The sequence below is a fragment of the Eucalyptus grandis genome, chromosome 7, assembly GCF_016545825.1.
Source record: "Eucalyptus grandis isolate ANBG69807.140 chromosome 7, ASM1654582v1, whole genome shotgun sequence".
NCBI classification, from domain to species: Eukaryota; Viridiplantae; Streptophyta; class Magnoliopsida; order Myrtales; family Myrtaceae; genus Eucalyptus; species Eucalyptus grandis.
The window spans coordinates 20,608,906-20,680,994 of NC_052618.1; the positions used below are offsets into that span (position 1 = coordinate 20,608,906).

The 72,089-nt window shown below is 37.9% G+C and overlaps 4 protein-coding genes across 4 annotated transcripts; 2 read left to right on the top strand and 2 right to left on the bottom strand.

The window, feature by feature from the left end:
* The first annotated feature begins 8,452 nt into the window (after positions 1–8,452).
* On the top strand, positions 8,453–11,159 carry LOC104452947 (DNA-directed RNA polymerases I and III subunit RPAC2). The gene is made up of 4 exons (XM_010067443.3): positions 8,453–8,633; positions 9,536–9,648; positions 10,149–10,225; positions 10,732–11,159. The coding sequence occupies exons 2-4, from the start codon at positions 9,548–9,550 to the stop codon at positions 10,881–10,883; spliced, it is 330 nt and encodes a 109-aa protein (XP_010065745.2). The 5' UTR covers positions 8,453–8,633; positions 9,536–9,547; the 3' UTR covers positions 10,884–11,159.
* Positions 11,160–12,905: 1,746 nt separating this feature from the next.
* Positions 12,906–22,078, top strand: LOC104455183 (DNA-directed RNA polymerases I and III subunit RPAC2-like). Its single transcript, XM_039317600.1, has 4 exons — positions 12,906–13,015; positions 13,515–13,591; positions 20,879–20,999; positions 21,904–22,078. The coding sequence occupies exons 1-4, from the start codon at positions 12,915–12,917 to the stop codon at positions 22,076–22,078; spliced, it is 474 nt and encodes a 157-aa protein (XP_039173534.1). The 5' UTR covers positions 12,906–12,914.
* On the bottom strand, positions 21,437–27,250 carry LOC104452948 (magnesium transporter MRS2-3). Its single transcript, XM_010067444.3, has 7 exons — positions 26,792–27,250; positions 24,392–24,574; positions 24,154–24,282; positions 23,268–23,419; positions 22,998–23,196; positions 22,478–22,846; positions 21,437–21,541 (listed from the first exon to the last, which is right to left on the bottom strand). Exons 1-6 carry the CDS (start codon positions 27,209–27,211, stop codon positions 22,559–22,561), a joined length of 1,371 nt encoding a protein of 456 aa, XP_010065746.2. The 5' UTR covers positions 27,212–27,250; the 3' UTR covers positions 21,437–21,541; positions 22,478–22,558.
* Positions 27,251–30,351: 3,101 nt separating this feature from the next.
* LOC104452949 (magnesium transporter MRS2-3) lies at positions 30,352–35,026 on the bottom strand. Its single transcript, XM_010067446.3, has 6 exons — positions 34,438–35,026; positions 32,842–33,030; positions 32,622–32,750; positions 31,696–31,856; positions 30,897–31,119; positions 30,352–30,800 (listed from the first exon to the last, which is right to left on the bottom strand). Exons 1-6 carry the CDS (start codon positions 34,852–34,854, stop codon positions 30,516–30,518), a joined length of 1,404 nt encoding a protein of 467 aa, XP_010065748.2. The 5' UTR covers positions 34,855–35,026; the 3' UTR covers positions 30,352–30,515.
* Positions 35,027–72,089: the final 37,063 nt, after the last annotated feature.

Here is a 72,089-nt window from a genome sequence, read left to right on the forward strand (position 1 = left end):
CTTCTTAGGATACCAAAGACCGATGCTTGAAGATGAAGCAACGTATTTAATAATACGTTTCGCAAAGACCGAGATGGGATTCTCTAGAATCGATTGAAACCTAGCACGAGATGCAAACACTCAACAAAATGTCAGGTCTAGAAAAAGTAAGATAAAGAAGTGAACCAATGATGCTCCTATATAGCTTTTGATCAACTTTCTTCCCTTCTTCATCTTTGTCTATCTTCAAAGAACTTGACATCGGTATGTCGGTCTTTTTGCACTTTTCAGTCCAAACCTTTTGACAAGATCATTAGCATATTTTTCTTGATAAATAAAAGTTCCTTCCTTCAATTGTTTTACTTGAAGACCAAGAAAGAATGTTAACTCTCCCATCATACTCATTTCAAACTCATCCTGCATAGACTTAGAAAATTTCTTGCACAGACTTTCATTAGAGGATCCAAAAATAATATCATCCACATATATTTGAACAAGTAAAAAACTTTTGATTTCCTTTTTGATAAATAAAGTAGTATCTACTTTACCTTTGACAAAACCATTATGTATTAAGAACTTACTTAGTACGTCGTACTAAGCTCGAGGTGCTTGCTTTAAACCATACAAGGCCTTTTTCAGTCGAAGGCGAGTCGGCTTCTTTGGGTCTTCAAACCCTAGTGGTTGTTCCACATAAACTTCCTCATGGATAAATCCATTTAGGAAGGCACTTTTGACGTCCATTTGGAATAACCTGAAATTTTTATAACAAGCAAATGCAAGTAATAGTCGAATAGTTTCTAACCTTGCTTTTGGTGCGTAAGTCTCATCATAGTCTATTCCTTCTTCTTGCGTATATCCCTTGGCCACGAGTCTTGCTTTGTTTCGTACGACTCTTCCTTTCTCATTCATCTTGTTCCTAAACACCCATTTAGCTCCAATAACGGTTTTACCTTTTGGTTTAGATGTCAATTCCCGGACATCATTAATGTTGAACCGCTATCGAGCTCTTCTTGCATAGCTTCAATCCAGCTTTTATCGATAAAGCTTCTTCTATGCTCTTTGGTTCAATTTCGAAACGAGAGCCACAAAGCACTAGACTCTTCACGCCTTTTGGATGCAGTGCGAATTCCTTCATTAATTTCGCCGATAATGAGATCTTTGGGATGGTGGACTTATGCTTCCGATTCTTGGTTGATTTGTCTGGTTGATGATCTCTTTCTTTATTTGAATCTTCACGAACAGCTTGATCTTTGGTCTTCCGAGTCTAAGATGCTTCTTGAGTTGTAAGCTTTGGAGGGTCTGGATCAGGTTCAGACTCTTCATGATGAGTCTGACTGGATTCATCTTGCGTTGAGTCTTGAAATTTGACATTCATTGACTCCTCCACAGACTGGCTCTTCTTGTTATAGACTCGTAGGCTTTGCTTGATGTAGAATATCCAAGGAAGATGCCTTCATCGATCTTTCTTCAAACTTACCAACTCGATCTTTTGCATTTTTCAATATAAAGCATTTGCAACCGAACACATGAAAGTATGAAACAATAGGCTTCTTACCTTTGAATAACTCATAAGGGGTTTTCTCTAGAATAGGTCTTAAGAAGACTCTATTGATGATATAGCACGCTGTTGAAACAGCTTCAACCCAAAATCGTGAAGAAATCTTACTTTCAATTAAAAGAGTTCTAGCCATTTCTTGAAGAGATCTATTCTTTCTTTCCACAACTCCATTTTGCTAAGGAGTATATGGAGAGGAGAACACATGCTTAAAGCCAGATTCATCACAAAATTTTGTAAAATCTTGATTTTCAAATTCACCTCCATGATCTGTTCTTATATTTGAGATAACACATCTTTTTTCATTTTGAACCTTTTTAGCAAATTTTTCAAAATACGAGAAGGTTTCAGACTTACTTGCAAGGAAATATACCCAAGTAAAATGGGAGTAATCGTCCACAATTACTAGGCAATATTTCTTACCTCCAATGCTCGGGTTCGGATTTGGTCCGAAGATATCCATATGCAGCAACCGTAGTACATGATTAGTAGAGACATGTTTTATTGGCTTAAATGAATTTCTTACCTGCTTTCCTAGAATACATGGAGTGCATGGATCAGTCTTTTGGTATGGTAATTTGGGTAGACCTCGAATAAGCTGCTTTGATGAGATTTTGGCTAATTGCTTCATGTTGACATGACTAAGCTTTCTGTGCCATAAGCTTGCTTCGTCTTGAATTGAGATTAGGCATTGCGATTCATTTGGTTTTACATCCAGAAGATAGATATTTCCATGTCTTCGACCCATGAAAGACTGAGTAGAGTCTTTACTGATTCCAGAACATGTTCCTTCTTGAAAGAAGATCTTAAAACCAGTATCACACAATTGGCTAATGCTGAGAAGATTGTAATTGAGTCCTTCTACTAGGGAAACATTACTTATTGTGAGATTTCCAATTTTCACAGTTCCAAATCCCACAATACTTCCTTTTTGTTGTTTCCTCCAAATGAAACTTTTCCACCATTTACTTGAACAAGATTTATGAAGCAATTTGAGTCTCTGTCATGTGTCTTGAGCATCCATTTTGTCAAGATACCACTTTACCTTTTTCTTGACGAAGACCTGCATTTAAAATAGAGTCTCAAGCTTTCTTTGGTACCCAAACTTTCTTGGGTCCTTTGGTGTTAGTAAGATAAACAGTATTAGCCCATACTTTCTTAACAGGTTTCCAAACCATAGGACATTCTTTTTCAAAGTGATCCGGACTGTTACACTTTGAACACCTGAGGGCATTTCGACCTACAGACTTTACAAAAACAATCTTGAAATGATTTTTGTAAGCCTCTCTCAAGGGTCTTTCCTTAATTCTTTGTTTTACTTTAGGAAAATCAATCAAGGGAATTGTTTCTGCTGTCATGCCTAGACCGGACTTATTGAAATAAGGTCTTTGAGCTGAAAGAATTTTTTTCAAGTTTTTCGGACCCTATTGAAAATTTCTTTGAAATATTTGATAAGTCAGTTTTTAAAAGGGCATTTTCTTTTAAAAAATTATCTTCATTTTCTTTAAGAGTGGAAACATTCAAGTCTAAACTTTTAACTCTTTCTTCTAAAACGTTTTCCTTTTGTTTTAGAGCTGAGTTTTCCTTTTAAGTTCGGAAATTCTTTTGAGAGAAGTCTTTAAGACTAAAACACCGTTCATCAATGTATTTAGAAACTTTGACAGGAATTTTAAAATTACTTGTCTCGAATTCACTGTCGAGTCTAATCCGAATCGAGTATGAGTCGATTGTGCCATCGACATAGGTTGGCATATTCATTATCACTTTCTTCACACTCGTATCACTCCGGGTTTCGGCTTTGAGAGCTTTTCAAAACTTTTCAGCTTTTCCTCTCTTCTTCTTGAAGAGGACGGTTAGTCCGATGTGTCCATTTTTCTTACATTCAAAGCAGACTACATCTTTGTTTGGTTCCTCATCATCAACGAGACTTGGTTTGCTGTCTTTGAAAACTTTGTTTCTTTGAGTTGAACCTTCTTCCTTTTCTATTCAGTTTTCGAATCTTCTTATCATGAGAGCAAGCTCCTCATCGTCCATATCATCTTCAGAATCTGTATCATCATAATCATCATTTGATTGTAATGCAATGGATTTCTTACCTTTTGGATCTTCATCTTCATTGATTCGTTCCACTTCATAAGATCTGAAGAGTTCCAATCAGCTCGTCGACGAGATAGTGGCATAATTCTTTGCGTCTCTCTTATTGAAGTCTTTATGTGATTCCAATCCTTGGAGAGTCCTCGCGGTAGCTTGTTTACCTTCATGGGATCTGAAATTGTTTGTCCTTGATTCTCAAGACCATTGACAATATCGTAAAAGCATTGACTAAACATGTCGGTTATAGATTCTCCTGGTTTCATTTTGAAGGCTTCATATTGACCGAGGAGAATGTTAATTTCGGTTTCCTTCACTCGATCTGTTCCTTCATAGGTGATATGTAATCTGTCCCAAACTTCTTTTGCTGTAACACAAGAAGATATTCTGTTATATTCAGTTAGTGACAAAGCACAATATAAAGAGTAAATTGCTTTTGCAACGAGTGCTTGTCTCTTGATTATCTCTTCCCGAGTCATTCCGTTGGTCTCAACGGTTTCTTTCCCTCTTTCGAGGCGATGCAGCTGTAGGAGTAATTCCTTTTTCTACAACGTCCCATTCTAGAGGATCCTTTGATCGTAGGAAAGCTTTCATCTTGTTATTCTAGATGTTGTAATCATTTCCATCAAAGTAGGGTGGTGCAGTATTGCTTTGCCCTTCCATCAGCCCCGGTGCTAGCATACTAGCCATGGATCTTTTACTCACAAGTAAAACACTTCAAATAAAGTGAGTACACGAGCTCGATACCAATTGATATAGCTAGTATAAGTACCTAGAGGGGGTGAATAGGTATATAAAGGATTTTTCTCGATAATTGCACAATACTAGATAGTTGATAGATTTGAGACAAACAATAATCAAAGTAAGGCGAGAGAAGAGAAAATTGAACACGCGGTTTATAGTGGTTCGGCTTATTTCAAGCCTACGTCCACTCTTACGCACCGACAGCCTATTGGCTGGATTCCACTACGAACAAAGAGATGTTACAGCGTTGTTCTCCCTTGATTTCTCGGTGTAGATGATCTACCACGCTCGCTCAAGGTATCACTAAGTATAGACACTCTTTGTGTATACAATTTCGCTCAAAATGTATCGACTAATAATCAAGGTGCTTCAGACTTTGGAATTTCTCTATCGATCATGCACTAAAGTAACTAGAATGTCTTTCTTTTATACTCCTTTATGCCATCATACCCGTTGGTACTTACCAAAGGAATTCCTCCAATCTACCCGTTGGACGGAATCAATCAAGAAGATCATTCGAGCTATTAAAGGAACATGACGATAGCCCATCAATCATGTCCGCCCATACAATCAGGATCTTGGTTTCCAAGAATAGAACCTTCCAAGAATATTTCGTCGACCATCGGATCTTCAAACGATCTTGATTACGAATAAAAGAATCCGTTATTTTTATCCAGCCAAGAGATCTTCTCTAGAGGATAGGACTAAATCTTCAACCAAATACTTTGGCTCTGGATTGCCTTCGTCACTGGATTAGAAAAACTGTCAATGAGAATAGTCTTGAGTCTTGAGTCTTGAGTCTTGAGTCTGGTGATTTGAAAGTCTTCAGACTCTAAACAGAAGGTTTGTACTTATCCAGACTAGACTGATAGAAACGTTTTGTCAGCTTCAAAATATTCTAGAAAGGTTTCTCCAACAATGATGTCCCAACCAATGATCAAATCTTTGTTGGGGAGATTGGATCCGAAGATTTTTGTGGTTATAGAACACTGGGGAAAAAACTGGACAATTACTGGGGTGGTTCTTACATTTGTAGAAAATGTATCACCTGAGACAGAATTAAAATATCGAATACAAGAAGTCCAATATTATTTAGGAAGAACTTTAATGTTTAAGATTGAAGAACTTGCACCAATGTCTATGAGAGTAATGATAGTGACATGTTTGGCAAACTTTGAAGTAAAAATTTTCACAGGAAAATGAGAACAATGAATCTGACTGGAAAATATATCGGGATCTTGTTCCAAAGAAGTGATAGATATGTGAAAAATGTCTTCAGAATCTAAATCTGAATTGTCTCACTGGGAGTTTGATAATAAGGAATGACACAAAAAGTTTGTTTGGATGGTTCTTCTTCCGCAGAAAATAAAGATTGATATCATCTATGAATGGGCCTAGGCTTAGAACCAGGGAAGACGGAGTCAGTTTCCTGTAGGTATGTCTTCCCACAGTTGGTGAATCTCTCTCATTCAAGCCCTTCAAGGGTAGCATTTTAGTAGGAAACCACTATGACCTTTAGTTCAGAGCCTAGAGACATTCAGAGATACCAGGATGATAACGTTTCTAACTATCCGAGCTGCAATTCTCAAAGGATCCTACCAAGCTGGAGAAGAGGAAAGAGTTTAGAAAGCCATTAAGAATTTCACAAAACACTCACTTTACTTCAAGGGACTCTACCCAACACATTACATCATCCTTGCCTCTTATAGACATTAGGAGGCCACACACACACAAGGACTATGCTCACAAGCCTTAAAACAAACAAAGGCTCTAGAAAACTTCCAGTAGGGAATTATTTTGGTAATATGAACAGTGAACAGTGATTTCCCTAGTCTACTACTACAATAACGCTATAATGATCTGCTACAGTCAGCGGTCTTGTCCATCACGAGTATTATAGTCATAGTTTGAGTCATCAGAACTATGTATTGTTAAAAGATATGTTTCATATTTTTGCTCAAGTCCTGCAAGTGAATTTGGTGAAAGAATTTGGGTATTCCTCATGTTTGTCTCGTTTGATGAGGATGCTTCCTCTTAATTCCTAAAAAACCTTGTAGTGTCGTCAAGCATGCTTGGCTGAGGCCAATTCGATGGTTGTACATAGTAAGATGTGTCCATGCCTAGAGATAAGGACAAAGGTCCTTGATCATAGGGGTCTTGGGAAAGAGGGTCTCCCCATTGTACATAGGGGTTTTGAGAGGACTACGTAGAGTCATCCGTGTCTATCATTTCTTACTCCTGTGATGATGTAACTTGTCTGAATTCCTCAAGTGCTTTTTTGGCTTTTGGTGTAAGGCTATAATGATCTCATATAGTGAGTATATTATAGTTTCATACATCTTCATGAATAATTTTATTTTCTTGGCACAAAACCCTTTTGAGTTCTCGATACAAGTGTTCACAGCAACCGATAGGTCCTGGAAAGGATTTGTAAATTCGAACTTCTGTAAGATGTGGTTGAGATTTATAGAATGTGGTACCTATAATCTGTGGAGCATTGGTGATGCTGTGATTGTTTTTTACAAAAGCCCATGGATGTCGAAGAATAGAATAGTGTGGACTTCAAGGTTTGGTTGAATGGTTCTTAATTCTTACTGTAAGAGCTACTTCCAGTGAGTGGGAGGATAAAACTAATTGAGGAAGGCTAAGAGATTTCTATCATTTTCCTTTTCAATGTTTTGACCGAGTCCGATTATGTGTTAGTATGAGGTATATATGTATATTAGAATATCAAAGTTTTGTGGGTTTAAGAAGCACCGACACTCTTTGAGAGCTTTTGTGTCGTGTTATACACATGGACACGTGTCCGACACTCTTCGACACTCTTGAATACTCTTCAACACTTAGTTAACATGTGTCGGAAAATCCAACATTTGGTCAATTTTTTTGACATTTGAATCGAAATTTTAACATGCGAGTTTTCAATAGTGATTTCAACATGCAAGTTTTTGACACACGATTCCAAAATGCAATGTCAATTTTAAAAATTTTCAATAATTGAAGGGTCAAAATATATATGTGAAAAAAATAAAAATCAATAATAAAAATAACAAATTAGGAATAAAGAAAAACCTAATATTTTATTCTTTTCTCTTTTGACTCTCACTTTTTGTTATACACAATTTACCCTCAAGTTTTTTTCTTTCGACATGTCTAGCACGCAAGTCTAGAATGTGAATTACTTTTTTTTCTTTCCAAGTTTTAGGGATTTATTGAAATGGAGTTGAATTTTTCATATTGAAATAATAAAGGATATTAATAAATGATGGATTAATATTTTTAGTATAAATTTATTATAGGATTTATTATTTATTTATGAATTTGAATCAAATTAATTTGATTGAAATAATCATAAAAATATTAATTTATTATTTGTTAATATACAATGTGTCATAATGTGTCGGAATTCTATTTTTTTATAAATAATGTGTCAGCGTGTCGTATCGTGTTATATCGCGTGTCACGTATTGGTGTCAGTGCTATCTAGGTTATGGGTGCCAAATAGAAAAACGATAACTTCTATAGGATGAGTCGGGTATTTTATATTAGAATTTATAATAGAAAAATTGAAACATTACCATCACCCTAATTGTCTCAAATATATCTCACTTCTATTCCCAAAAACCATTGTGCTACAAAATAATTTTCCTATTTATTAATGATTATTGTTTAACTTATACTTTTTTTTTTAAAGAATTTAAGGCACACGCATTTTTGGACATTTTGTAGCATAAATGCTTGAAACCTTACTTGTAAATTGGCACATAGCTTTCATGATTTTTTCTTAAAGTTAGGTAACATTTTTAAATTTGGATGGGAAAAAGAAAACAATTTTTAACTCAAAATAAGACGAGCAAACGCAATAACTTCCTTCATATATTTTTCATGACTCAATTAACGGTAGAATATTTAGATTACTATTCACATTACAATCCATATATATATATATATATATATATATATATATAAAAGTATAATACTTAAAAAAAAATCTCCTTACATAACAAGAAATATTAACAGAAAAACATAAAATAAAAATAAAAATAAATTAAAAAACCGACATAAATCATCAACCTTTTCCCATTCCCGTCACCTGCTCACCCTCCTATTCTCTCTCGCGCATTCGCCGCCGCTGCCGCCACGACGGTCTCGCCTGCTCGCCGCCGTCCTCCGCCCCAACCGCGCCGCGCTCGCCGTCGTCTCTTCAGGTCTCCGCCTTCTCAACGGGCAGCCCCGTCGCCGCCGGTTGTCCGTCGCTCTTCAGGTCGCTTCCGAGCTCGTCCTGTCTCTCTTTCCCTCTGTCTCTGTCTCTGTGTCCGTCTTGCTAGGTTGCCTCTCTCACTGTTTAGCTCCTCAGCCCTCTCGGGCATCGCCGTTTAGCTCCTCGGGATGGTCTGTTTGTCGGGCGAGTCGCCGTTCGTTTGCGGGAAATCTTGTTGTTTCTTTGTTCATGCACTCGAATGTTGGTTGTTGAATTATAGGACTACGGTGAAAAGGTACAAATTTGTGTAAATCAACTGCGCCGGCTTGCTTTGTGAAGGCGACCCTTTCATGTCGTTCTGCTCTTCCTTCTGTTTGTGAGGTCACGAATCTGAATTAGGAATGAATTCGATGATGCGTTTTTTTTTTTTTAAACCCACTTTTCTTGTCTTTTTATTAAAGATTTCGTTTTTATTTGGCAAAAGATTCTGACCCACTTCGTGTCAAATGATAAAACACCATTCAAACTCATGACAGTATCTCTCTAAAGCAAGCTGTCTCTCTCTCTCTGTCTCTCTCCATATTGATATCTTAGTGTCCTGATTTTTCGTTGAAGAAGTGGGCATTTATGGATGAAAAAGCAGCCACATTTCTTAAGCACTGGGGAAAATTTGTGGCTAGAGTGAGGTGGCGATTGTCGTGGAGATCGAGATCAAAAGATTGGAAGAGGGGCTGCCATTTTGCGGATTGCACAAGTGAGAGTTAAGTTTGAGGGTGAGTGGGATGAGTGTGGTTTGCGGTAGGTGAGCTGTGTGGAGGGGAGATACGTGAGTGCTTTGATTGACAAGTGGGTCAAGTGCAGCGAATTGTGTCTTTCTGATAAGTTGAGTGTGGTTTTGTGAGCAAAGTTTTTACTGAAGAGTGAGTGAAACAAATCGATCATTGTGGAATATCTTGCTTGTACAGTAGTTGTTGCTGATGGAACACGCATCCTTTGGAGATCAACGGAATGCCACATTTGCTCTTGCTGAGGAGGATCATACACTTGCAAATGCTCTCAGATTTACCTTGAATCAAGAGTCAGTACTACATTACTGTACTTGGTGCTATTTGTCAGATCTTTACATAGTAGGATCATCAGGAGCAGGGATGTTATTAAGCAGTAAACTTACTTAAAGGAAGAATTTCAATTGGATAGTTATTACATATGAGCTTTCACCTATCATTGTCACATACTGAATGTTCCTTTTTCCCTCAATATGAAGATGACTTCTTACTTTCACTTTCCATTAAGTGAAACCCACAAATGAAGCTTGAGTTACTTGTCTTGTTGGAGAGTAATGAATCATGATAAATGTTATGATGAACTATTAACTGGAACATTTTTACCAAAAAAAAACTATTAACTGGAACATTTCCTGTTATATTTTACCTTTTCTCCTTGGTATAGAAGTTAGCAGGATCTTCTAGTATACTTCAATCTTCTCCATATTTTCTGTTCTTGCTTTTGCACAGTTTGTCTGTTTTTGGTAAGTTAAGATTCCATATAGTTTTAATGTATTTTGTGTCTATTCTGCAGTCCACGGGTAATATTTTGTGGTTACAGCATTCCTCATCCTTCAGAAGCGCGGGTTAATGTTAGAGTTCAAACGACAGGTATTATGTGCTCCCATTAATGTCAAGCCTAAGAAAATGTGATGTACTTGGAATGCTTTGCTTTGCTTCTAAACATCATGTTCTAGTGTGGCATTGTAGTTGGTTATGTATTGTTTGTATAGATAGGTAGACCAGAAAATAAGGATTAAGTGTTGCTGGATTTTGTCAAAAAATGCTTGACACACTCACGGAATCTGCACAGCACATCATGGAATCTTAAATACATGTTGCCATACCCAACACTGTTAAGTCATTCAAAATTGCACCAACTCTCTGTTTTAACTTTGCACCTTAACGCTGCAATACTTTTCTAATGCATTGCCCTGGTTAGTAGAGGCCTTCCTTTCCCAGGCATTAGGCCCAGCTTTCGTGTCTTGCATCCATCTTCCCCCACCTAGCGTAACCAATGGATCTGTTGGTCATCTAGTATTTTCTTCTCTGGCGATCTCCAGAATGGCTTTTCATGTATTATACTCCGTTTGAATCTTTTACGTGGTGTTTCTCAGGTGACCCAGCGAGAGAGGTACTGAAAGATACATGCCAAGATCTGATGCTGACGTGTCAACACATAAGGGGCACATTTGATAATGCTGTCAAAGATTTTAGAATGAAAAATCCTCCTGATGATCTTACTTCCCAGGACATGGACTCAGATTAACAGTGAAATTATTGTAGCAGCTTTCGATTTATTAGGTCTCCTCAATCTACGGTCATGTGACCTATTTAAAGAATGACCTCTATCAAGATCTTGTCTGCAGAAAGGATGTTGCACTGATATTTTTTAGTGAACCGTTTGTGAGTATTTGGGAAGCCATTGGGCACCATTGTATTGATCATCTATGAAGACCTACGTAACCTCAGTGGCAGAATTAAAGACGAGGATGTCGATGTCGGGGTCATACCTCTCATCTATATAGTGTTTTGGGAAGACAAATCATTCTTTTCTATGTCACTGTTTTTTTTTTTTTTTTTTTGGCTTCTGCTCATTCTTTTACGACGTTTCCACCAAGTTTTTCCTCGAGGATACAAACAATTGATGATCAATAATCGATGCAGTAGTCTCTCTTTATATCCACTTTTCTTTTCTACTTCATTGTACTGGGAATCATCTCTCCTTGTGTCCACATGCTTCAAGATTACACGAGCTACAATGACAGGATTACAGTTTTGCAGTAGCAAACTATCCGTGGAGGGTGCCTAGCTAAACATTTCGCGTATTTTGCAGGTGAATCCCACTTTTCTATCCACAAGACAATGAGGATGAATCCTTTGCTTAAACCCCACAATCAACCGCGTCCTTAACTCCTAACAGAAGTCCACAATTTCCACCGACTAGACCGAGGCTGAATTGAAGAGAACCAAATTATCCTGCAGTGGTCGCATCACCAGCAATAGATCGTCCGCTGACCATGCCCTGCAAGCAGCCAAGATGCACAGCCGGGCCACATAAGCCAAGACCTGAAGCCTCTCTAGGAACTTTTACTTTCAGTGATTGACTCTTAACTCCATCGTTGCACGAATAATTCTCTATTTGTCAATATTGTATGGTCTCCAAGGCATTCCAAATGTCTTTGAGATTTGTGCAAGATCGAAAAGTTTCATATAGACAATTTGACAAAGCATTGAGAATCCTTCCTCGGCACCTGCTTTCCTCATCCTCATGCCTTTTCCTTGCAGCTTTGATTTCATCATAATCATCATCTTTTGGATTGGGGGACAAGTTGGGGTCCAGGATGTAGAAGATACATAATGTAGATAAAAGAAAATCATATTGTCCTTTCATCAAATGAATTGGTTCCATCATCAAGATCAATTCGCAATTTGTCAAGATTGTGAGAACTTGATGCAGCCAATGTCTCCATCTCCATGATAATAATAACCTAAGATTGTTGGGGAAATTGGATTGCCAATGAAGATAGAAAAGTAGCAATAGACCATTGATACTTTGATACATAATGATGATCTCTATCCTTAAGATATTATTTGCCCTCACTATTATTGCTATCGAGTTTAGAACAAACATATCTCTAGGATATTCACCAAAGCTGCATAGAAACAAGTTCAACAATCACTCAATTTCTCTCTTAGAATTTTATTTTGAATATGTTGTTAAAGTTGTGTGTATGAAAAGAGAAGAAGAGAGTTTTGAAGAAGAAACATTTATCAACAATTGTGATTTTTAAAAATAATACATGAATTGATACCTATTCACAGACAATCAATCAACATATTTCTTGGGAATGGATACCTTATCCCCAACTATTACCACTTTTCATGTCAAAAATAACTTTTTTTATAACTATCAATAACCTCTTTTTAGGATCAAGAGTCGCATATTTTCATAACAAAGAGTCACATTTTCTTTTAATCAAGAAGTACATCTTCTCTTAAACGAAAGTCATTTCGTCTCTTAATCAAGGAACAAATCTTCTATGATAACAAACTATTTCAAGTTTTCAACAAACTATGGTCTTGTGAGCTAAGTTCTTATGGAAGAGTGACTGAAACAAATTGGTCAGTGTAATTGAGTCCATTGTGGAAACTAGTGTTTTCATCTGAATTGTAAAGATGAATCTTTATACGAAGCTAATCTCCTAACCATAAAATATAAAATCTCTCTCTCCGTGCATGGTTAGTGATATCTTTTCTCAACATTGTATAATATTTTCTTGAACAGTAGTTGCTGCTGATGGAACACGCATCCTTTGGAGATCAACGGAATGCCACATTTTCTCTTGATGAGGAGGATCATACACTTGCAAATGCACTGAGATTCACCTTGACTCAAGAGTCAGTACTACATTACCGTACTTGGTGCTATTTGTCATATCTGTACATAGTAGGGATCTTCTATCCATTAATCGTTTTGGTCAATATCAGCATGTGAGTCTTAAACATCAGAAGAACCAGTGAACTTAGTAAAAGGAAGAATTTTGATCGGATGGTTACTACATATGAGTTTACACCTATCATTATCACATATTAAATGTTCATTTTTCCCTCAAAATGGAGGCTACTTCTTACTTTGGCTTTTCGTTGGGTAAACCAGCGAATAAAGCCTGAGTTACTCATCGTGTTCGAGATGAACAAATCTGGAAAAATGTTATGATGAACTACCAACTGGAACATTTCCTGTTATACTTTCCCTTTTCTCCTTGGGATAGAAGTTAGGAGGATCCTGTAGTATTCTCCAATCTTCTCCATATTTTCTGTTCTAGCTATGGCACATTATGTTTTTCGTAAGTTTAGATTCCATACAGTTTTAATGCAACTTGTGTCTATTCTGCAGTCCACGGGTAATATTTAGTGGTTACAACATTTCTCATCCTTCAAAAGCCCTGGTTAATGTTAGAGTTCAAACGATGGGTACTATGGGGTTAAGTACAATAGAAGTGTCAAAAATTATTTTAATGCAAAAAGTTTATTTTTGATTAATTAAAGTGTTAAAAAGTTTGAAAAATAATCATTTTAATGCCAACACCAATCTGATTGGTTGGAAATCTAATGTGGCAATTTTTTTATTAATTTTTGAAGCCGAAGTGCCTCGCTAAAGAGTACAGTTAGCATCTAAAGAACAAAACAATGCCCTTTGGTGTCTTTCAAATGGGCGTAAAAGGTGAGCAAATGGGCATACTAGTGACAAGCAAGGGCGGGAGCAGTGACCAAAACTTGTTGGGGCATGGGCTTCCTCCTTGTCTTCTTCCTTGAAGAACAACACTAGCACTAGCACTAGATCTAGCACCAGCACTAGCACCAGCACTAGCACCACTCCGCCTCCGGTTCGTCTGACATTGTTGACAAGCTCAAGCTCTTGTCCTCCTCCTCCTTCTCATTCCCCCTTCAAAATGACCCACTTTGGCTACCTCCTGAGCAAAGCCCAATCCATCATCTTCATTTGCACCCTCTTTGTCTCTCTCACACTCCCCGTCTTCTCTTTCTCCACCTTTGACCCTCTTTCTTCCTCCTCCTCCTCCTCCTCTGTCGTTGCCTCCTATTCTTCCCTTCAGCTTCTTGCTAAAGCAACAACATCAGCCTCTCCTCACTTTGAAGCCCCGAATCGCGCCTCCATTGTTCTAGTCGTTCCCCACCTTCTCCTGGTAGGCCAAGCCCAAAAACGACGTCTCCAAGCACTAGTTTGTGCTGTAAAGGATGGGCACCTTGTACAAGTCAGCACGTGCGCCATGAACGATCTCGTTGTTGCTCACTTGGTCAAGTGACTATGATGGCGGCCAAGCGACGATGGGTGAGCAAGTTACGACTGGCATCAAGCGAGGATCGTAATTTGTATGCGGACGAAGAACCCCAATTTTAGTCCCCGTGTGAGCTACGCGGCATTGTTTTTGTAAGTTTGTCCACATTTGATGGCAAAACAACTTTGTTTCTTAAAGAGGATGGAAAACAACATCGTTTAAAAGCCACGTCAACTTTTTTTTTTTTTTTAAATATAAAAGCTACGTAACCAATTTGGCTGGAATCTCTCACTAATGTGACTAAAGTGATTGATTTTTCTCTAATCCAATTTGGCATTTCTAATGTAGTTTCTTAGGTATTATGTGCTCTCATCAATGTCAAGCCTAAGAGATGTGATGTACTTAGGATGCTTTGCTTTGCTTCTAAACATCATGTTCTAGTGTGATAATTGTAGTTGGTTATGCATTGCTTGTATATATAGGTAGACCGGGAAATAAGGATTAAGTGCTGCTGGATTTTGTCAAAAAATGGTTGTAAAGCTCATGGAATCCGCACAGCACATCATGGACATGTTGCCATAACCAGCACTGTTAGGTCTTTCAAAATTGTAGCAACTCTCTGTTTTAACTTTGCACCTTAGCACCGTGAAACTTTTCCAATATATTGCCCTGGTTAGTAGAGGCCTTCCTTTCCGAGGCATTAGGCCCAGCTTTCGTGTCTCGCATCCATCTTCCCCTTGTTAGAGAATCAAGATCAGAAGCCAAGTCTGCAATATTGAGAAGTCAATCACAGGAGGTGAAGTCCTCGACAATTATAGATGTGGATCACCGTAAGGCGTCAAGAAGCAAAAAGAGTTGAAGAAATTGATAACTCATGGATAATGAGTTTCATCAACGGTGGAGATCATACAGATGTCAAAGACACGGATTACCAAAGTCTCAAGATTGCTGAGTCTCAAGATTGCTGCGGATTACCAAAGTCTCAAGATTGCTGTTCTGTTTTGCTTAGCTGTAAAGTTTGTTAGCGAAAGTTAGTTAGTTTGTTTTTCTAGTTGTTAGTCCTCTCGTTTTCCGCATATATACAGAGAGGTATTGTAATCGGTTGATGATTATGGAGAACATCTTCTTTTGTTCAATTGAATGGAAATAGAATCGAAAACTTCTTCACAGATCATCATGTCATTCTTCATCTTCATCTTCGTATTCTTGATTCTATAAGTTCTCATGGTATCGGAGCGGGAAGATCAACTGCGTCGCGAATAGAATCTATCAAGTAACCAGATCGTGAATCAAGCCGTAAGAAGTAGACGAACACCGAAGCCCTCTCGGGGTTCAAGGTAAACACATACAGTTTAGAGCTCATAAGCACTCTTTGTTATCATCTTCTTCAAAGAATCATATTAATGGCGATTAGAACTCCAAAATATCCTTTTCCGATACATGTGAATATCACAAACTTCGTCACAATCAAACTTGCCGAGGACAACTTCTTATTGTGGCAAGCTCAGATCCAAAGGTTTTTGAAAAGCCAAGATTTATTTGGTTTTGTTAATGGAGATATTCCTTCACCCTCTCGAATGCTGCAAACAGAGGATGAAGGTTGTGAAACCGATCTTATTAATCCTGAGTATACTGACTGGATTAGAACAGATCGTTGATTTCATCATGGATCTCTGGAGTCATTATGAAAATATTTTGAGCCTAATCATTGGATTAGAAACATCACTGAAGTATGGCAAACTCTTCGAAAAGGTTTACACAGTAAATCAATTGCTAGAGAGTTTGAATTAAGGGGAAACCGCAAACATGTCATAAGCATGAACAAACCCTTGCCGATTATCTCGGGGAATATAAATCCATATGTGATCGTTGAATGCAATAGGCAAACTCGTGGATGATATAACCAAGATGTTTGGTGTATTGGAAGGTTTAGGTCCAGAGTATGAGAACTTTGGACAACCATATATTGTTTAAAGCCTCAAAACCCAGTATGATGAGGTTATTGCTCAATTAGAAAGGTTTGAATTGAGACTCAAAAACTTTTCTAGGAGTCAGTTCAATCCGAATTTGGCGTATTTTGGACAAAGACAGTTTCAGGTTCAGTCTAAAGATGCCACAAATGAAAACTACTTTTCTCAAGCTTCTGGATTTATATCTGAAAGAGGAGGATACAGAGGTGGTCGAAGCTATGGTCGTGGCAGAACTGGTAACAATAGGGGTCGTGGTTTTGAGAGATATCAGAATTACAGAACAGATATCTTCAGTCCAGGGCAAGGAAATCAACACCCTAGACAAAGAGAAATGTTATCCCTACAACAAACCAAGGGTTTAGGCCCTATACTACTTACTCACAGAGGTACCAAAATGTCAAGACTTATCCTTCGCAAACTCAAGTAAAATTTGCAGAATGAAAAAGAAACAAGTAGCATTCGACTAGAGTGTCAAATATGTAAAAAGTCCGGACATGATGCTCTTCATTTCTTTGGTATCGGTTTGACAATTCTTATCAAACGTAAGATATTCCAGCAGCCTTGACAGCAATGCATATTGAAGACTCAACAGGTAAGTGAGTGGTATCCCGACTGGAGCTACGGCTCACATTAGTGCTGATCCCGGTATGCTCCATACTTTTTCTAAATATCAAGGACATGATACCGTTATGATAGGCAATGGATCATGTTTACCCAGTAACTCACATTGGCAACACCGGCTCAAAACAAAGAACAATACATTACCTCTTAACGATGTTCTAATTGTCCCAGAGATAAAGAAGAACCTCCTTTCAAGGTATCTAAACTCACGAGATGACTTCCCTTGTTCTTTTATTTTTGACAAAACTGGTGTTTATGTAAAGGACAACAATACCAACACAACCGTGAAGCTCGGAAGGAAAATTAGGGGTCTTTATCAAGCTAATCCACAAACCAGAAGCCTTCTTTACTCAAGCGACAAAAGACAGTCGGTGAAGACATATGGCATCAGCGTTTGGCTCATACAAATGCTCAAGTAGTTAAGCATCTACAAAAACGAAGCTTATACAATTTGCTTCTTCATCTCAAGTTGTTTGGTGCAGCTGTCAAATAGCCAAAAGTTCAGCTCTATCATTTCCTTTTCGGATTCTCGTATCAAGTTCCCCATTAGAAAGAATTCATTGTGACATATGGGGACCATCACCAGTCTGTTCCTTTCAAAAGTTTAGATATTATGTGATTTTTGTTGACAATTTTCTCGATCATTTGGCTATATCCCATGAAGTTGAAATCTGAGTTTTATGATATATTTGTTCAATTTCAGAAGCTAGTTGAACGACAAAGTATAATCATCGATTAAAATCTTCCGAGTGATGGAGGTGGAGAGTTCGTAAGCTTTAGATTTCAAAAATTTCTGAGTCATCATGGAATAAGACAGTTCATATCATGTCCTCACACCTGAACGTAATGGAGTCTCCGAAAGAAAGCATCGACACATCGTTGAACTTGGATTAGCTATGCTCTATCACTCAAAAGTTCCACCGAGATTTTGGGTGGATGCATTTGTGACGGCTAATTACATCATCAACATTCTTCCCACACCAAAGTTAGATGAACACACCCTATAGCAAACTTCATCATAAACAGCCAAGGTATGATCATTTAAGAGTATTTGGCTGTGCATGCTATCCTTGCTTAAGACCATATGCAAGTCATAAACTTGATCCTCGATCTCTTCCCCGTATCTTCTTGGGTTATAGCACTCAGCACAAAGGGTATCGATGTTTGGTCCCAACTAATAATCGTGTATACATCAAGTAGGCACGTTGTCTTTGATGAGTATTCCTATCCTTTTACAAAGAAGCGATCAATGAATATGGACATTATACAAACTTATACAAACTATGGAGTGAAGGCCTACATTTCCTTGAGTCATCAAGCACCGAGTCACCAGCTACTAGATCCACTCATCATCGGCCACACACCGATCCATCCCGATTTCCATGATTGCTGTACCTATCATCCTTGTCACGACAGCAATCTCGAGATCATTTCCTCAAGGAATATGCAAGATGAGACAATGAGAAGGACAATTTATAGATGTGTGCCTCAACATTGTTCTATTTCTCAAGAACAAAATACTACCAGTTCCTTATCCTCACACAATGATCTACGAGCTGAAGGAAGTTCTAATGAAAGGCACTCCAACTCCAATTCCATTCTGTCATCCTCTCTCAAGGTACAAGTAATACTCATCATATGCAAACTCGACTAAAGTCTGGAATTCAAAAACCAAATCCAAAGTATGCTTATTTAGCTGATTATCCAGTTCCTATGGAACCAAAGTCTATCAAGTCAGCTTTAGCTAATCAAGCCCGGTATAGGGCTATGAAAGAAGAGATGGATGCACTTGCTGAAAATCAAACATGGACATTGATTCCTAGAACTAACCAGATGCATGTAATAGGCTGCAGATGGGTCTATAAGACCAAACTCACACCAAATGGCAGTCTTGACAGACTCAAAGCTCGTCTAGTCGCCAAAGGCTTTCACCAAGAAGAAGGACTAGACTTCACTGAGACTTTCAGTCCAGTTGTGAAACACACAACAATTCGAATAGTGTTATCTCTTGCTATGATAAGACACGGCCAATACACCAGCTTGATGTTAAGAATGCTTTTCTTCATGGAGATTTGAACGAGACAAGTGTACATGGAACAGCCACCTGGCTTTATCAGTCCTCATCAGTCAAACCATGTCTGTTTACTCCACAAGTCTCTATATGGTCTTCGACAAGCACCAAGAGCTTGGTTTGATAAATTCAGCAAGTTTTTAATCGAAAATGGTTTCTTCTGCAGCACAGCCGATCCATCGTTATTTGTTCTACATACAAATTCACATACAGTTCTCTTGCTCCTATATGTTGATGATATCATCTTGACTGGGAGTTCACCACATCTCTTAACTGATCTTATTCAGAAACTTAGTCTTCGTTTCATATGAAAGATCTTGGGTATCTTCACTATTTTTTGGGTATTGAGGCCAAACGAACTTCACAGACTCTCTTTCTGTGTCAAACTAAATATGCTATTGACTTGTTGAAACGAGCTTATATGGCCGACTGTAAACCAGTCTCAACACCTCGCCTCTTCGATCAATCTCCATGGCCGACACCGCAAATCTACTTACGGATCCTATGGAATACGAAGCTTGGTTGGTGCTCTTCAATACTTAACCATTACTCGACCAGATCGGTCGGCATTTGCTACTAATCTTCTCTGTCAAAAGATGCAACAGCCTACTGTTGGAGATTTCCATCAGTTAAAAAGAGTACTTAGATATGTCAAAGGTACTATACATCTTGGAATCTATCTCCATTCTCAAAGTTCAGTACATCTCTATGGTTTCTCTGATGCGGATTGGGCTGGTTGTCCAACAACACGACGTTCCACAACAGGTTTTTGCACGTTTCTTGGATCCAATCTACTATCCTGGTCGGCCAAGAAGCAACCCTCTTGTTTCTAGATCTTCAACCGAAGCGAGTATCGTGCACTTGCTTCGACCACGGCTGAACTCACCCGGATCACATTTGTGCTACGAGATATAGGGATTTCTCTTCAGCCACCTACTACTATATATTGTGACAACAAATCAGCAATTTCTCTCACCGCCAATCCAATATTACATGCTCGAACCAAGCACATTGAAGTTGACTTTCACTTTGTCCGTGAGAAAGTCTCTTCGGATCTATTCGTATTCAGTATATTTCTACTCATCTACAATTAGCTGATATATTTACCAAGTCTCTATCCCGCTTATCTCATCTTACTCTCCGAACCAAATTGGGAATCGAATCTTTTACTCTTCCCAATTTGAGGGGGAATGTTAGAGAATCAAGATCGAAGCCAAGTACGCAATATTGAGAAGTCAATCACGGGAGGTGAAGTCCTCGACAATTATAGATGTGGATCACCGTATGCGGGTCAAGAAGCAAAAAGAGTTGAAGAAATTGATAACTCATGGATAATGAGTTTCATCAACGGTGGAGATCATACAGATGTCAAAGACACGGATTACCAAAGTCTCAAGATTGCTGAGTCTCAAGATTGCTGCGGATTACCAAAGTCTCAAGATTGCTGTTCTGTTTTGCTTAGCTGTAAAGTTTGTTAGCGAAAGTTAGTTAGTTTGTTTTTCTAGTTGTTAGTCCTCTGTTTTCCGCATATATACAGAGAGGTATTGTAATCGGTTGATGATTATGGAGAACATCTTCTTTTGTTCAATTGAATGGAAATACAGAATCGAAAACTTCTTCACAGATCATCTACTGTCATTCTTCATCTTCATCTTCTGTATTCTTGATTCTATAAGTTCTCACCCCTGCCTTGTGTAACAAATGGAGCTGCTGGTCATCTAGCATTTTCTTTTCTGGTGATCTCCAAAATGGCTTTCCATGTATTCTACTCTGTTCGAATCTTTTCCGTGGGGTTTCTCAGGTGAACCAGCAAGAGAAGTTTTGAAAAATGCATGCCAAGATCTGATGCTGATGTGTCAACACATAAGGGGCACATTCGATAAAGCTGTCAACGATTATTGTAGCAGCTTTCGATTTATTAGGTCTCCTACGGTCACGCAACCTTTTCGAAGAATGGCCTCTATCAAGATCTTTACTGCAGAAGAATGTTGCACTGATATTTTTTAAGTAAACCGTTTGTGAGTATTTGGGAAGCTATTGGGCACCATTGTATTGATAATCTATGAAGACCTACATAGCCTCAGTGGCAGAATTAAAGACGAGGATGTCGATGTCGGGGTGATACTTCTTATCTATGTAGTGTTTCGGGAAGACAAATCATTATTTTCTTTGTAACTGTTTCATTTTTCTTTTTGGGCTTCTGCTCATTCTTTTACGACATTTCCATCAAGTTTTTCCTCGATAGTACGCATGTAAGGCATGCGAGTGGGTTCAACCCATTGGCAACCAATTTCCTCGTTTTCCGGCGAAATCTGTCTCATTTTACAAATTTGATAATCGATACAGTAGTATCTCTTTATATCCTTTTTTCTTTTCTACTTCATTGTACTGGGAATCATCTCACCTTGTGTCCACATGCTTCAAGATTACATGAGCTACAAGTTCAGAATTACAGTTTTGCAGTAGTCATTGTTGGAGTACAACACCTAATATAATAATAAGAAGCCAAAGGGAAGTGCGCTGCAGCGTCACTTCGTAAACCGCCAAAGAAGAGAGTTCTTGAAGAAGCCACAAGCTGATTAAAAAGAGAATGGGCACATATTAAACTAATATTATACTTGTTGCTGGAGTCTTCAAGAGCAGGAAGCAAGCTTCAACTTGGACGCGAAGGAAAAGTAGCCCACAATTATTGACTCCTTAGCCAAGAAGAAAAGTTCAACTTCAGCTCTTGCACGTTGAAGTCAATGGCGGTGGAGATCAGGCGGTGAATTCCAGGCGGTGGAAGATGTCTATAAATATGAAAGTACGTGAAGCATTTGAACTCAGGCCAGAAAGCCTCAAGGTGAAGGAGAAGGCCAAAGGGCCTCACAAGGAGGGCCTCAAGGTGAAGGAGCAGGAGCAGGCCGAAAGGCCTCACATAGAGGCATCGCAGCCTCAAGTCAACAGGCCAGAAGGCCTCAAGGTGAAGGAGCAGGCTGAAAGGCCTCGAAGAGAGGCTTAACAGCCTCAAGCCACCGCAGGCAGAGTAGGGAGGCCAGGGAGAGGGCCTCACGCCACACGCAGGCGGAGAACTTCAGGCCAGCAAGGAAGCCACACGTATGTGAGCTTCAGGGAAAGCCTTCAGCAGTGAGAGCTTCGGAACAGGAAGTCACCAGGTGCAACGGTGAACTTCAGGGAGAGGCACTGCAGCTTCAGTAGCTCTGTTTGAGCGAGTTATCCCTCCGTGATCGAGAAGGGAAGAAAATAGAATAGCTGAGTGTATGCTTGTATTAATGTGTTTGAGTGTGTTATTGTATCAGCTAGTTTGATTTGAGTATTTTAATGCTTTCGCATATTTTATAAGCTGCGCACTCTACAATTAATATCAAAACAATTGGTTCCAAATCGTTTTAGTTCCAACAGTCATAACAGACTATCCATGGAGGATGTCTACCTAAACATTTAGTTTATTTTGCAGGTAATCTTAAATTTCTGCATGCCCTTAATATATCACACCTTTGTATTTGTACAATGCGACTATGCCGACATACAATATGATGGTCCCAATGGAGCAAGCGCCAATGGTCCATAGGAAGTCTTCCTGCGAATTATTTGGGGGATGCCAAAGGTTGATGGTGATGTTCATGCCCAACACGCCAACAATGGCTATGTACACGCTGATCACCAGAATAGCAGTTGTTAACAGCACTCCCATCTGCAGAAGATTGTTTTGTTTGTCGTCCAACATTATATTCACGTAGTCCTCTGTGTCGTCGACGTATTCCCTCAGCTTTAAGATCAGAAAAAAATAAGAAGAGGACTAACAAGTTAAGCTATTAATTCACAAAAAAAAAGGTTGTTCAGTGTCTCTTTTGGGGTATGTGTTTTCATAAGGAAATTTAATTTAATTTGTCATCAGAGAGTAGGAATGAGATTCATACTGTAGAGAGCTTGTTAAGTGTGCCATCAGCTTGCACAAAGTATGCCTCTAGGAGCATCTCTAACTCTGCCACGTCGGCATGCCTGGCTGGGGCACCGTGAGAACTGTTGCTCTCCACCCTTTCGATTTCATCATTCAGCAAGCCATGCAGAGGAGTCAAGCCGTCGTCGGGTGAGATATCAGGATCTCCACTGTGATGCCTGTATAATTTGATGATAAGATAATAGTAAGAGGATTGAAATTAACAGAAAGCAAGAGATTGAGTATGTGCCTGTCATTGTTTAGTTCATGATCTTCGTCTTCCTCGATGGTATCTAAAGAAGAAGAAGAGTTGTCATCTTCTTCCTGAAGCAGTTTGCTGGTCAAATACATCCCCGCCATGTCTCCATCATCCTCAAGAAGATGCTCGAGCTCATTCCTTACCTAGAGATACATGGAAAAGGCCCATGCTATGAAATGTAGACACTTGAGACATGTACTTAATGAAAGCAATGTTAACTTGATGTCTTAGTTTGTTAAGATATCTTTCATCACTTGATTATGTGGTTATATGCTCTTTTTATATATATGTGGTCTCCCTCCACTTATTGGCTTTTGGATTGAGCTTTCCTACATGATATCAAAATGAGGTGTTGTCTCAACTTACTTCGTGTGTGCATCCACCTCTAAAACTTTTGGTTCTAGCAAAGGAATAACGTTGTCCTCATATCACCATATGGCCTAAGTTACTAGTTAATTAATTATATTTTAGTATATTTCTTTTTTCATTTTTTTTAATGACTGTTGGACATGGGCATGGGAAAATGGCTACCAAAAGGCCCATGAAACACACTACAAGCCCAATGAACTAATTAACTTAAGGCTTTAGTCAATACAAGTGGTCTTCTCAAAAAAGTAGTTTGCATGCAGTTAGTGAGATTTAAACGAATGATTTTCTGTAAAGTTAGAAATCCCCTAACCTCCAACAAACTCTCCAATCATGGGGTTTAATCTGTTGGTGTACTTCGATAGAAACCAACCTATTTCTACAAGCCTATCGAGATTTGTCATGGATTGACACTTGTCACAAATTGATGCGACCATTCGATGCCAAATCCGAATTTCTAGCACGAGGAAGAACAAAGATTTAGTATAGATAGAAAAGAAGAGTCTCAAACCTTTTGTACGCGTTGAGTTAATGCAACCAAACGACCTTTAATCTGACGAACCCTTTCGAGGTAGAAGCTACTGATCTCCGAAGTTAGGTTATCCAAAGCGGGATAAGCCTCTTTCTCTAATGCCTCTGTCTGCATTTTCAGGTACAAACGCATACGAAAGGTCATCCATAGCAGTTTCATGAGCACTAAGTACCAAGCAATTAAATATGGAAACCGAAATAACATAGAGACAGTGTACCTCGTCGTCTAAACAGGAGCAAGCAGCTTCAAGGCATGCCTCTAAAGCAACAAACTCGAAAGGAAGAGTCTGCAATCTGTCTTGTTGTTCCTTCAACACTTGACCGCGTTCCCCATCTTGCGTACCTTCAAGGATTTTTGTCAGCTCCTCCGCAGTTTGCTCACCGCTGCCGTTTCGGCGAATCTAATTGGAAAATGAACAAGGTCATTCATTCCTTACTAGCCAATCGTGGGTTCTAACAGTTTAATGTGCGTTGAAAGATAAAAAGAACCTATAAAGATTTGTGGTCACTGTAAAGATCTGAAGTAGCGCACTGAAGAAAGAAGAGGGGCTCTTATTCTTGTTATGAAGGTATACTTCTTTACCAAAAAAAGAGAAAAAGAGAGAAAAAAGAAGTAAGCCATAATTCAAACTAAAAAGAACCTACTTAGATCTCTTAACATATTTTACTTTCTAGTTTGATTAGATTAGGGATTAAGTAGAATTCCCCTATTTTTTTATTATTAATTATTTTCAAAATCAGCTATATCATCTAAGAATATTTTTTGAAGATATTTTCATGTTTATGTTTTTCCTATTTTTGAGCTCAATGAGAGGTAAATGGTCAGAGACAAATAAGCTAAACATTTTTGTTTAATGAGTGCAAAAAATCGAGAGGACCACACACTGTCAAGAGAAAGACATTTAAAATGAAAAAGGAAAGTGGGACTAGGTTTTCTTGCCGTGGAAGAAATAAAATGGTAAGTTTCTGGAGTGTTAGTTTCGTAAAAAATAATTGATTCAAAAATTATTTTTCTAAAAATAATCTATTGTATCGTTAATTAAAAAATTAACGAAAAATATTTTTATCGTCCATGAAAAAATGTAGACATAAATTATTATTGATGGTGAAAAAATTTATAATTAACTAATTATTTTAAATGATAAAAGCAATCATTTTATAAATAATATTTTTCAATTTTTTTATTTTACGAAACAAACGGTTCATTAGATATATATGTGTGTGTGTCAATGTCTATATATATACACATGTATGATTATTTGCTCAATTTGTTAGACGGTACCTTTGTTTTTATAACTTTTAATGAATGCTCAAAGAGATTACGGATGGATTGTTAAGAGCAATTAGTCCAATCAAAATGTAGAATGTGTAAAATTTGTCAAAGAAGAGTTTTTTGTTGTGGAAATATCATTTCCTGTAAAATCATTTAATAATGTATCCACTCTACTATAACATACTAATGCACAAGTGAATTGGAAAGGTGAAGTACAATTCTGACTTCTTTAAATTTAGAAAATTTATTATAATTGATTTTCCCTTGTGAACCATCATATTTTTAAACATATAAAATGGTGAGATCTCATTGTAAATATTTTTTTATAAAAGAAAAACTAAATAGAAACAGTATGGAAATATAATTAAATTAGAATTACATTCTCTAGAAACATTTACGACCATAAAAATGAGTCACGTAGTAATTATTAAATCATTACTAAAAAAAATAAAAAAAATAAATTTGTTCCTATTGTAAATTCATATACATGTTGTTGGTGGTTGAGTACAACATTATAAAAACATTTGTTACCTTGTCTAATGTAGAAGAAAAGATCATTGGACATATCCCATACATGAATTTGTAACTTCAAACAACAAGATACGTCCATATTCTCTGATTATGTAACATATTTTAATTTAATATTTCTATTGATGATATTCAATTTTGTAAGATACCAGCAGACAAATTCATAGATTCTAAGACCATATATTAGGAAATTTTCAATAAAAACCTGAAGTGGAATTGTTTTCTGAAAAAAAAAAGGTTCGAATTGAATTTTATTTTAAAGATCTTGAATAAGAGCCCAAGCTCTATGTGCATCTCACATGTCACTTTCCAAGCTATGATCGAGGACATTTTTGTCTAGGAGTACTTTTTTGTTTTATCTTTTTATCCCTTCTTTTCCCTTTTCATCTTCTTCTTGATTGTCTGAAGCTAAGAAAAAAATGCACCTTGTGAGCTGGGACAAAATGACTCAGAGTAAAAAACACGGTGGCCTCAACCTCAAGAAATGTAAGTCTTGCAATCTATAGAAAAAGTCCAAAACCTTGATGCCCAAATCTGGCAAACTCTCTTTAGATCATTCTTTCAGATAAGTCTACTTTGGAGCTTCTTCTTTGTTTTTTTCTTTTTTAGGGAAATGGCCTCATTTCATGCTCTGAAATTTTCCCCAATATAATTATCACTATGAACAAATATGCCCTGACTATGGAAGTATATGTAATCAACTATATATTGTAAACAGTTTCGTTTAGCGTGATAAATGCATTATTCAATCCAAAATGAACACAATAAAACAACTAAATATAAAACATCAATTTTAAATCAAGGAAGGATTGAAAACCTTGGCTGTGTTGGCTTCATGATAATTCAAGAACCGTCGCTTGAGCTCCTCCACGAAAGGAACCACCGCCGGGTCCCTAGAGTTCAGCAACCAGACATCATGCGCAGTGAGTATCCCCTTGATGTGCTCCAACTTGATCACAATCGCCCTCTCACGGCCCGTGATGGATGACGGGTACGAGAGGAATGGGTCGAGGATCCGGAGGTCACGGGCTGAGAGCCCCGTGCGGCGCATGATCGAATGCTTCCCGGCATCGATCTGCTGGACTCGGCCAGTCAAGTCGATGACAAGCCAGGTCTTGACCCGCACCGCCTTCTTCCAGGGCCGATGGTCGTTCGTATCACCTACGTCGACTGGGGCTGGGCTCGCTGCCTGGTCATCTTGGGGCATTGTCGGAAGACGATCGCTGGACACGGTCATTGAGTGAAGATTGCTTTGGGAGCATCCACTGATGGAGCGCAGTCTATTTAACTCTCAGATGAATAAACTATAGAGATAATTGGTTGGTGTTTTGTTGGATTGTACCGTGCTTAACGAGCCCGGTGATATGCAGTGCCGGCCCCCACCGGGTTATCCATGAACCCTGTCCTAGGTTGTCCTGTGGGGGTCACTTTTTTAGGTCCAGAAAAGCACGCACTATCAAGGCCACGCCATGAGCACGTTCGATAGAATTATTTTACAAGAGATTTGGCAGGAATAATTTATCATTTTGTTGTACCAGTGCGACAACCTTTAGATGATACAGTATAGATCTTTCGCAGATTGTTAATATCTGATTGATGTTAAAATATTTACAATAGTTGATGATAATCCCACTAAATCTTACATAATAATAGAGTAATTGTTTTGAGTTTAAATCTTCTAAACCCCTATTTGCTTTCCTAATTGCATATTTACATGCTTTAAGCTAAGGCGAAAGCGTGTCAAATGCCTATGCTATGCACATAAGAAGTTAGGCTGGACAAGGGCCCTTGGGGACAAGGGCTGGTATTGCAGGGTCTAAATATATATATATATATATTTCTGGTACAACGATAAATCAAACTTAGCAAAACCACTCTGTCTATATAATAAATCAAACTTAGCAGAACCCTGTCTATATAAAGAAGACTTGTGCCAATTGACAACCTAATTAAATAGATGTATGATACCGAGTTGACTTGCTGGAATGGCTTGCAAAAAGAAGTAAATGCCAGTTTCACATGATGACAATGTTGATGATTATAATAAAATGGATGTCCTTCAAAACGGCTCGCGGGTTTCAGCTTTTGAAATAGCTGCAGTCGTGGAAGAAGAGGCCTGGCGTGCTTTGACTTCCCTTAAATGCCCATTCATCAAATTGCTAAAATATTCATTATAATTTATTTTTTTTGAAAAAATGCTAAGATATTCAATCTGAAATGTGTTAAAAAAAATAGAAGGATGAGCCACATATGCCGGGTAAACGCCCAAATATGATGAGCAAATATTGCATAAACTAATATAATAGATCGAGTTGATCATATTTTAAGAATCTAACGAACTCAGATTAGGTTCATGCAAAAAGGACAAGTTCTGATTTTTCCGTTCACCGGCTCTTATTTGGACAGGAACTACCGGTTGTTCTAGCCCTCTTAAGTTTAAGGATACCGTGGTTTAGATGAAAATACCAATTTCAGTTATTAAAAAAATTGTTAATGAAGCCATCGACTAGTTTAATGTTGCTTTTATTTGAGCTTGTTAATATTTAAATTTTGACAATTCGTTCAATCATTCATTAATTACATAAAAAATTACGGATTAATTTTTAACCCTTAGCAAAAATAATTTTCATTAAATTACATGGCATATAGACATTAGAAGCATTTGCATTAATAGTAATAGAAATTTTTAAAGAAAAAATTAAAAAGGGAAGAAAAAGGAAGAAATTAATTGAAAAAAAGAAAATGGGAAGAGCGAGACCGGGCCGGGGGCAGGTCCACTTTTCCTTTATTTTCCCAAAGACCGGCCCAAGCCTTTATTTTCTTCCTCTCCCTCTGTTTCCCTCACGCGTTCCGCAGAAAAGAGAACAACGTACGCGAACAAGAGGACGGCACATAGGAAACAATCGCGAAAGTCGCACCGCAGTCGATGGTCAGGGCAGACCGGCAGCAACAGCTTTACAATGGGGGTTGTTTTTTCATCAAAAAAAAAAAAAAAAACTGAAAATTCATTTCATCAAAAATTGTACCCAAATCTGGACAAGTTTTTATGGCTTTACAATAGGGGTTGTTTTGTGTTGTTTTCTTTGTAGAGACTACGCTAGGTCGTTGCTTGTGCACTTCAATTTGATTATATTTGATTGCGCAATTTTAATATATTGATCGTTATTTGTAGAATGGTTATGATGAACATTAGAATTTTGATAGGCTACCTTGACATTTTGATTAGCAAATAATTAAGTTTGGGTATCAAAAAGGCTTTAGTTAAATAGCTAAGGTAATCAAGTTTCCGATCCCGAAATTTCTAGTTGTGCATGCATCAAGACGATACTTCCGCGTCTTGATTAAGTCTTCTAGTTGACCTTCAACAATGGTTAGTTGCGGCTTTTTTTGAATATATAGATTATGAAAATCAATGTCACTCGAGGTATGGACTTAAGGAGAGTCCACGCCTTATAAGCAAGTACCTCTAAACATATTTTTCTCCCTCACGAGGGGTAGGTCATGACAAAGCCATTCACTAAATTTTATTCGATCGATTCAAAATTATTAATTGTTCTAATAATATACCAATTCTTGTTGAAGCGGCTGATTATTGATAAAATATAAAATATAATTTTATTATGCTAAGTGACTCAAAACAAAATGGTAATGTTGTATTAGAGTTGATAAATTTAATAAGAGTTGGTAAATTATTAGAAAAATTGGTAAATCGGAAATTGGTTAGTCAACATTGATAGGTGGCTCAAAAAAGATTTAATAATCTTAATTATTTTTTTAAGAAGAATGGTTAATATCACAAAAACCCCAAACTAATATATATGTGATAAATTTATCTTAAACTAATTTTTTACCATAAAAAATCCCAAGTTAGTACATTTGTGATAAATTTACCCTTTGTTAGTTTCCGTTAAATTGGATTGATACCATAAAAATTTACAAATTAGTACACCTATCACTAAAAGAGAGTAAAACTCCAAACTAGTACACCCATCAACTGTCACATATTATCCGACTCAGTAATTTGATGGTAAAATTTAATAAAAACTAACATAAGGTAAATTTGTCAGAGGTGTACAAATTTTGAATTTTGATAGTCAAAAATTACTTTGGGATTAATTTGTATTATGTGTAGCATAATAGAGTTTTTGTAGTATTAACCCTAAAAAGAACTCCGATAATTTCTTAAGTATAGTTGATAGTTTGATATAAGAGTCGGTAATTTCAATAAAAGTAAGCACTTATTAAAAAGTTGTAATTCAAAATGAACTAATCAACGTCTATAAGTGGCTCAATTAAGAGTCGTAAATAGTTGGTAATGAACTCAAATAAAGTTAATATTCAGATATGAAACTTAGTAAGTTCAACATAAGTTGTATATATTATTAGAAAAAGTTGTAATTCAAAATCGATCAAATAAATATCGATACATGACTTAAACAAGTTTTGGCAAACTACAGATATAGACACATATTGTAAAAGCATAAACTTTTCTGTGTTTCCACACAGAACATTCTCCGAGCGATGTTGATCTTGTCTGCTAGCTATATTAGCCGTTTATACTTGAACAATGTTATTGCAATAGCGTACAAGACGATCGTCCCGAAGGTGCATCCACTTACTGTCCAGATGAAATTGTTGATCTTCGGATTTGGATTGAGGAAGAGCCAAATTTTGACGTTCATGCCGAATATTCCGGTCACGACAATGAACATGGTGATGAATATGGTTGCCGTCGATATCACCACTCCCATTTGCAGCAGATTGTTTTGCTTGTCATCCAACATTATGTTCACATAGTCCTCCGTGTCTTGAATGTATTCGCTTAGCTTTCAACAGAAACAAAGTAAAAATGTTTTTAATGAACCAAATGAGATTCGCCGTTAAGAGTTCGCGAGCACAAGTGTAGAGTTCGAGATTCGTACCGCGGATAGCTCGTTAAGCGTGCCGTCGAGCTGCACAAAGTAGGCCTCTAGGAGCATTTCCAATTCGGCCACATCGAGGTGCTTGCTTGAGCGTCTTGAGCCACTAAAGCTACCATGAGAGTTACTGTCTTTGACCCTGCCTTCCTTTTCATCATCGTCCAGCGAGCTGCGCGGAGAGCTAGAACTCTCATCCGGCGTGATTTCATCGTCTCCTTTGCGATTCCTGCATGATTAACGGGAAAAGGCTTTGAAGAAATAGAGAGAAATGTAAGAGTTTTTCTAATGTGGACTAAATTAATTGATATTGTAATTTACTGTTTTTACGGTTACCGTAAAACAGGGTTGGTCTAAGGTGAGATAGAAGGTTTCTTAATTAGTTTAATATGGGCTGGCTAGTGTGGCCGAGTTGAGCCTGGCCCGTAATGAGAGGGATTGGCTGGAAACTCTATAAATAGTGCTCAAATCTCTCCTCTAACCCTAATTCTCACATGTATCATCACCTAAGGGGCGTTCACCTAACGCTACACGTGAGGGGGCCGCCTCGTTGAGCTAGTGATACGGAGGGCAATAGAGGAGAAGGACTTGATGCGTGGATCCCCTTGATATATGTGGGTAATCCTTTTATGCTTCCGTTTTATGTTCGATGGATCCCAAAACAGGTGCGTTAATCTTTCTACTCACTTACGTTCTTGTTCTGGTTATGGAGATCTTGGGATTGCGCAATTTGCGTCCAACAAGAAAGATTGAAATTTTTCGGCCTGCGACCGAAAACATGATGCTAGAGACATAGAATGCTTGCCTTTCTTCTTTGTCTGGCTCATGAAACTCATCATCCTCTCCTGAGATCGAGGAAGAAGAAGACGAGGGCTTTTCTTTTTCATCTTGGAGTAGTTTGCTGGTCAAGTACATCTCTGCCATGTCTCCATCATCCTCAAGAAGTTGCTCGATCTCGTTCCTTATCTAGAGATAAAAAAATGATCCACGGTGAACTGTTTCTTTTGATTATTTATGGTCATAGAATTCAATATTAAATATACGTGTTCATCTAACTGTTTAAACTTTTAAATTAATTGATTATATCACTTTCTAGACAGCCTCTACATGCCTCCATGATCCCAATTTTCCATTTTCATAGTTCACATTAATATTATATGGCATACATGATGATTCAAGTCTCTAAACAAAAAAACTTCTCTCATGATTTATTAACTTTTATTTATTTTTCTCACCAACATTAATGACGAGTCATATAATTTTTTCGGTTTATAATCCCTAAAAATAGTTACCAGACAAATGAAATTTGGTAACTCACTAGATTAACCGGTAAAATATAATAAAAAATTAAATCTTGGTAAATAACTCAAATGCGAGTTGGTTATCTGAAACTAAGGGGTAATTTAATCTAACAAAAGTCAGTAGGTTATTCTAACTTAGGTTGGTAATTTTGTAAAATAGTTAGTCAATTCGAAAGGGCTGGTTTAGTAAATTTTAACAAAAGTCTAATAAAAGTTGGGTAAAAAGTTAGTCAATTACTAGCACTATAAAAAAAAAAGGTAGGGTTTGCGTAAAAGTGTTAATGGGTTACGATTAAGTTAATTTAGAGAGAAAAGAAAAAGGCATGAGTCGTTCTCTCTACCAATAGTTCTTTTACACTTACCAACGCATTCGAAGTTAACCAGCATCGAGGAAAATTCTATAGAATTCTGCAGGATGGAAAACTCAAACCTTTTGAACTCGTCCCGTCAACGCGACCAACCGAGCTTTAATCTGCCGGACCCGCTCGAGATGACGGGTGGTAATCTTCGAAAGTAGCTTGTCCAGCGCAGGATTCGCCTCTTGCTCCAATGCCTTTGCCTAAATTTCCAGGCAAACAATTCGAGGATCGATGAGTACGATATGCTGCTTTCCAATGCAGATAACGCAGATGAAAAACCAGAGCCCTTACCTCATCGTCTAAACTAGTGCACGCAGCTTCAAGGCATGCCTCAAAGGCGACAAACTCGAAAGGAAGAGTCTCGGATCTGTCAAGCTGTTGGTTAACATCTCGAGAGTACAACCCCTCCTGATGTGTAGCTTCAAAAATCTGATGTAAAGCTTCCTCAGATTGCTCTTCACCACCACTGCTTCTGTTGACCTGTCATGAGAGAATAATAACGAAAGAAGAATGTCAGCAAAATGTCCTGTATCAAGGTTTTAAGTGCTAGCGACTACCGGAACTAAAGAAAAACAAATTTTCACGGTTGATATTTTTTGTCAGAGCCTTTCACGAGCCAACCGGTTTTGGCTTACCAATACTCGTTTCGACGGGCAATATCTGTTCTGATAGTCGGTGAATGGTGAGGTGTTGTACAGAAGAAATGGGAGACGGTATCTGGGGCAGGATGCGTTTGTTGCACCAGTTGGATGCTGGACAAATCGAACAAATAAAGTACCGCTTCCCCAGGATTGGCTAGACCCAGTCTAAGACCCCAAAGAGATGGTGAGAGCACGAGTTTTTAATTTAAAAAAATAATTAAAAATGGTAGTTCTCAGGACATATTATGAAATGATAAATGGGTTTCTAGATTGTAGCCGCACTATTAACGACGATGTTTCATTTTCTGGTTTAAAAAAAAAAAAGATGTAGAGTTTGACTTTGAAAGTGAAATTAATAGACAGGTGAACTACTCTAGTGTGTTGCTATTTCACATATTTAAGAACAAGAAGAGTAAACCTCGAATTCTACTAGTGAACTGAGCTGTTTTGTTTTCAAGGCATACTAAACAATCACACAATCCACTCTAGTTCACACAATTTCAATTTGAAACTTGAGTAAGAAGATGATGTTATTCGTATAAGGTGACTGATTTTGTCCCTATTTTGGAAGCTTTTCTCAAGATACATTTGTTTCGCGGAAAATGAATTATTTGAGAAATATTTTCCTGAAGATTATCCATTATAATGATTACAAAAATGAATGAATGAAAGAAAAATTCCATCTTTCACGGAAATGTTTAAATATAAATTATTGTCGATAATGAAACATTTTTCATCGATTAATTATTTCAAATAATACAAGCGATTATTTTTTAAAATATATTTCTCAAATCATTCATTTCCCACCAACAAATGAAGCCTTATTGTAAAGTTCACATTGAATTTATTCAAATCACTCGGTATCTAAATCAAACCTATTAAAAGTTTAGAAACAATATTTCATGGTGGACAAAAGCTCAATCAACCCAGTTGAAATTTCAGACGCGAAATTGAGTGTCAAACCAAGAGACAAGGACATGGACGTCTAATAGCACATATCATGGATCAAGGCAAGCCAAGTGTTACGATCTTTTCTCGTTAGTTTCTTTCATATTGAAACAGGGTGATTGACATGGGTGGACGAGGACATTGTCCTCCAGGAGCAGCTAAATAATTCTCAACTTCATAAAGTAAAATGGCATATGCTGACTTTGGACTAATCAATCAGATGCCATGGATTTAGAGTCCATGTCTCCTTTGATAAAGTTCTATTGTATTGACATGCTCAGAAAATACAACTCCGAACCTTCAAGGCGTTGGCCTGATGATGATGCGAGCACCGGCGCTTGAGTTCCTCCACAAAAGGAGCCACCGCAGGATCCTTGGAGTTGAGCAGCCACACGTCCTTGGCCGTGATCACTCCCTTTATGTGCTCCAGCTTGATCACCACCGCCCTCTCCCGCCCAATCACGGTCGACGGGTAGGACAGCGATGGATCCAGGATCCTCAGGTCCCGCGCTGAGAGCCCTGTCCGCCGCTTGATCAGGTGCTTCCCCGCGTCGACGAGCTGGGCCTGGCCCGTCGAGTTGACCACGAGCCAGGTCTTGATCCCGATGCCCTTCTTCCGGAGCCGATGGCTCGCCAAGTGGGCTGCTGGCGTCTGAGGCGGGTTCAGTTCGAGGTCCCCTTTTGGGTTCATCAGAAGATGACCGCCCGGCATCATGTTCTTCTCTCTTCCCGTGAAATCAAAGAGATGATGAATTCGAGATTGAGAAAGTGTTTGATGTCATCTAAAAAGAAAAGGGTTTTTATATTAGAGAGAATAGTTCATCGGAGAAATGAGGCGAAGATGGTGGACATTGGAAAGCACGAATTAAGATTAGTTTTTTGCTATAATTGCTAAGCCTGAAATGCATAGTTTAAGGAAGGTGGAACATGCTTAACACGGCAGGTGATTCGCAGGGACGGCCCTCACTGGGGTTGTTTTTGTGTAGGCGTGGAGAACCATGTCGCATTCGGAGGAGCGCCATACAAGGTGAAAATATCCATGCGCCGCCAAGCCCCTGTTACACAAGCCACTTAGATATGGACACCTGTCGCTCTCGGGCTCACCTCCCAAGGATCTTTTCTCCCATTGAAGACTCCTGCGATATCTCTCTTCCCTCTCTCTCTCTCGTTGGTACATTTACTTTCCATTCGTTTCACGGAAAATATCATGTTTTTGAAAACATTTTCGAAAGTTATTTTCTAGGAAAATGACTCTATTTTCCGATATTCGGCCAAAACCTAAACTTTGAGTGGAAAATATTTTCCACCGTTCGTTAGCTAATTTAATTGTTTGAGAAAAATTATCAAAAATTGAATTTTAATATTTTTAATTGACCAAAAAATTACTTTATTTTTAGTATTTTTTTTAAAATGAATTTTTAATTATTTGTATTTTTAAAAAATCGAAATTTTTATTATTTATTATTTTTTCTTTTCCTTCCTCCTTCCTCCTTCCTCCTCCTTCCGCCGCTACCGCCTCCTTCTTGCTCGACGATGGTCGGCTTCCTAGCGGCCGACCAAGACCCGATGGCGGATCGGCGAGCTCGAGGCTTAGTTGATCTCGCTCGAGCTTGTTGCGAGCTTCCCTGGGCTCAAGGCGTGCCGCGAGCTCGAGCTCGCCCGGATCGGGAGCTCGAGCTCCACCGCCCAGATTTGGTGAGCTGCGAGCTCGCCCCCAGGCCAGCAAGAGCTCGCCTTGCCCGATCGGGCGAGGCCCGATCTTGGCCGCCGAGATCGGGCTAGGTGGAGCCTCACCGGCCCTGGGGTGAGGCTTGAGCTAGCTTGTGGCAGGTCGCCGGATTTGCTGTGGCCGGTCGTCGGCCGCCGCCAAAGAAGAAGATGAAAAGGAAAGAAAGAAAAGAAAAAATAAAAGGAAAAAAAAAATAAAAACTCAATTTAAAAAGAAAAAGAAAAGAAAAGAAAGCATAAAAATAAAAACGAAAATGCATTAGTAAAAAGAAGTAAGATGGAAGAAGTTATGGAAAACGTTTTCCACTTTTCAAAAGTGGAAAATGTTTTCCTCACTTTTAAAGGTGTTTTTCCAATAATGGAAAACATCTTCCTTAACTAGTTCATTTTCCGTGAAACAAACACTGCAAAATCTGGAAAACGTTTTCTGGAAGTCATTTTCCACAAAACGAACGGACCCTACTTTTTTTTTTCCTTGCGCCACCATGGCTGCATAGCTCGACCTCGAGTAACAATGGTCAACCATGGCTGCTTTGACCCCGAGCTCTATGTTCAAACCCGAGCTCCATAGCCATAGAAGTTGCAAGACTATACATTAATCGTCTATGAGCTCTTTGGATGAGGCAATCTAGCACAATAGAGAAAAAAGGAAGAGAAAATGTCTATGTGCTCAAAACTTGAGCTGCTATGGCTACCAAAAACTCTAGGCTTGAGGTCAAGCTCCGTGGCCATGGCGGCCACGAGCATTGGGATCAAGCTCCATAGTCGAGGATGGAGAACACATCGGTGACGCTGATTTGGACGAGTTGTTGGGAGGCACTTCAACGTCTTATGATTTTGGTGTCCATGAAGGAGATGAGGAATTGCAGACGGAGTTGAAGATAGAAAGTCAAGAGGGAGGGAGTGATAAGAGGAGAGAGAGAAAAGAGGTCACTATGAGGAGGACTTCGATTACATGTCGCTCTCTGAGTGGCTTATGTAAAAATGAGGTGGCATCTAAGTTGTATATATGCTATATTTTCTCCAATAGTAACACATGAAAGTGGATCATACAATCTTTCTTGGGCTCTTGTATTATATCAAGTTTCTTCGGCTCTAAAGTGTAAAACTTAAGTGTTTTGCAATCTCAAGTTGAAATGAGCATTAAATAGTACAAAATAAAAATCGAGATGCAACAAATGTCACAATTTATATACGGTGGTCATTTGGGTACCATGTCTTTTTAATCAATTCAGGTGACATAACTTTTAAAAAAATTGACTCAAGCAATAACCACAATTTCCCTTATCGAAAAGTCTAACATGTGGCATTAGATTTCAGTCACTTGTTGAGAATGTCTTTAAAAAGTTATATCATTTAGTTGACTGATTAAAAAGTCATAACAATCAAGTGACTGACTAAAAAAAAAAAAAAAAAGTGACTGACTGAAAAGTTATAGCACCAAATTAGTACCGTGCAAAAGATGATGATATTTGTTACGACTTTTTTTAATACAAAGTGCAAATGAAATTATGTCAGGAATACTTTATGCTAATGTGAATTCATATGTTAGGACCATCTCTATATACTTTTGGATTTTTACAGTGTACGATAAGTTTGGCTTCCTAGTAATTTTAGGCAATTCTGAGGCTTAGAATATAAGCCTGTTTTTGTTTAGGTGCTCTTCACCAGCTGGCGATTAGAATGTAACCTGAATCTCATCTCATCTCATCCGGCTAATATAACCAGACATGGAAGGGAAAGTTTTTCCGGGGGATGACAGTTTCATGAATGGATTCCACGCGCCCACCACTAGCGAGAAAGTTTTTCCATGAATTATCTCCTTTTAGTCATGAAATTTAACCAAAAAAAATATGCAATTAATAAATTAATTACTTGTCAATGACGTAATATATGTATTATAATATTCCTTTCGCTTGCTTCCTCTTTAAAGCTAACAGCATAAAATAATTATTGTTGAAAATTTTCCAATAATAGAGTCCCGTGGGCAACTTACTACAGTCCCGCGGGCAACTTACTACAAGTCACCTGACTTGCTGGGAATTCTCAGGAAAATGGTCACTTTGTAAGAATCAAAAGTTTGTAAAATAAAATAAAAATTCTAAATAAGTGCCTAGAGTAGACATTGTTTCAAATAAATGTTCGAAATGTCATTATTTTCATATCAATCTTAAAGAAAGGTTTGAACTCGAGGGGTAGTTTTGTCTCTTGTATTTTTAATTTTTTTCTTTTCATAAAAAGAAAACTCATAAAAATCTTAAGAAAAGCAAAAATACAGTCTTTTTTCTTGTCATAAAAAAACAAACTTCCTTTTGCTCAAAAAAAAAAAAAAAAAAGCAAAGTTCCTCCCGCCTGTATGTTTGCTTTCTAATTTTTAAAATTTTTAATATAATATAATTTAAACTTAAATTTAAATTGTGTTTGGATGAAAATATATCTGATTGGTCATAATTTTTTGTGGATGGCAAGGGTAAACTATTTTTGAAACAACCATTATTGTTTTAGGCATTTTTTTAAGACTGATATAATTACTTCAAGTTGTTATTTGAAACATTGTCCATATGATGTTCTTATTTGAGAAAATGGGGGCATCTCGGGTTTTTATTTAGAATTTTCTTTAAAATAAAATAAAGGATCTACTAATGCAAAAAAACAAAAGAGGGAGAACTATCAAAACTCTTGATTAGAAAGGCCAAGTCCTTTTAACTATGGGAAAAGTACCTGCGTAGTGATTATGAGAAGCCAACCGACGAAGAAGGAGATGCTCCGGAGATAGAAGGCCTTGATTATGGTGACGATGTCCACCGCGTAGGCTGTCCCCGACCCGAACACGCTCCCGGCATTGGCAAAGATGGAGATGAGCACGTGCTCCTTTATGTTGAACGGCCCTGGGTTGAGTGAGAACATCCTCGACCCGAGCCCGGGGATTCGGAACTCCGCTATGGGGAGCATGGCCGCCATGGGTAGGGTTGCCACCTGCACTGTGATCTGGGTTATGATGAGGGGCTCGGTCCGATACGCGAAGAATTGGTTGAGGAAACAGAGGAGGGCGCACGAAAGCACCCCAAGGAACCACATTCGAAAGGTCTACACGGGTAGGGTTGGGTCATCAGTGTTGGTCACGGTGAGCCGGACTTGCTCGATGGGGGAGAGGTCGTCCTCGGTGTCGTCCACATCGTTTGGGGCCACCGGCTTTCTCGATTTGGCGACGGTGGCGGAAGGCGGGGCTACTAGTTCTACGCCGCTCATGGTGTTGGGTATGTGTGAGTATCGAGGGGGATTTGGTTTTGTGTGCGTGCGTATGGCTTGAAGTGATTTGAAATGCTAAGTTTAGCCTTTTTAATATGGATTGGAGGGTTGACTGGTAGAGCATTTGAAAGCTTGGACATCAATATTTTTTTTAAGTGGGGTAGATCCAATTTGGTCAAATTCAATACAAAAATAGAAAAAAGAAGGGACGGTTTCTCAAGGCTTGGATGCTCCATTATTATGGTGCGATTAATTTATGCCGACTATCAGTTTTTTTTTTTTTCCTTTTTATAGATAAAACAAGGGCGGGGAGGTGTTGCCAGCATAACTACTCTTCCAAATGTCATCATAAGAGCTTCACGCAGTTGCTCAATATTAGATTTTAGGCTGCGCTTGGCAATCGAGATAAAATTCAAAATATGATATTTTGCAATTAGTGTCTACTTGAGCCAAGATAAATCGAATATAAGAATGATATAGGCCGAATAAAATTATCTTATAGGGGGAGGGATACAGATAGATAAGATTTCTAACGTTTATGATAGAAAAGTTATTTTTCTCAAATAACAAATTTCTTAAATCAACAAAATTAAAGTTGTATTTCAATATAATTTTTTTTTGAATTCTAATACAAGAAATTCAAACTAACAAATTAGTTATTTAATTTAATCTTATTTATCTTTATACATTCAAATTTAATTATATTTTATAATATAAGTTCAATATATTATATTTTTATTAGATATTTTAGGTATTTTAGTATTTTAGGTATATTAGCAAAATTTACTATTTAATATAATTTTATTGGAGAATGATGGAAGGGGAAGAAATTAACTAAAAAAAGATAGGAAAATAAAATAGAAAAATAAATAGAAATAACGGTTAATACCCTGAAAAACCTCAAACTGGTACACCTATAACAAATTTACTCTAAACTAATTTTTTGATTGGCCAAAACAAATTTACCCCAAACTAGCATAGTTGTGATAAATTTATCATTTGTTAGTTTTTATTAAATTTTACTGTCAAATTACTAAGTTGAATAACACGTGACGGTTGGCCAGTGTACTAGTTTGAGAATTTATTCTCCATTTGTTACAATTATACAATTTTTTATTTTATTTTTTGTGGTATTAATTTAATTTAATGGAGGATATATTTGTATCAGTTTGGGGTTTTGGCGGTCGAATAAATTAGTTTGGGATAAATTATTCACAAATGTACTAGTTTATGATTTTTTTTATGATTAGTCGGGGTAAATTTGTCACGGGTGTATCAGTTTAGGGTTTTTATGATAAAAAAATTAATTTAGAGTAAATTTGTCATAAATATACGAGTTTGGAGTTTTTCAAGGTATTAATCCTAGAAAAAAATAGACAAGAGTGTCACAATATCTCTATTTATAAAAATTTTGGTTTATTTATACTAATTTATCATTTATACCAATCAATGAATATAATATAATGTAAATATATTTTATTTTATTATTGCAATTGCATAAGATATAGAAAAATCCTTGAATTTCATATTTTATCTTATCAAATTCTATCCTTATTAAAAATCTGAATGACCAAATGTAACCCTACCTATTACTACTCAATATACCCGTATGTACAGTGGCTTATCACCACAGTTCCGTGGACAAACTGGAAATCAAAAAATGTTTCTATAATACAAATTGACTAGAGATTCACAATATCTCAAAGTCATGATATCATGCAAGATAGTATGAATTTTTTCTTGTTGGGACTAGACTATTGATTTAGCGTGCGTGCAATGTCATTGTGGGTATATTATTCTACTTGTCACATCATCCCGATTACAAAAACACATCGTCATCATGTTTACTTTGAAAACGCTTTGTCGAATGATAGATTTTATAATTTGGAGATTTACAAAAAATGGGAAGTAAAGGATGATGTGAAATTGGAGCAGGGGGATGGACTTTTTGGTTTGGTTTGTGGAATGTCTTATTTAAGCAATGAAGATAAAGATGAAGATAAGGATGGACATAATCTTTTTTCTAGATTCCATCATCGCTTAATAGCAGAATACGCGGCGGCTTTAGGGTTAGTGGGGTTCTTCCCAACGCATTTTGACTTTTGATTAATTTAAAAAGAGAATATACATATTTTGTGATGCGATAATTACAATTTTTTCACTTTAAGCATGCAAAAGCATATTTGAATCAATAACCACCCAAGACATATGAAATTCAAAAAAAGCATGCGGAATTATAAACCAAACTAACAAATTTCATTTCCTTATTTATTTATGGATACGTGGATCCTTGAAGTACCAAAAGTTGGCACAAATGGACACTTAAATGTCAAAAGTTACAAAAATGATACTTAAGTGCCAAAATCGGAGCAAAATGGATCACTTGAGTATCATCGGCGAGAAAATCTGGCCAAATTGCATACATGGCATTTTCCAGCAACTTCTTTTATTAAGGTGGCAAACGTTAAAAAAAAAAAAAACACACGTGGACGGAAAAAAACGACATCATCCATCAACATTGACTAAGTTAACCTAAATGACGTCGTTTTTCCTTGGTGTTAAACGACGTCGTTTAGGTTATTTTGTCTTAAGCAGACCTAGCCATCGCCATTCCTCCCCTTTCACTCGCGTTCACACTAGATCTCAGGTCCTTCTCTCCATCGCCGTTCACGCTAAGAGGTGGTCATTGGTCGCCGTTGTCAGTTGCCATTGTTGGTCGTCATCGCTGGTCACCATCGTTGGTTGTCGTCGGCCCGCTCACCATCGTCGCTCCTCTAGGTTCAGCCCCTTCTCCCCCTCCCCTGTGATGAAATTAGGGTTCGATTCTTTTATTAGGGCTCCAATGGAAAATTTGGGGCTCGGCGGGGAAACATGGATGTCGGTTTGGATGGTACTTTAATGTGCAATTTAAGGGTCAGAAGCGGTACTAGAACCCTAATGGGGGTTCAAATTGGCAATTTAGGGATTGGCCTCGAAATGTAGGGTTCGATGAGGGGAAAATTAGGGCTCGACCTCGAAGATTTGGTGTTATTGTGATGTGTGATTTAGAATGGTGCTATTGTGATGCGTGTTTAGAGCTTGGATGTGGTATTGTGATGTGCAAAGGCAATTTTTAGGGGTTAAATGTGAAATGTAATGTGCGGCAGTGATTTTGATTGTTCAAAATGGTTGTTGTGGGGATGTCTGGTCACTTTTTATAAATTGAAGTGTTGAAATGGGTGTCGTGAGGACTTGTGCTTGTTGTGGGGACCTTTGTTTTTTTGTCAATATTTTAAGGAAAGGGAAGACAAATAATTAAAGTGGCAACCTCTTTTTTGGCTGTCATGTAGGGGCATATTGTTAGTGTGGGGACCTCTTTGTTGTAGATGGTATCTTTCTAGTAAATGGCTTAACATGTGCATCTCTTCTCCCTTCACTTTTCTTTAATAAAGTTCATGAGAGTGTGGGGACTTCCATGTGCAATTGTCTATTGTTTTTTTATGGATGTGATCCCAAAAACTAATTATTCTTTTTCTTGTTCTTGGTGTAAAAATGGCTTATGACAAGGATTATGTCTCTATTATAATTTGCTACGGTGGAGATTTTGTGATTGGGGAGGATGAGTGGGAGTATGAGGGTGGAAATGAGGGCACCATCTTTGTTGAGATAAAAAATGTATCTTATATAGGATTTGTTAGGGATATAATGACTTATTTGCCTTGTAAAATTCAAAAGTTGATATATTATATTCATGGGAAAGGCTTAAGAGATGGTTTGAGAAGTTTAGAAGATGATAATGGTTTTATGGATGTTCTATACCATTATCTTCATGGTGAAGAAGTAAAAATATATGTGGAGTACAATAATAAAAGTAAGGATGAAGATGATGATGGAGAGAGCGCCCAAGTAGGACAAGAAGGATATTTTATTCAAGGTAGTACTGGCGTTAGGGTCGAAGGAGAGCAAGATAGACATGATGGAGAGGAGAAGAGCGTAGATGCAATTCACCAAAGTGATGATGACATAGGTGATATCATAATCACTGGATTAGATTGGGAAGTTGCTTAATCAAGTGATGATGATGATGATGAAGGGCCTGTTGAAAATTTCATAATTGATAACAACGACGAGAAGCTTGTACAATCAAGAAAAAAAGCAAAGGGATTTTTTGACAGATAAGTTTGCAGCTTTGTAGGTAGGTAATGAAGTTCCAAACAGGGCCGAAGACCCTGCAGATGCTGGTGCTGTTGGTGAGGAGACTGATTATGAAGAAAGCATCGAGAATGCTACTTCCTAGGATGAGCTTGAAGAAGATGAAGGAGTTGTGCATAGAATGAAAAGTAAGTTTCCTTCTTATAATCCATCTATTACCTCTCCTACTTTGTCGGTAGATATGAAATTTGAAGATGCAAAACAATTTAAGGAAGCTATACTGAAGAACTCCATTGCTGCATAGAGGAATATTGACTTCATTGGAAACACTAAGACATTTGTAAGAGTTAAGTGTTCACAACAAAATTGTCCACAAAAGATCTATGGTGCATTTGTTAAGAGAAGTGAATCCTTCCAGATTAGAACCTACCAAAAGGAACATACTTGTTGAATTAATTTTGAAAATAAAATGGTAACAAGTGCATGGTTGTCCAAGCACTTCTTTGATTTGATTAAGTTGATGCCTCAAATGAATAGTATCGAGTTCAGGATGTTGGTGAAGGAGCAAGTAGGTATCAATATATCCAGGAATCAATGCAAAAGATCAAAGCAAAATGTGATGAAGATACTCATTGGTCAGTACAGCAGCGAATATTGATAGTTGTGGGATTATGCTTAGGAGTGTAGGCTACAAAATCTTTCAAGTAGAGTATATGTAGAGGTTGTGGAGAGACCACTTCCTAATTTTGGCGCCAAGTTCGATAAGTTCTATATTTGCTTCGATGCATGCAAATAGGGATTTTTATTTGGTTGTAAACGGATTATAAAATTGGACGGGTGTTTTTTGAAGGGCTTGTGTAAGAGAGAATTGCTAGCTGCAATTGGAAAAGATGTAAATAACCAAATGTTTCCACTGGCTTGGGTTGTTGTGAAGGTAGAGAACAAGGACAATTGGTTCTAGTTCCTAAAAAATTTGATGACTGATTTGGAGATAATAAATGGATAGGGTGAGCTTTCATGAGTGATCAACAAAAGGTAATGTTTGCTTTTTGAAAAATTTGGTCAATTGTTTGCTTTTTGATATCAACATGTCATTTGCTTACATTTCTTATTTTGAATTATTGCAGGGATTGGTTCTAACAATAGCTGAGTTGTTGCCTTATGCCGAACATCGAATGTATGCACGGCACATATATGCAAATTGGGCAAATAACTATAAATGGGACAAGTTGCAATTGCAATTTTGGTAGCTAGCAAAGAACATGAATATGGCTGACTTAGGATGGTCAAAGAAGAACTGTTTCAATTGACAAAGGAAGGTTATGATGCACTATTCTAAACAAAACGAAGTATTGGTGTAGGACATTCTTCAATAAGGAATTCAAGTGCAATAACATCAATAACAATATCTACGAAGCATTGTGGTCCTAGGATTGCTAAAAAATGGGAGGATAATGGATGCTAGATGCAAACCAATTATCTCGATGCTTGAAGACATACGGGTTATGGTCATGACTCGGCTGCACAGACTAAAAGATGAGGCTGCAAAATGGACTAGGCAATGTGGTCCTAGGATTACTAAAAAATTGGATGAGAATTTGGCTGCAAGTAGGTGTTGTTATCCCATTTGGAATGGTGATGAAGGATATGAGGTAATGAAGGGTTCCGATAAGTATGTTGTCCATTTAGGTACAAGAAAGTGTTCATATAGAGTATGGCAACTAAGTGGAATTCCTTGTGCACATGCCATATGTGCCATTCAATTGAAGAGCCACAACACAGAAGACTACATTGATGATTGGTACAAGAAATTGAAATATCTTACTTCGTACCAATTCATGTTATAGCCAATTAGAAGTAGCAAGTTCTGGGAACCAACAGATTGCAAAGTACCTCAACCTTTGCCACTAAAGAAGAAAATGGGAAGACCAAAGTGAAAACGAAGAATGATAGAGGGAGAGGTCTCATGTCAGTGTAGGATGATTAGGATAGGTGTAAAGATGAAGTGCTATTTTTGCCACATAGCGGGGCACGATGCTAAAGGTTGTCAATTAAGGAAGCAGTAGGAACAATTGAGGCCAGTTGAAGGGCCTAATGAAGGGATAGTTAGAGAATGACAAACAAAATGGTGAAGTAAGTTGATTGTTCTTTAGTCAATAACAATAAACCCAGTAAATCATGACAATTATGTTTATGTTGTTTTATGGTTTATTATAAATATGTACATAGATATAATTGACATGTATGTAATATTTTTGTCTTTGTCAGGTCATGAGAATGACACGTGAAGAATTGGCCAAAGCACTGCCGTACTTGAAACTAAAGTGTCGCGACCTCTTTTTTTCGGCACCCGCGATCGGGTACGAGCGCCTAGGGAGGCTAATAGCTCAGCTAATTTTAATTATGCCCGGACTCTCCCAAGTCCACCAATTCATGACTTTAATAATCTGAGTTTTTAACTGTAAATCAATTTTTAAAATGGAGTCGCCACTAATCGATTTGGGGTGGGTTGATTAGAAACCCAAGTGAAGTATCGGAGAAATACTCACTCTGCGCAACCAAAGAAATTAGGATCGGGGACTTGATTACACTAGTTAATTACTAATGCCCTTTCGGTACCTAATCTTGTTTAAACCCTAAGGCTTTTTGGATTTTTGAGGGATTTTCCATGCATTTTGGGAGGAAAAACATTTTTTGAGTTTTTTTTTTGGACATAAAAGGGATTTTTTTGGGATTTTTTTGGTATTTTTGGAAAAATACAAGTCTTTTTGGCTTTTTCTGATTTTTTTTTGGCTTTTTCATGAATTTTTGGTTTTTTTGGATTTTTGGCTTTTTTGGAAAATAAAATATTTTTTAATATTTTTCAAAATATTTTTGGAAAATAAATTATTTTTGATTTTTCTAGATTTTTTTAGAAATTAAACATTTTTCGACATTTTTTAAATATTTTTCGATTTTTCTGGAAATTGAAACATTTTTTAATATTTTTTGAAAATAAAACACTTTTTGATTTTTTTGAAAATAAAATATTTATTTTTTATTTATTAGAATTATTTTATATTAAAATAACAAAATAAAACCGACCCGGGTCGGATCCGCGGAGTTGGGTCCGACCTAGGCCAGTGACCTTAACGCGGACGGGCTCCGACTCGGATTTTTCATCTTTTTTTTTTAATTTTTTTTATTTATTAAAACGACACCGTGGCCGGGTGTTTGGGGACGCCCGGCCCGGCCCGACGACCCGGATCCATTGACCCGCTTCGTGACCCGACCTTCCGCCGCCCAAAAACCACGGAAACCCTACCCGACTCGCCAACCCGGCTCCGACTGCACGGCCGGAAAATTGCAAACCCTAGGGTTCGCGAATCCGCGCGCCGAGGGGGAAACCGAGGTATTACGGGGCGGTGACGGCGGCGCAGCGGCGGTGACGGCGGCTACAGCGGCGGCGGCGACGGCGATTGCAAAGAGAACGATGTCTGCAGAATATGACGAATGCGATGAACGGCGAAGGTGACGGCGGAATACAGCGAATTCGGCGAAGGCGACGGCGACGGCCCTTTTACCTTTCCTCAAACAGGGACGATGAACAGTGATGGCAGGGATTGATTGACGACGGCCTAACGGGGGGGCGCGACAGCAAACCTTTGAAGCAACGGCATCGGGACTTGGTCAGGGCGAACGGCGGCAGTACAGCGTCCGACGGCAATAGCAGCAAGAAAACTTCAGATCTGAGGCGCTGCAGATCTCGGCCGGACCTTCCTCGGCCTTGATGTCTTCTCACTCAGGCCAGATCCGAGCCTCCACCGGCTGAATCGACCTTCTCGAGGTCGCTCACCACCCGCCTTCCCCAAAGTCTCTCGATGGAAGGTGGGCCGAGCTCTCGACTCGAGCTCTCTCCTGTGCTCGCCCTTCAACCCTTCCCGATGTCTCTTAGTGAAGGATTTCTGAGCTCGCCACACCCTCCGACGATGCTTGCGGCCACCTATTTATAGGCGAAGGAACTCCGGTTGACGGAGGGGCTCGGTCGCCGGCCTCCGGCTTGCCCAACGGTTCCGCTCGGCTGAACCGGTGTCCCATCGAGCTTTCTAGCGAAGCTCGCTCAACATTAATGGCGCCTGCGATCTTATCCCCTCCGGTCGACGTCGGCCTACACTCCTTGGCCGTAGGCCGTCCTTCGCACGTCGGCCTCCTTCGCACGCGTGAGTTGCAGCGGCGAAGGAAAGGGAAGGAGGAAGAAGAAGAGAGAAAGGGGCCGGGCTGGGGGTGAAGGAAAATGGGCCATAGGGGCCACGCGGAGGGAGAAGAAAAGGAGAAAAAGATGGGCTGGGCTTTTGCTTTGCTTTTGTTTTGTTTTGTTTATTTATTAGTTATCTTATTTATCCGAAATAAAATAAAAACTTAATAAAATAAAATTAACCTAATTAAAATTGAGGTGTCAACATAAAGGGCCTATTCAAATAAGGCAAGGTAGAAGAAAGCCAGCTGAAGGATTAACCGAAGCAACTAAAGGGTCAGTTAAGTTGACTATTTTTTAGCAGTAGCAAAGAAAAAAGTACTCGGTAAGTTCAATAATTTGTATTTAGTTTTCATTTACGTTGTTATATGGCCTAATGTTATATTTATGATGTTATTTGCATTTTTCTCATATTCGAAGAAGGCAAGCTAGAGCTCAACTGCCAAAAGAGGGCCCAACTGAAAGGCCATCACAAGATCCATCACCAAGGTCACCACAAAGGCCACTAGAAGGGTTATCACAAGGGCCACCACAAAAGGCAACAGAATGTGTCATTAAAGCTAAATGGCTAAATAGAAAAACAACATAAGAAAGCCAAATCAAAAGCCACTTATAAGAAGGCCATCTAGAAGACATCTAGCTAAAGAATTGGCCAAAGAAGCCCATGTTGTAGCTAAATAACCACAACAAAAGCCCAAGAAATCACATGTGAGAAGAAAGGCCAACCAATCACAGATACTTGAAAATGACGTTCCCTCTCGAACAAGAGTGGCTCTTGGGAAGAGGCTAAAACAATATGATTATGGTCTTTATACAAATTAGAATTCTGGAACAATTACTCTTAATGTAAGTTTTATAGGCTGCATTTAATTTAATTTATGGTGCAAACTTTTGTTGATAATTGAGTTTTCTTTTTGAAGCATGGGAGAAGTTCAAAGGTTCTTATCTCTCAAGGCATAATTCAATAATCAACGGCTATGCCAACAAAAAAGAAGACATTGGCTATGCCAACAAGAAAGAAGAGTAAGAAGAACCCAGTTACAGGTCCATCTAAATCAGTTCAGCCTACGACAGTTGCAGCGCCTTCTGAATCAGTTCAGCCTAGGACAATTGCAACTCCATTAGAATTAACGCATCATGAGATAATTGACAAAGAAGTTTCACGTTTAGTTAGAAAAAGTGCAAGTATTATGAATCAAGTGAAAAGCCTATCAAAAGGAGCACGAACATGAGGCATTGTGCCTATTGATTGATGAAATGTGATGGGATATGGTTTGCAGGGTTGAGAGTCAGTTGTTTTACTGTGGATTTTTTTTTATAAATAGTTTGTCATTGAGTTTGTGAGATTTAATTTCAATATCAATGGAATGATCTTGTTGCTTATCATTTTTTCCTTTTTCATTTTTTTGATTTTGTTTTTACTTTTACTTATTACTTCCGATGGTAGATCTGTGGTGGTGGCTAGGGTGTTTGTGTGGCTGGTGGCAGCGACTAGTGAAGCCTGGTGGTGGTGGGTTTATTATGGGGGTTGGGTTGGGGGCTATTGCTATAGTTAGTATTGGTGCAAGAGTGCAGTGTGCATACCCTAGCTTGCATGAGCCCCTTTTACAATATACTCATGACCCACCACCAACAATGGCTGCCAATGGTGGGTCTATGGTGGTGGTTACGTGTTAGTGTGGTAGTTGGGATGCTGGTGTTGCTATGGTGGTAGCTAGTGGTGACTGCTGATACCTATTGATGGTGGGTCTATTATAGGGATTGGGTTGGGGGTTTGTGCTGCACCTGGTACAAGATGTAAGTGTGCAATATGCACATCTTGCACCAGGTAGTACTAGTGCAAGTTGGTGTCAAGCACCTTGCACTAGCAACTTCTGCAATTGCATACCACCAACATAATGGTGGCTGGTGGTGGCTCAAGTGGATGTCTAGGATGCTTGGTGTGGTTGGTGGTGATGGCTGGAGGTTGATGGTGGTGGCTGGTAGTAGTTGATGGCTGATGCAATTTATAGAGAAAATGTACAAAAAAAATTGGCACTTAACTGATCATATTCTTAAAAAACCTAGCACATAAGTGTTCATTTTTAATCACAAATGACACTTAAGTGATCACTTTTAATAATAACTTGACACTTAAATGACTCTTTTTTTATGATGACTAGCACTTAAGTGATCATTAGATATATCTTATAACACTTGAATAATCACTCATGTCCGTCCTATGTATATGCTGGTTTACAGCAAACCAGAGAAGTTGCTGGTTTATATATATGGTTCAACTTATGACAACTCCATTCAATTCAATGTTTGATGTTGGTTTACATTCAGTTCAAGTAAAGAAGTCACGACAACACATGGACCCAATATACATTCCATCATCACCGATTTATATTCAAGAATAAGCAAAAACATAGTACAAATAGTATCTCATTCATTCATTCCCTTTCCTTGATTTCCCCACAAGTACAAGAAGTAACACATAATACATATGACAACCAAAAAAAAGAAAATAAAAAGACACTACAACGATCTTGTAGACAACTCAAAATTTTTTCTCATCTTTCAAAAAAATAAGTTACAAATCATTCAAAAATAATACATTTCTCCACTCATTTACAATTATGGCAGTCGGAGAAATTTCTTCTCATCTTCCAGTACTTTACATTTCATTATAAAGTAGGATAGACAAAAAAATAGCAACACAATAAATGGTTGGTAACACTTCCGTTCAATTTTCATTATTGAAACTTCATTATTCAAATGGTTGGCAGAAGATGCTTAATCTTGTATTGAGTCAATATCATCCAAGTCATCCACAAGCGTAGATGGAGATTGATGACATCCATCAAGTAGGTCCAATATCACCTATGTGACTTGGTGAGAGAATTTCGATTGACCCATTTGAAAGATTTACACTTCAATCCTTCTCTATATCGGGCACATCCATAAAATCTTTTCTCAGGATTCATTCAAGTCCATGATATTTTTCTTGGACTTGGTAACCCACAAAAACATAAACGCTCGCCTTCTCCTTCACTTTAGCAAGAGAAATTTGAGCCAGTGCTGAAAGTTCTGCTCTCCATTTCTAATATTTGACTGTAGAATTTGGGGCAAATCGAATTAGGGTTCGGGATTAGGCTTCCAATGCTTCAATGACATTTTGCTCGATTTAAGGTTTTAGATTTAGGGCAATGGGGAGACGATGTCGTTTTGGCTTATTTAAGGGCTCTATTTTGGCCAACTTTGAAACGACATCATTTTGGGTGAATTAGAGCTAAGTCGGCTCTCCGGCGAGCCATGTAGGTAAAAAATATTAATGTTTAATTGTCACATATGATTTCTGACCGATTTTGCCGAAGATGGCATTCAGGTTTTCCACTTTTCTTAAAATTTGGTACTTAAGTGTCACTTTCGTAACTTTTGACACTTTAAGTGTCCCTTTGTGCTAACTTTTGGCACTTGAAGCTATCTTTTGCCTTTATTTATGTTACGTGACAATGTCAGTATATTGGGGATTTCAAAAATTGGTCATTCGGAACTACATCAAACATAACCCATGATACCATCCCGACCCGAGATAGTCTGTACATGTCTAGTCACCTATCCTCCAATACTAGTATGCTCAAAAGTCATCCTTCGGATCCAAAAATGCTGCTTCATCTTCCTACTCTTGTCTTAGTTGATTGTACTACCGCCATCATCATCTCCATCATCACCTAGGTGTGGGATCGGCCCCACGAGCTATCCACCTACTCATACATAGACCACAAGGAATCCCAAGAGTATAGGGCCTATCGAAACTTTGATGTCCACAAATAAAATGGCTATGCATTGAATGAAGGTGATGTTTGGAAAATCTAGATCCATGAAGTCAGAAAAATGCTAGGTGAGATCCATGGGTACCCCATAACTAATAGAGGTAGAAGCAGGAAGGATCAACATATTTCTATTGATCTGAAAAAATAAAATCAACAACTAGTGAGTCTAAATTCACCAAGTAGAACCTGTCTATACTATATAAACCAATCACTGAACTGGCAAGGAAAGTCTCCATATAAAGATTATGGAATCAATTTCAAATCAACTTACCTGAGAACCTTTTTTTCAAAATTAACTTAGTAGATCAATAAAAGCAATAGCTTTTCCAAATAAGTAATCAGTAGCTCTATTATAATTGAAAAGTACTAAGGCTATATTCAATATGAATTCATCATGCTACCAAAAGGTGTGCAAAAGAACTGGAAAATGCCCGAACCACTTGGAGCTGAACTTGTAACATCCTCAACTTCAAGCTCTTTACATGGTAAAAGAGAAGTCTGAACTTGGTTTCACCGGTTAAACCCGATTGTGTCTACTTCCTCAAATCATGTCTTAGGCATGAACCTCAAGCCAAATAAGATAGTCAATTGTGGTAAAATTTGATTAGTCTAGGATGATAAGACCTTTAGAACTTAGATATTTTCCAAGTTGCATTTAATGCCTTCTTCATGTAATAAATCAAGGAACACGGACACTTGGCACGTTGGGACTTTACATTAGAAGATAAGATTAGATTTGGATTTAAAGCCATTAATGAAGAGGACATCTCAGCCTTGGATAATCAAAATTTCTTTGGAAAAACAAGTGTGAACAGATGTGAACAAGTATGAACAAGTGTGAACAAATGTGAATGTATTAAATAAAGTGGGGAAAAAGATATCCCTATAACCTAGGCCCATTAATATCCTAGGATCTAAGATCTAAGTGTGAATGGTAGACTTTGAAATCTACAAATGAGAGGCCACATGTAGAGAGAGAGAGAGAGAGAGAGAGAGAGAGGAGAAGGCCAAGACAAGTCCAACTTTGGATCAAGACAAATCTACCTTATCTCTTTTGGACATTAGCCAATAAATAACCAAGACAAGTGTTTAAGCTAGTATAGAGCCTACTTAAGATCTTGGGAGATAAGATTGTATAGTCATGGATGATCCTTGATTCAAGGCCAAGTGGGAACACTACTATTTTCAGTTAGAACTTACCTCATTTAATTTTCGAAATTTTTGGACCTTTTTTTTTTTTGGTGAAAGGTAATAAATATAAAGAGCAATGACAAACTGTACAAAAGATCACGGCATCAAAACTTACACTCAAGACAATAGAACGTTATGAGTGGAAGGATGCCGGGATGTAAAAGCCACAAGCGGAAACCAAACACAACAAACACAACGAGACACGAAAAGCATGGCATGAACAACTGTGGCATCCCAGAAATTCAAAGCCAAGCCATAAGGTGTGTTAAAGTCTTTAATTAGGTGGTAGAATTTTCATGGCTTATGTTTTAGCCATTAGTCTTTTAATTTGATGATTTGTGCTTATGATTGTGGAAATTTGAATTTAATAGATTAATAATTTGTGCTTGGCCATATGATTCATAAATTAAATTTCAATAATTAAAATATCCCAAGACTTTGGCCAAGATGAAAATTTGGAATTCAAGAATATTTATAAACAAAAAAAAAGGAAAAATGGGTTGAATTTTCGAAATGGGCCTTGGGCCCATTAGCCTAAAGCTTGGTGGGCCAAGCTAGTCAGCCCATTAGAGCCCAAGAAGGCTGTCGGCCAGCCCAAGGAGGAGTGGCCGGATGGCCCAACTCCAAAGCCCAAGCCCAATCAAGTTTAAAAATAAAAATGACAAGTGGCAAAGGGGATGGGCATGCATTGGTTGGTTTTTAGGCAAAGTAATCATTACTAATCATGAGCTCTAGGGAGTATAAGAGGGGAGGAGAGAGAGAGGGTGACCGGTTCCTCCATTTTGGCCGAGAGAAAGGGTGAGAGAGAGAGAGGAATCGCGAGAGAGAGGGAGAGACCGAGAGGGAGAGGAGGCGGAGCCGAGGGAGGTGCCGCCGTGTCTCGCCGTCCGACCGCCGTACGCCGTCGTTTGTCCATCTTAGAGGCAAGTGGAGTCCTTTAACTTCTCTTGCATGTGTTTGTATGGTTTTGCATGTTCGGTTTTGAGTGTGTTTGTGAGAGAAACCGAGGTAAGGGTTGGTTGTTTTCAAGCCGTGTGACTGTTCTTGCTCGGTTTGTGGAAGTCAGTAGCTTGTTCGAGCTTGCATGTGTGTTTGGAGTCCGATTTTGGCTTCGATGTCTTCATGAAAGTCGTAGCTAACATCTTGTACTATAACATACTGAAATTTCGTGAAAAATGATGGATATTTGAGGGGTTAAATCCTTGTTATACGGAGACCCCAGATCTGTGATGTTTTCACTGACTTCTTGTTGGATTCTTGGTTGCATGTTGGTTTGTGATGAAAATCTGACTTCGTTGTCTTCATGAAAGTTGTAGGTAACATCTTAAACTACAACATACTAAAATTTTAAGAGAAATTAACGAGTATAGCCTAGTGAATCGGCTAGATCTTGGAAATGATTGATTCTGGTGGTGTGTTCCGAGACACCCGAGACTTCAAGGACTTAAAATACGACTATAATTTGGTTATTTGACCTAGATCCCTTCATGAAACTTGTAAAGGACACCTTGATACATAACATACTCAAATTTCAGAGGAAACGAAAGAGAATAGATGGGTGAAACCTTAATATTTCGGAGATGTGCATTCTGGACGATGCGGTAGTGGTTCCAGAAGTTTCGTGATTTATAAATTTATCTAAAAATAATTTGACTTAGAGTTATTCATGAAAGTTGCACGAAAATGTCTTGGCTATCACCCTGTAAAATTTCGTAATTTTGGAAGCCAAATGTGTATTTTAATCGAATTTATTTGGAAACTGTGCAATCTGGCCATTATCCGAATATCATGTGCTATTTTGTGAAAATTGTGAAATTATGTGAAATTCAAGCTGGCCATGAATTTTGCATGCAATTGTCATTCTATTGGTTTGATTAATGATTGTTTGAATTTTTATGATTTTGGGAAAATCATAAATATTAAATGTAATATTTATTTATGAAAATAAATAAATAAAAATAATAAAAATAATAAAATAATAATAAAATAAAGGTGGATTATTTTATTGGCCATGAATTCTATTGAATTTATTATGCATTGTTATATGACATTGGTGTATGTATGATCATGAATTGTGATGCATGTGTGAATCATATGCCACGTAATAATGAGATTAAATGGATGATGAATGTGGAAAGTGATATGTGAGTAAGAGGTTGTGGTGGAGGATGAGGCCGGAATGTACAGAGATGCATTGCCGAAATTCCCTGGGAGATTCAGGATGCCCGGAATGTGGGGGGCCGGTAGCCCATCGGAGGTTTTTGCCCGAAGGGGAATGCCTCACGACACCGGGATTTGGGTGCGGGATGCTGGCTAGAAGGGTAAAGGCCGGAAGCCTGTCGGAGGTTTCGCCGAAGGGAATGCCTCGTGATGCTAGTTGAGATGCGAGATGCCCGGAATGTGGGGGGCCGGAAGCCCGGTGGCCATGGGATGGCTGGAACGCTAGGAACCCTGTCGAAGGTCTTTGCCCGAAGGGATGATGAAATTGATAATTGAGAATGGGTGATGTGGTGATCGAATTTAAAAGATAATGATGAGAATTAAATGATGTGATATGATGATCACCTATGATAATATATGCATGATGATGCATGATGATGATGAGAAGTGATGTGATATGATGATCACCCATGATATGATATGCATGATGATATATGCGTGATGATGATGATATATGCATGATGATGATGATATATGCATGATGATGATGAGATTGTTGGAGAAATCTTCGTGAAGTGTTTTGAAGTTGACAAAACGTTTCCATCAGTCTAGTCTGAAGGTCTGCAGACTCTGTTAGTTAAAGTCTGAAGACTTCCGGACAGCCAGACTCAAGACTCAAAGTCTATCCTCATTGACAGTCTCTAATCCGTTGAAGAAAGGTTATCTAGAACTGGATGTTTTGTTCAGGATTTAACCTTATCATCTGGAGAAGATCTCGTGGCTGGAGAAGACGTATCAGAATCCTTTGATTAATCAAGTTTGATTCAATGAATGAAGATTCGATGATTATCTAAATATTATTGGAAGGTTCTACTTATGGAAACCGAGATCCTGATTGTATGGGCGAACAGAGTTGATGGGCTATCAACACGTTCCTTTAATAGCTCGAACAATCTTCCTAATTGATTCTGTCCAACGGGTAGATTGGAGGAATTTCTTTGGTAAGTGCCAACGGGTATAATGGCATAAAGGAGTATATAAGGAAGACGTTCTTAGTTGTTCGAGAAGTGCGTGATAGAAGAATTCCAAAGTCTGAAGCTCCTATTTGTTTAGATAAATCCTTTGAGCGAATACTTGTATACAAAAGAGAGTCTATATTTGTGAGAGACCTTAAGGAGGTGTGGTAGAACATCTACACTGTGGAATCAAGGCAAAGCTGTGCTGTAACTTCTCTTTTGATCATAGTGAAAACCAGCCGGTGGGCTGTCAGTGCGGAAGAGTGGACGTAGGCTTGGAATAAGCCGAACCACTATAAATCCTGTGTTCAATTTTCTCTTCCTCAATCTCTCTACCTCAATCGTATTTCATTTTGTTAATTAAGAGAGAATTTACTTTCTATCATATGTTAAGAATCGCTTCCGTATATCGATAAATTGTTTAGGCACCTATTCACCCCCCTCTAGGTACTCATACTAGCAATATCAGAGATGTGATGTGATATGATGATCACCTATGATATTATATGCATGATGATGCATGATGATGATGAGATGTGATGTGGTATGATGATTACCTATGATATGGTATGCATGATGATATGCATGGTGATACACATGATGATATGCATAATGATATGCATGGTGATGATGATGATATGTATGATATGATGATGCATGAATACGTATGACATCAAAAAGGTAAGCAATGCCTGCCATGTATGATGATATGCATGATGCATTGGGTTGTTATTGGATTTCCCTATCTGCTGAGTGCTTGTACTCACCCCTTTTGGGGAATAACATTTCAAATTAGCAGTATGCCGCTTCCTGCCGTCTCGCGGGGGGTATTCTATGGTCTACCGTCTGATGTAGAGGTTGAGTGTGCGGAGATAGATTGTCCCTCTGTTCCCGGACTAACTTTTATCCGAGTGCGATGTCTAGTGATGTATGATATCGGCCTACTGGGGCCCCGTCATGCAAGAGTTCATTTCTGTGCATGTTCGACGGGATGGAGCTATGCGAGGGATGCTGCCGCCGCCACCACCCGATGCACCGGGTTGGGTGTGAGACCTGGCGCGATGAGTAGGAGCTGGATCTCTTTTTGATGTAGATAGTCGACGCTTTTGATGGGAGGGTTTTGTGCACGTATGATGTTAGGGGTCGAGGTTTCTTTTTGAGATTTTAGGTAGGACATGGCAGAGTCCTAACCTTTCTTGTTTTTGCACCGACCCGAAGGGAACCCCATCTTGCTATATATATAAGTATGTAAGCAAAGCGTCGAAGTTGTTTATAAAATCCTGATGTTTAGCTGGTGTGTATTTGTATCATGGATTGGTAGGGGGATAGATGGCGATGTTTGATTTGCTTCCGCTATGAGTCGCGCTGGGACCGCATTAAAAAAAAAATGCCTGTGATTTGGCGACGCTTGTTTTAAGTACGAGACAAAATCGGTAATAAGATGTAACATCGGCACTGGTAACGACCTGCGAAGGGTTCGGGGTGTTACAACAACTGACCCCCAGAAAAACAAAAACCTCAGCTAGGGAAGAGAACAACTGCAAAAAACAGCAAGCTGATGCTCACAAGGCCTAAAACAAACACGCACTAGCTAAAAAGGAAGCAACTAAGGATCCTTAGAGAAGATGACCGGGTCAATGCCCTAGCTCCTCTGCAACCTTCTATTCCTGAAGTTATCTTCAACATTTCTAAAAGTGATCGCATTATCTCTGACCACTTTAAAAAGATGGTTCTTCATAGCCGGAATAGCAAGAGGTTGTTCTCTAAAAAGGATGTTCTTATTTTTCCAAATAATATGACAAAGCGCTCCAAAGGAAAAACGAGCTATGCACTTATAAAAATCCTCACTTTTGGAAGATAAGATTTTCTTCCAAGCCCAAGAACAGAAAGTGGGTTTTTTAGAAACCCAAAAGTTCATTGAATTTAAAACGTGGAATGAATCCACATGCACCACAAAGCCTCTTTGTCTGAAAATAGGAAATAAATATGCTTCAGCATGGTGACCTTGTTGCAATTCGAAGCCTCCGGATACCAAGGCCTCATTCCACTTTTGGGAGGTACACATCCTCCCAGGCAACCTTAGCTCCCCCTCTACCCAATTCCGATCCTTTCCACAGGAATTGCCTAAGGACTTTCTCAATCTGGTCCAGCACAATTATAGGTAATATAAAAACACTCACCCAGTTGGCTTGGATAGCATGAAGGACTAACCTAATAAGTTGAAGCTAGCCAGCAAAAGAGAGAAAACGGTGAGTCCAAGCTTGAACCCTCGTAGTAATACGGTTGACGAGAAAGCAATAATCCGCCTTGTTGAGCCTCGAGGTGATGATAGGAACTCCAAGGTAGCGCACCAGTAATTTGCCTTCTTGGAAATCGAGATCAAGGAGGATCTGATTCCTTAAAGCAGGTGAACCACCACCCAAAATGATCTCACTTTTGGAAGGATTTGGACTCAATCCACTCCACGCCGAGAAGATTTGGAGGCCCTCTTTGAGGAGACTAACCGAAGCTAAGTTTGCCTCACAAAATAGAAAAACATCGTTTACAAAGAAAAGATGCGAGAGATTCATCACCTTGCATCTCCAGAAGAACTTAAACTCTGGCTTGGAAGAGCACCTAAACATAATTCTAGACAACACCTCCATAACCAATGTAAATAGTGAAAATGGTAACCAAGTTATTATCTCTAATTTTCATAAAATCTTTCCTTTCAAATTTGGACATCTATATCTTCAACATATTAAAATTTCAAAAAAAATTGTGAAGATTTGGATCAAAATGAGTCTCTCTCTCTAATTGTTGAATCTACTTGATAGATGAATTTTTGGATTGTGTTTAATGAATTGCTGCTCTTTCCACATAACGAATTTGGTTTGAATTCTTTCATGAAAAATGTTTTCTAAGGTCTTATTTACATCTTAAAAAATTATATAATTTTTCGAGTCTATTTGACAAGGTAATGGTATTGATTTTGAAAATTACTCAAAACTATTTTTGTCTTAGAATGGGAGAACCACACGCCCAACTCGGAGGGTAAGGAAGTTGCATGTCTAACTAGAGGAAGAAGCTAATCTAGAATCTTCTTGACTTGAAGATAAGAATGTATTAAATGCTTTTGGAAGCTAGCTAATTAATGAGCTTAATGAGTCATATGCTCATGTGTTTAACTTCAAAAACAAGTTGTCCAAAGTCCAAGTTTCTTTATGATCAAATATGGGATAAATCTTAGGGTATGATGGCCCTAGATTATAGCCTTGATAAACAAGGCAAAAAACCAATCAATTAGAAGAAGACATTAGGCATTAAAGGGGCTTATGTGTCCCTTAAGCGCTATAGGCAATAATGAGCCTAGAGTGAGCCTTGGAGGATAAGCAAATAGGTGGATCAATCATAAGCCAACACCAAAGGACCTAGGTGCCAACTCGAGAAGATAAGTAGGCCAACTTGTCATTTTGGCATCATCATGAGTTTGCAGTAAAAATCTAAGAGGAAAAGGTCTATAAATAGGATGAGCCATCCTCACATTTTAAGCCTTGGCCTTTCTCTCTTTCCCTCTCCCTTCTCTTCCACTCCCTTCACTTTCAGGTCGCCCTAGACGCTAACCAACCACCAAAGAAGCATCTTGGAGCTAGGTCTAAAAAGTTGTAAGTAGACTTTCCTAACTCTTTGATAGGGTGATGTGCAACGCTTATCGATTTTAGGATTATGTCATCGTTTGCTTGTGTTGGCTTTGTATTATTATGCTTGTTGTGTTTCTATTGCTTGTTGATGTATTAAGTAAGTTCATGATCCTACATGAGTGTTGAGCACACCCGGATGTCGAGGAAATGTATTGATGACTATGGACAATGCTAAAGCCTAAGTGAATGGTTCCAAGTCAAGGTCATAAACCCAAATCGGATCTAGCATGAGTTTAATTTAATAAAACACAAAAGCTGTTCATTAGTTCACCTTGCATGGCACGCCTTCAAGCATTTCGTTCGGCTAAAAGTTCAAATATAAAATGAACTGGTTGATGCTTGAAATGCATGGACACACAATGGACTTATATGCCGATGCTGGGGGATGCCAGGTCATTGCCTAGGGTAAAGCCTCGAATGCAATCCCGATATTGAGATCTTGGATGATGCCAGCTTAGGTAAGGCCAATGCCTAGGGGTCTCCCTGGATGTCGTCTAGATAATGAGATCGGGACGATGCTGGTTGCCAAGGGGGGATTAATGCCTAGTTGTTATCGGAAGAGTCGATTAATTTCGACTAATATGATACCGAAAAAGAAAAATGAAAGTCCACGTATGGTCCATGATTGATACATGTGTGATGCTTGCAAAACCTGGGTTTGTTTAATATGTATTGTTAAGTCCTTGCATCAATTTGAGCATATATTTGAATTGGGTCCCTTATTGCTTGAATGAGTTTCATGATATGCACATATCCATTTTTGTGACTGAAATGATCATAAACTACGGATTTTTGGAAAGCTTGTTTATATGCACTAACTCCTTGTCTTTGATTCTTGAAATTGCATAGACAGTTGAGAGCCTTTCATATGTATAAGCAAGGCAAGGCAAGTGGGTGGTGATCTTGTATCTGACGATCAAAGGCGAGACATCCTCTTATAGGAGAATTAGGGATTTCTATTTACTGAGTCATTGACTCACTCTTGTTATTCTCACCATTTTAGGTGTGTGATGGGTGAACTAGGGCCCAAGAAGGGAATGAACCTAGCATGGGGGCCACTTTTGGGAGCAGCTCGGTAGAGAAGCTAGGCTACCCCAGCTTTTTGATTGACTATATATGGAGACGAAAATAAGTAGTCCAGGACTAGGATGGGCATGTAATCAAAACAACTTTTGATATATGAATATGTATATAAATATATATTGCTTTTATTTGCTTGGCTTGCATATGTCTTGCCCGGCTTCCATGTTTGTTTGTACGAGGATTATTTATGATCGCTTTTGCATGTGCTTAACTAAACATAAAAGACTTTCGGGATGTTCGACGTTGCCTAGGGTGTCGATGCTAACCCGCCAAGTGATGCTCTCATGCCAGAGGTGGGGTGGGGGTGTGATAGAACCAAACTGGACCGAAACCGACAGTTCCCATGGTGGCCGATTTAGTTCTCAATTCCAATTAAGTGGAATTGATGAGTATCGATTCGATTCCTAATTTTAGACATGGAACTGTCCGCCCACCAACCCGGATCAAACCAGTATATGTATTTTTAAAAAAGAAATTTCATCTCAATTACTTAGTTATTTTGTAGTTTTTCAACCACATATATATGTATATTTGTAGTTATTTGACATTATTGACTAATTTTGTTTCTTAGTTGTGTAATAGGATTAACCCTTACTCTTTTTTTTTTTTCATTCAAATAACCATTTAATTGCTTTTTCAACCAAAACAAAATAAACAAAGGTAGAGGAAAGAGAGAATCAATTAGAGATGTTCATAAATGTGGCAGCACTTTGTCTTCATGATATGAAATTAAGAGCCAACAACTCGTTTTAGTCATTTTTCATGATTAAATTAGATTGATGTTGAAAAAAAAATAGATCAAGTGATAAATTTTTTAACTTCTTTAGAGGTTAGGACTTTTAACATGGAGTCTAACTCTCCATATGTTTCCGATGTCGAGAAACCTTAAAAGGACCATATCATGATTTTTGAAAAAATTAAATTTTTAGCTAACGATTATTTTTTATTTATTCCACTTTATAGTTTTCAATGCTTAATCAAAATCAATAGCTCTTAAATCAACCCGAATATAGGGCCGAAGAGCTCTGATGCTCTAAATAGAAGCTAGATTCAGCATGAAAATTATTTATTGAATGTAATTTTATAGGGATTGAGGACCGATTCCATGGACCCACCTAAGAACTAGAGTCGATTGGTGGTCCGGTCCTTAGTTGGATCCATGGAACCAACGGACAGGTCTCTATTCTAATTTTTTGGAATTATCCTTAGTGAGCAGCTCTCAATTCCAAGATGGGAACTGCCCACCAAAATCATGCTCACCCTTAATGTTGCTACCATCCTCGAGGAAACCTATTACTCCCAAGGCATCTCGCACTCATCTAGCATTGCAAAGGCATCTAGGAGAACCATATTACACCCCACAAATATCCAAACCCGATTACCCCTCCAAGTATCCCTACTATCACTGGGACATCGTCATCTTAAGGACTGATGGCAATTCTAATCACACATCTATACCATAATGTGACAATTTTATAATTCAATTTAAAAAGGGCATTGATAGTATTACTAGCAAGGAAATTCAAGAATGAATCTAATGAATCTTTAGTCAATTATACTCCCCTAGGCTAATAGAAACTCACCCTTACCTATAATAGATGAATTGCAAGGAGAATCCATATCAAAGTCCCTAAACTTGCCCTATAATGGCATTTAGCACGCTTCTGGAGATGAAGACTATTGTCTAAGTAAATGGGCTTCAAAAAATTATGAAAATATAGAATAAGATAGACAAAATCTAGAGGAATAGTTTCCATGAAGGAATCAAAGTGTAATTTGGTTATACAACATGGTATAAATTTTTGAAAACTAGACTGAAACAGTGAAATATTTTGGTAGATAATAGAACCCGAAATGACATTGTTTTGCAGCTAAATGATTCTAAAAAATTATGAAAATTTTATATGTGGTAGTTTAGGATCTACTATACAACTTTCATGAGGGACACTCATTAAAATTCTTGACCAAAAATTCTATGAAAAATGGCAATCATAAAAAAGGTTGGTTCAATAATAGTAAAAACAGATTGCATACTCGTTAGTTTTTCAAATGTATTTTTGCCATACAAAGTCCAAAAAATCTGAATTTAAAGTATGTCATAAAACAGCCAATATGAAAAGACTTTTGTGAGGGATGCCCAAAGGAACTCACATCATACAAGCTGGTACAAAATTTGCGAAGCAACTGAGGGTCAAACTAAAATCAAACCTAACTTGGATAATCCTTCCTATTTTGACTCAACTTTCGATATCTTCAGTCCAAGCGTATATGAAGATTCAACATATAACCTTTCCATGACACATATACAAACCCATTGATTTCAAACATTTTAACTATATAACTTTTTCCGAAACTTGCGACTAGGTGCTAATGTCTCTAGAATCACGAAATTCAAAAATTTTGAACCCAACAATTGATTGATAAAGGATAAACGGGGATATCCAATTGCCTCAAGTCCTAGAGGGCTGCATTTGTGGCTCAGCATGGCGACGGCATGGCTAACGGCAGCAACGCGAGCTCTGAGTTGAAGAGTGTGAGTTGACTATTGCCTTGAGCTGAGGAGAGAATAGTTTGTTGCTGGCTTCCATAATGGCAATAGTGGGACTGAGGTACAATGGAGAAAATGAAGTGGTGTGGGGCGGTGAAAGGCAGGAGGAAGTGGCGACTTCGTTCTTCTCTTTTCCGACCTCAGCATTCATCATTAGTTGTTGCCATTGAGGTGTCGTTTCCTGGGGAGAGTGTTTAGGGGAATGATACGGAGCTGGTCCGTGTTGACTTCAAGGGAGAGATGTGCCATTGCTAGGTGTGTTGTGGATGAAGGTGAAAGGGCTAGTACACACACCTAAAGGGGGGTGGATAGGTGTATATAAAGTTTATTTGCAAGACTTAATAAAATAAATTACCTTTTAAAATGATTGATTAGGGAAATAAACTGCTTTGAAAAATTCTATAAAGCAATTATATAAAGCAATAAGATAAGGAGTTAAGGAAAGAGAATTGAAACACAAGATTTATAGTGGTTTGGCTTAATCCAAGCCTACGTCTATTCTCCCGCGCTGACAGCCTATTGACTGAATTTCACTATGAATAAAAAGAGATTATAAAGCTTGTGATCTTTGACTTCCTCAGTGGAGAGTCTCAGCTAGTCTCTTCACAAAATATCACTATGTGCTTCTCTCTTTTGTATACAATTTGAGCTCGATGAATTGAAAGAACAAGGAACTAAGAGATTCAGACTTTGAAATTCTTCTTTCACGCACTACTTCGAACAATTGAAGAGTTCGCCTTAAATACTCATTCATACATTCACAACCGTTGGCACTTTCCAAAGGAATTCTTCCAATTTACCCGTTGGAAAGAATCAATTAAAGTGATCTCGAGTCATTGAAAGATTAGTGATGAAAGCTTGTCAATCCTATTCGCCCATACAATCAGGATCTTTGGTTTCCATAAGTAGAACTTTCCAAGTTTGCTCGCCTTTCAAAAGATCTTCAAATCGCAATAGATTCCAATAAGAATAATCAATCTTGTTGATAATGTATCCAACCAAAAAGGTCTTCCAAAAACATACGAATCGAATCCTTGAAGATAATCCGTAATCTTGATAAGTCTTCTCTCTTCGTCTGGAAACTACTAGTGAGAGCAGACTTTGAGTCTTGAGTCTGGCGGTCTTTAGACTTTGACAACATAGTCTAGAGTTCTTTAACCTTAACACTTGAGTTTGGAAGTCTTCAGACTAGACTAATGAAAACGTTTTGTCAACTTCAAAACAATAAATGAGTTTTCTTCAACAATCTTCCCCTTTTTATGGTGAAAAAACTTTCATGCATATTTGAAAACTTTTTGTCCTGCAAAACAACACTTAAGCAATACATAATAACTTATAAAAATAAGTTGATTGTGACTTGGATAGTATCAATTCTGCAACCACAGAAGACATGTTAATCCTGCAAGATAATTATCCATCCACAATCAGTATCTCAAGCTAAGTTATTGCAAGCATCAAAGATTCAAATCACAATAGCAGTCAAGATCCAAAGTCAAAAGTCCACAACCAAACAAAAATACCAAAGTCTGAAAAGATCATCAAAAGATAAAGATAAATCTACACAACTTCTCCCCCTTTTTGTCAACAGCAAAAAGTGGAGAATAAGCAAAAAGAGTGGTGTGAAAATCATGGTTGTTTTGGCAAGTGAACAAGTTGGAATTCCCTTATAGAACTCACTGTCTTCTCAAGCTTTCCAAAAGTCTCCTTCAGTTGTTGTAACTCTTCACCCTTCATAGTATCTTTCACTTGATTCTTTAGGGCAAGTAATTGCTCTTGCAACAAAATTGAAGTAGTTAAGAAAGCCTTTTTGAGATCATTTATCTCATACTCCAAACCATATTGCTATCTCCTTAAATCCAATAGAATATCCAGTAATCTTGAAAAGTTTGCTGATTGTTCTGATGTAGCACTAGGTCCAGCCAAATTTATTCTTGGAGTCTTAAGATTGGAGGGTTCTTTAGCAGTTCTTCTACTATGACCAGGAGTGAATGCCTCAAGGTCTGGTTTTGGATGGTGAGAGGCATACACGTCCTCTGGATTTGCTGCAGATCGACTAACATCACTAGTTATAATAGGTAAAGAAATACCTCGTTTTTCAACAGCTCCCCCTGTTTGTGTGCCTTCAGGTGGAGAGGTGAATTCTTCTTCATTTTTTTGTTTCAACTTCAACATCAAAGTGATGTTTTTCTTTGTCTTTCTCTTCAGCAATTCCACTCCTTATCTTTTCTGAATCGCTCAACAAGGATACATCCAATGTAGGCTCAAAGGAATCATCTCGAGCCTCTTCTCCTCTCTTCTTTCTTCCTCTTCCTCTTCCTCTTCCTCTGTTCTCTTCTCTTCTTCACTTCTTCTTCCTTCATCTCTCTTCTTTGTCTCTTCCCTGGTCTCTCTTCCTTCTGTCTCTTGAAAGCTAACATAACTCTGTAAATTTCAAAGGGCAAAGGCGGAAAGAGAGTGATGTCATCCTCATCATCTTCATCTTCCAAGATAAGGGCTTTCCTCTTCTTGATGGGTTCTATCATTGGTGCTGCAAAGCTTTGCTTTGCCTTGATAGGGGATTTCTCCTTCATTCACTCTAACACCTTGTTGAATTCTTTCAGACGCATCTTGGTGATCATCTTCAATCCAATTACCATAAAAGCAATGCTTCGCAAGTACAAAGGAGCAGGTAAATAAATGTTGAAGTGTTAGAAGATTCTTGTGATAAGAGCAGAGTATGAGAGTTGTCCTTGTCTTTCACCATTGTCTTGTACATGTGTATCAAGATGGTGTGAGGCAGAGAGAACTTGTAACTAATGTTGATGGCATACATCAACTTTGCTTAAAATGAGACACATTAGTCTTGGATGTTGATTTTGGATGGATGCAGTTGATCACGATTTTATGTAGCAAGATATTGGAGGCATTCATCCTAGTGGAGGAGATCTTGCCTTTAGCAAACCTGTCTTTCACCAATTCCAGTGTAGCGTGAGTAATGAACACACTGATTGGTTGGAAACACGCTCTTTCCACCCCAATCAAATCAGCCAAAATGTCCACATCGACAAAAAATTCCTTATCCTTAACAGTAAAAGAGAATCTATTCACATCCAAAAAAGATAGATTCGAATAGAAATAGGCTGTGAGTTCTAGATAAACAATTGTTGTCTCAGAACAAAAACACTCCAATTGAAGAAGTGCAAACTTCTCCCTTAGATTTACTCGCACAGAATCAAGAAAATCAAAATCAACGCTTCTAGGGTTCATAACCCCTAACTTCATCGGTTTTGAATAAACCTTCTTATGGTCCTTTGATCTGAATAGACTCATTTCATCACCACCAACATTTGCAACCACTCCCATTCTAGGCTAGAAATATGTGAACATTCTTTCGTCATCGTCCTTTCCTTCTAGCTGATTAAACGTGCCATAATGCGGGTTCAACCCTTTTTCCACAATGCCTAACTTCTCCATATTGCACAAGAATAAAGTTTCATTTTTGTAGCTTCTCTCTCTCAGATACTAATCGATCAAAGACATAGCAGTACCTCATTCTTTCAACTTAGAATAAAGCTTGAAAGCAACTTTAGGTGTCAGCGTTCTTACAGGTTCAATTTCTTCCATTATTTCTTCTTCTGGTTGAGACGATGGAGGAGACTGACGTTATTGAAAATGTTGTTGCTGACTTGGTTGTTGCTGTTGAGAAAAGTCATCTTCCGCGGTCAAATCGAAGTGCATAGGACCCTCAGGCATGTGCCGTGGTCCCCTGCTTGCGATTTTGGAAGACTTTATTGAAGACATTGTCACTTTATAGGAGAAATCCTTGAACTTGCTTGAAAAGGTGAAATATTTTGAAATAAACTAGAGAGAAAATGAGTGAGAGTGAAGTTCAGTATTCTAGGGTTTGAAAGAGTGTAAATGGGGAAGATGAATTTCGACAGTATATAAAGCAAGTGAAACGATGTATATAGATCGTCATAAAGGAAAAGTAAAACTGTCTTTTGAAAATGAAAAACTACCATAATTTTAAAAAAGAAAAGATAATTGCTAAAAATAAAATACGAAAGTAGCAATTCAAAAAGCAATCGTACCTTTTTAAATTTTTATTTAAAAATTAAATTACTAGTATCGAAATAACTTACAGTTGTAACTCTTAGTCATTCTAAGTTTGAATACCTTAGACTTTACCTCCGAGTCTGAACACTTTCAGACTTACTCGATAGAAGATATGATGTTCAGTCTAGTGCGAATAGACTCAAATAGGCTTTTCTCCAATGGCTTTGTAAATATATATGCCAGTTGATTCTTTGAGTCAATGAACCGAATCATAATTTCTCAATTCTGAACATGATCTCTAATAAAGTGATGTTGAATCTTTATACACTTTGCCCTTGAATGAAGAATTTGATTCTTTATGAGATTGATTGCATTGGTGTTGTCACATTTGATCTCTGTGCATGAGTCTTCTATTCCAAAGTCTCTTAGCTGTTGCTTTCCATAATATTTGAGAACAACAGCTTCCAAGAGCCACATACTCCGCTTCTGTTGTTGAAAGAGCTACAGTACTCTACTTCCTTAAGAATCAAGATACTATCCTATTTTCCAACAATTGACAAGTACCAGAATTACTCTTTCTATCGACTCTGCAACCTACTAAATCTCCATCTGGATATCTAAGGAGAGTAAAGTCTCATTCTTTTGGATACCACAGTCCTAGCTTTGGAGTTGTTGCAATGTATTTGATGATGCGCTTTGAAGCAACTAAATGAGATTCTTTGGGATTTGATTGGAATCTAGCACAAATACAAACACTAAACAAAATGTCAAGTCTAAATACAGTAAGATAAAGAAGTGAACCAATTATGCTCCTGTATAACTTCTGGTCTACACTCTTTCCTTCTTCATCTTTTTCAGCTTCAAAGAACTTGACATAGGCGTCTCTATCTTTTTGCAATTTTTCATCATGAACTTCTTGATGAGATCCTCTGCATACTTTTCTTGATGAATGAAAATTCCTTCATTGGATTGTTTAACTTGTAATCCTAAAAAGAATGTTAACTCACCCATCATGCTCATCTCAAATTCATCCTGCATGCGTCTTGAAAACTCCCTGCACAAATTTCATTAGATGAACCAAATATAATATCATCAACATAAATTTGAGCAAGTAGAAAATCTTTGCATTCTCTTTTAATAAACAAGGTGGTGTCTACCTTTCATTTAACAAAACCATTTTGAGTTAGGAATTTACTTAATCTTTCATACCAAGCTCGAGGTGCCTACTTTAATCCATATAGGGCATTTTTTAGTCTGTAAACTGAGTCTAGCTTTCTTGGATCTTCAAAACTAGGTGGTTGCTCCACATCGACTTCTTCTTGGATAAATCCATTTAGGAATGCACTTTTTATGTCAATTTGGAATAACCTGAAATTTTTTATAGCAAGCAAAAGCAAGTAATAATCTAATTACTTTTAACCTCGCTACTAGTGCATATGTCTCATCATAGTCTATCAATTCTTCTTGTGTATATCCTTTGGTTACAAGTCTTGCTTTTATCCTGACCACTTTCATTTCTCGTCCATCTTGTTCCTGAAAACCCATTTAGTTCCAATAATAGACTTACCTTTAGGTTTATGAATAAGTTCCCAAACATCATTAATGCTGAACTGTCTAAGCTCTTCTTACATAGCTTCAATCTAACTTTCATTAGCCAAGGCTTCTTCTATAGTTTTGGGTTCAATCTCAGAAACAAGTGCTAAAGCACTGAACTTTTCATGCCTTTTGAAATTGGTGGGAATTCCTTCATCAATGTTACCAATGATGAGTTCCTTGGGATGACTTGACTTATGCTTCCAATTGCTGGTTGGTTTGTGAGTCTGCTGATCCTCTATTTCAGTTGAATCTTCTGGTTCATCTTGTTGTTGAACTTCAGGAGTTTGAACCACTTTGAGGGAAGTAGATTTTGCAATATCTAGAGTAGGTTCAGGTTCTTCAAGTTGAGTCTGATCCAATTGATTCTGCATTTAGTCATGAAACTTGACGTTCATAGATTCTTCCATAGACTGACTCTTCTTGTTAAATACTTTGTAGGCTTTGCTTGAGATTGAATAGTCAAGGAAAATTCCTTCGTCTGATCTTTCTTCAAACTTACCAGTTCGATCATTTGCATTCTTTAAAATAAAACACTTACAACCAAATGGAAATAAGAAACAATTGGCTTCTTTCCTTTGAATAACTCATAAGGAGTTTTCTCCATAATGGACCTTAAGAAAACTCTGTTAATGATATAACAAGCTGTAGAAACTGCTTCAACCTAAAAATGAGATGAAATATTACTCTCAATTAAGAGTGTTCTAGTCATTTCTTGCAAAGATCTATTCTTTCTTTTCACAACCCCATTTTGCTTTGGAGTATATGGAGAAGAGAACACATGCTGAAAACCAGAGTTATCACAAAATTTTGCAAAGTCTTGGTTTTCAAACTCGCCTCTATGGTTTATGCGTATGCGTGAAATAGCATAACCTTTCTCAGTTTGTACCTTCTTGGCAAATTTTGAAAAGTGAATGAATGCTTCAGACTTACTTGCCAAGGAAGTATACCCATGTAAAATGAGAATAGTCATCCACGATCACTAAGTAGTATCTCTTTCCACAAATGCTTTGGATTCTGGTTGGTCCAAAGAGTTCCATATGCAGAAGTTGCAAAACACGATCAGTAGAAACCTGATTTATAGATTTAAAGTTACTTCTAACTTGTTTTCCCATATACATGATGTGTATAATTCAAACTTTTGATACGTTAGGTTGGCTAAGCCATGAACAAGCTTCTTGGAGGAGATATTGGCAATTTGCTTCATGTTGACATGGCCAAATTTTCTATGCCAAAGGTTTGCTTCATCTTGAATGGATATTAGACACTAAGAGCTTTCTGGTTTTATATCCAGAAGATAGATGTTCCCATGTCTTCGTCCAAGTAAAGGATTGAGAAAGATCTTTACTAGTTCCCGAACAAGTGCCTTCTTGGAAATTAATTTTGAATCTAGTGTCGTACAGTTGTTAAGAAGATTATAATTCAAACCTTCTACTAAGGAGACATTGTTGATTATGAGACTTCCAATCCTCACAGTTCCACATCCAACAATCCTTCATTTGTTGTTTCCACCAAAAGAAACTTTTTCTCCTTTAATTTGCACAAGCTTTATAAAATAACTTGAATCTCCTATCACGTGCCTCGAGTAGCCACTATCCAAATACCATTTGATCTTTTTATTGATAGTGACCTACAATAATAAGAAGAACTCAAGCTTTCTTTGGTATCCATATCTTCTTGGGTCAAGGGAAGTTAGTACAAAATACAGTTTTTACCCATTCCTTCTTGACAGGTTTCCAAACCATGGGACATTCCTTCTCAAAATGTTCTGAGTTGTTACATTTTGAACATTTGAGAGTACTTTGACCAACAGGTTTTACAAAAACTTTTTGAAATTGATTTCTATAAAACGTTTTTGTAGGTCTTTATTTGATTATTTCCTTCACTTTTGGAAAATCAATTAAAAGAATGGTTTTTGATGTCATTCCCAAACCAGATTTGTTGAAATAAGGTTTTTGAATTGAAAGAATATTTTTTAACTTCTCAGATCCTATTGAGAACCTTTTTATGATATTTGAAATGTCCTCTTTCAAAAATGTATTTTCTTTCAAAAGAGAATCTTCATTGTCTTTCAAATCAACAAAACTTTTGTCTAGATTTTCAAATTTTTCTTTCCAAGAAATTTCCTGTTTCTTTAGTTTAGAATTCTCATTTTTTAGCTCGTAAATCCTTTTAAGAGATGTTTTAAGGCTAAGACAAAGTTCATCTATATATTTTGAGACTTTCACAGGAATTTTAGAATTACTAACCTTAACTTCACTATCTAAGTCTGAATCTGAATCTAAGTTTATCTCAGAGTCTGAGTCTAATTCTAAATTTGCCATCAGACATATGTTTGCATACTCTTCATCACGTTCCTCGCATTATGTATTACTACATGTCTCTACTTTGAGAGCCTTCTTGAATTTCTCTGTTTTTTCTTTCTTTTTCTTCAACAAAGGGTAGTTGGGTCTGATGTGCCACTTTTTCTTACATTCGAAGCAAATCACACCTTTGTTGGTCTCATTATCCTCATTTGATTTCTTCTGAAATCTTTGATTACCCTGCTTCTTCCAATTAAACATTTTTCCCTTACTGTTTAACTTCCCGAATCTCCTTATCATGAGTGCTAGCTCTTCATCATCCAAGTTGTCTTAGAGTCTGTATCATTAGAATCATTGTTAGATTTTAAGGCAATTGACTTCTTACCTTTGGAATCTTCTTCCTCATTGATTTGCTCTACTTCATATGATTGAAGTGTGCCAAACAATTCGTCTTCAGAAAGAGGCATGATTCTCTGAGTTTCTCTTATAGAGGTTTTCACATGGTTCCAGTCTTTGGAGAGTCATCTCAGCAATTTATTGACCTTCATTGGTCTTGAGATTGGTTGTCCCTGATATGCTAGACCGTTTACAATTTCTATAAAACGACTAAACATGTCAGTGATGTATTCTCTTGGTTTCATTTTGAAGGCTTCATACTGTCCGAGTAGAATATTGATTTTTGTTTCTTTAACTCGATCAGTTCCTTCATAAGTGACATGCAACCTATCGCAGACTTCTTTGGCTATTTCACAAAATGAAATTCCGTTATACTTAGTAGGAGATATAGCACGATATAATGAATAAATTGCTTTTGCATCAAGAGTTTGTCTCTTGGTTATCTTCGCTTGTGTCAATTCTCCAACATCTGTAACGTCCTTCCTAGATGTTGAATTAGCTTTAGGAATGATTCATTTTTCTACCACATCCCATTCTAGGGGATCTTTCGATCTCAGGAATACCTTCATCTTATTTTTCCAAACGTTGTATTCCTTCCCATCAAAGTAGGGAGGTCAAGTGTTGTTTTGGCCTTCAACCAAACCTGGAGCCAAAATACTAGCCATAGAAGATCTTTAGCTCAAAAGTAAAAACACTTTTATAAACCGAGCACTTAGCTCTGATACCAATTGAAATGGCTAGTACACACACTTAAGGGGGGGGTGAATAAGTGTATATAAAAATTT

Bases quoted from the DNA above. Each gene is read 5' to 3' on its own strand.
- LOC104452947 (XM_010067443.3), top strand. From the start codon at position 9,548: ATGGAACACGCATCCTTTGGAGATCAACGGAATGCCACATTTGCTCTT. The intron at 9,649-10,148 runs GTCAGTACTACA...TCTATTCTGCAG, and splicing joins AGATTTACCTTGAATCAAGA to TCCACGGGTAATATTTTGTG. The intron at 10,226-10,731 runs GTATTATGTGCT...GGTGTTTCTCAG, and splicing joins TGTTAGAGTTCAAACGACAG to GTGACCCAGCGAGAGAGGTA.
- LOC104455183 (XM_039317600.1), top strand. From the start codon at position 12,915: ATGGAACACGCATCCTTTGGAGATCAACGGAATGCCACATTTTCTCTT. The intron at 13,016-13,514 runs GTCAGTACTACA...TCTATTCTGCAG, and splicing joins AGATTCACCTTGACTCAAGA to TCCACGGGTAATATTTAGTG. The intron at 21,000-21,903 runs GTCTCCTACGGT...ATTTGAACTCAG, and splicing joins AGCAGCTTTCGATTTATTAG to GCCAGAAAGCCTCAAGGTGA.
- LOC104452948 (XM_010067444.3), bottom strand. From the start codon at position 27,211: ATGACCGTGTCCAGCGATCGTCTTCCGACAATGCCCCAAGATGACCAG. The intron at 23,197-23,267 runs GCACATACTCAA...CAAATTATACAG, and splicing joins CATGAACTAAACAATGACAG to GCATCACAGTGGAGATCCTG. The intron at 22,847-22,997 runs GTATGAATCTCA...CTGATCTTAAAG, and splicing joins CACTTAACAAGCTCTCTACA to CTGAGGGAATACGTCGACGA.
- LOC104452949 (XM_010067446.3), bottom strand. From the start codon at position 34,854: ATGATGCCGGGCGGTCATCTTCTGATGAACCCAAAAGGGGACCTCGAA. The intron at 33,031-34,437 runs GTTCGGAGTTGT...CTCTCATGACAG, and splicing joins ATCAGGCCAACGCCTTGAAG to GTCAACAGAAGCAGTGGTGG. The intron at 31,120-31,695 runs GCAAGCATTCTA...TTAATCATGCAG, and splicing joins GAGCCAGACAAAGAAGAAAG to GAATCGCAAAGGAGACGATG.